The 72089-nt window shown below is 39.9% G+C and overlaps 2 protein-coding genes across 2 annotated transcripts in view; both read right to left on the reverse strand.

Annotated features, from left to right (window-relative positions):
• Nucleotides 1–17881: 17881 nt before the first annotated feature.
• Zfp951-ps3 (zinc finger protein 951, pseudogene 3) lies at nucleotides 17882–43628 on the reverse strand. The gene is made up of 4 exons (XM_087655063.1): nucleotides 43593–43628; nucleotides 22656–22782; nucleotides 22286–22346; nucleotides 17882–21319 (listed from the first exon to the last, which is right to left on the reverse strand). The coding sequence occupies exons 1-4, from the start codon at nucleotides 43626–43628 to the stop codon at nucleotides 20485–20487; spliced, it is 1059 nt and encodes a 352-aa protein (XP_087511189.1). The 3' UTR covers nucleotides 17882–20484.
• An 18928-nt stretch (nucleotides 43629–62556) lies between these two features.
• Nucleotides 62557–72089, reverse strand: part of LOC120101823 (zinc finger protein 431-like) — a 14370-nt gene continuing 4837 nt past the window's right edge. The window contains exons 2-4 of the mRNA XM_087655016.1: nucleotides 68126–68252; nucleotides 67748–67808; nucleotides 62557–66780 (exon numbers count right to left, since the gene is read on the reverse strand). Coding sequence (XP_087511142.1) covers nucleotides 65451–66780; nucleotides 67748–67808; nucleotides 68126–68252 — 1518 coding nt within the window. The 3' untranslated portion in view covers nucleotides 62557–65450. The remainder of the gene's footprint in view (nucleotides 66781–67747; nucleotides 67809–68125; nucleotides 68253–72089) is intronic.

The raw sequence follows: 72089 nt of genomic DNA on the forward strand, positions 1-72089 counted from the left end.
GATAGAGGGCTTATATCCAAAATATACAAAGAACTCATAAGTTAAACTGCAGGGAGACAAATAACCATATTAAAAATGGGCTTCAGAGCTAAACAAAGAATTCACAGTTGAGGAATGCAGAATGGCTGAGAAGCACCTAAAGAAATGTTCAACAGCTTTAGTCATAAGGGAAATGCCAATCAAAACAACCTTAAGATTCCACCTTGAACCTGTCAGAATGGCTAAGATCAAAAACTCCAGAGACAGCAGATGTTGGCGAGGATTTGGAGAAAGAGGAACACTCCTCCATTGATGGTGGGATTGAAGACTGGTAAAACCACTCTGGAAATCAGTCTGGAGGTATCTCAGAAAATTGGACACTGCACTACCTGAGGACCCAGCTATACCTCTCTTGGGCATATACCCAAAAAATGCCCTAACATATAACAAAGAAACATGCTCCACTATGTTCATAGCAACCTTATTTATATTAGTCAGAAGCTGGAAAGGGCCCAGATGCCCTTGAAGAGAGGAATGGATACAAAAATGTGGTCCATCTACACAATGGAATATTACTCAGCTATCAAAAACAATGACTTTATGAGATTCATAGGCAAATGGATGGCACTGGAAAATATCACCCTGAGTGAGGTAACCCAATCACAGAAAAACACATGGTATGCACTCACTGATAAGTGGTTACTAGCCCAAATTCTCGAACTATCATACATGCATAGAACACATGAAAATCAGAAGGATGATCAAACTGCATAATCTTCAGCCTTATATGTGACAGCCAAGAATAATCATGACCTTGAAACTTGTTGAGACAGGAAGCAGGGAAGAGACAAGAGCCACACCAAGGAAGGGGTCAGAATGATAATGATAAAAGAGAAAGATCAGTTACCAAATGCTTGGATTACATAAGGAATTGAAGCTGGGAGAATGGCATCCTAACCCTTGGGGTAAAGGAGGAGGTATGCCAGCAATATACTGTGACAGTTAGAGAGTGAGTTCTGATTAGAGAATCAGAAGGTCAGGTTTGCATTGACTTGATAAATAGGGCTCCCATGCCATTGGTCCCAGGGATTCAGACTTAACACTATGGAAAAGAAGAACGAAATGAATTAATTATATTCTCAAATACTATTTGTCAAATTCAAAACACACTGGATGGTCTGATATTTTTCAAGGACTGATGAGTGTACTAGAGTGCACCAAGTATTATATCTTTTCTCTAACATTGTGTATTTTCAAAGAGGAATAATAATTTTCCTGGTTAGGCATATCCACACTTTGTCTAGATCTTCTTTTTTTCGAACTAGTGGAAATACAGAAATTTGGTTCATACATTTAAGTTCAGTTTCGTTTTTAAGTTCACCTTTGCTCTGATCTGGAAAACGCCCCAAGATGACCAGTCTGGAAATTTACTGATTGTCTAAAATCACTTGCGTACTCATGGTTAATGAGAACGAGTTCCAAAGCAGAAATGTTCGCCTTCTTTATTCCTCCTCCTTTTTTGGGCTGTGATTATACCAGCTCCAAAGTTGTCAGAGAAGTACATTCTTAACAACACAGGTTCCTCATAATTTGTAGTTCTCGAATCCCTAAAACAAGGAGGTTAGACAACACTCATTCATGTGTTCTTTTTCTCCTTAATGACAAGATAAACAACAGCATGAAAAGAGTTTAGGACAGTGTTCTGAGCACTGGTCAGTAGAGGCTTGATTAGGTATTCAAATCAATCATAACTGTATGACATCAAGAAAGCCTGAGCTACAACGATGTTGCTCGAAAAAGGAAGATATAAATTCTCTTTGGAAGAAAGAATGAAATTCTTAATTCTTGGGAAACAAGAACTGGAATATAGCATCTGTGGATAAATAATGAAAATTATAAAGCAATAATCAAAATTGACTTCATACAAAGGTGAACACAAGTGACTTTGAAAAACATAGAAGGAATGGCATTAATAAGATAGTTTTTATCCTTGTCTGTATGTGAAATGTTAACTGCTGAGATCTATATCATGACACACCAAGCTACAGACGGTGGCATCTGCTATACAATTTGGGGATGATTTAAGTTTGTAAACAAAGATTCCACATATCTGTATATTACAGGTCCTAAAATAGGAATTTATCATGCACTGTCTCAAGCTGATCTTCCAAAATTAAATATCCAGCAATCTACTTTTTTAATTACATGTATTATTTAGTATGTGATGTGAAATTACAAATTTTTCACCCTGCCTGAATCAGATACTTCTCCAGAATGGCGACTGCTATAGTAGACTCCCGTCAACTTTGGTCGTTGATCTAGCTATTTCCCGCCCTTTTTCATCTGACAGTTAACAGAGTACACAATTCCCCTGGTTCTCATGTGGAGGTAGAAGAAATGGACTGTTCATTATATGACTCAAATGAGCAAGTATAAAACACCATTTTGCTTCATTCCTTTAACTCAAGAATTTAGGCATTTCCAGCAAAAGAATGCAAGGTCTTGGGGAGCAACTGACCAAGATCAAGGCTACCTGATTCTGAGGCTAGTCTAAGACTACATTGTCTGAGATTCATTTCTATAAAGAACAGAAGATACAGCTCTCTCAGAGCTAATATATTCCAGAAAGAAATCACTTCCCATATAATTGAAATATCAACAAGCAAAGGTCTTTTTAATGATACCATGGGCTCCGTTCTGTGCAATGCTAAAAGAGGAGCTAGCCAAAAAACAGTGTTTTGGATTCCACATATGCAGGGATGGATGATTTTCTATCCAGAAAAGGCCTCAGGTTGTTGAAATACAGTTTAAATAAGGACTGCAGGTCCTACCTAGGCAGCTAGCAGATTTACATAGCAAAGATCCCCAGAATCAGTTCTTAAGTGCATGTGAGTCCTGAAATAATAGTTTCTTTTCTTGTTATTGAGTCCTGATTTGGAGGTCCAGAGGATGACAAAGCTAGGAAAGGTAGAAGGTAGAATCTGCAGCAGCTGTGGTGGGTAGATCATTCACAAGCTGTGTCTTATACCAAGTAAGCTTCTGAAGAGTAGCGTCTTTTATAGGGAATAAGTAGGACCAAGTGGAAATTTTTATGAAGCAATCAGTAACTTTCATACAATGGTACAAACTAAGGAGAAGTCTAATAAAACAGTGCTGCACAAAGTGAACTCTAAGTATCCAAAACACGTCCTTAGCCAAGTCCATAGTTGACTTGGAACTGATAATCATATCCATATGGCAGACCAGGCCTCAATGTTCTTTGTGTCACCTTGAGCATGTTGTTACTGTCCTGTTCTTTGATATCATCATGGGCCTTATCGCTGAGTGTAAACAAGATTTGTCCCCTTTTTTATGGTTTGTAGACAAATATCTGAAAAATCCTGCTAAACAAACATATATACTACTATCCTAATCTTAAACAGGACTGCTTAGCATACTCCATACCTGTGAGGTGTTTATAAGCAGTCCTACCTCAGCTACATTCTACTTAGTGTCACTTACTATAGCCTAAGCGTTGGTAAATCATTACATTCTCAATTCTACTCATGTAGTACACAGCTTATAATTAGAGTACTACACAACACACGAGATATTTCACAGCATCCAAAAATCAACTCAAATGGACCTTGTAACTGTTAACTACGAATGTCAGAACTTTTAGAATATAGTTTAAAACCCGGCGTTTCAGGGTTGATATCCTGCCAAGTATATTTCTCAACACAAGTGGCCGCCATAACGATTTCGGAGAAATGCAGGTTCCATAATAAAGTAAATCAGTATCCAACCTCTGGTACAAGGAAAGACTGCCACGGACCTCACAAGTGGCTGCATTAGTTCTGGCTGCCACTTTCCCTGCAGCCACTGGGAGGAACCATTACACATGTATCCTTTGCTAAGCAGCTTCTCCTCCTGTTTGTGGACTTGATCTTGCACTTACCATGTCGGGCGTTCTGACCTCCTCTCACAGCACCATGAAGACTGACTCAGCATGTACCACCAGGAAGCACTCAGAGGGGCTGACTTCCCAAAGGAAGTTGCTGACCTTGTACCTGGAAGAGCCACCTCCTCAGCTGACTGCTAACTCCCTGTCGAGGTGCTGATTGGCTAGTGAATTTTGAGTGACATCAGCCTTATCCTTAGGGTTCGAGGGTTTTAAAGAGACACAGCATAGTGATTCCAGCCTAGGCCAATGTTTTGCAATACCTGCAGATCAGAATTTCAGCAGCACAACCACTTTTCTTCCAATAGCTTACCTGTCTGTCCTCCAGTCAACCTCCCTTGTTCCCTTGTTCGTGGTTTTGTTCCCAGCAGTTAATCCATGCAAGCAGGAAGGAATGATTTGACCTCTATCTACACTTAGAAGAGTGAGACCCCAGACAGATATCTCAGACTGCAAGTTGATTTAGGTCAACATGCACCCAGATAAACTACTTTTTGAGTAATAGAAGCTGTTGTGAGTTAGACGCTATGAGAAATTTTTATTCTGCTTGTCTATAAATGCAACTGGAGAATTCAAAAATGTATGCAGTGTTGCAAAGTTTCTCTGCCTCCCCAGTGTCCTGATGGCTGAGACCCTACCAAGGGACGACAAAACATTAGATGATGAGAGAAGTGAGAAGGCAGGGGGCATCTCCAGAAGGAATGAGAGGCTGCGGAAGGGCTTCTCTAGGATGTGCCAGAGACCTGGAATGGGGGATTCTCCATTGAATGAGTGAGTGTGATGGTAGCTGAGGCTCACTCCAAGGAGTGTGTGATATGGAGCCTGAAGTGACCACCTCCTCTAACCTGACAGGACTCCCAATAAAGGGATGATCATATTAACCCATCTACAAACCTTCCTGTCTACCGGAGGTGCAGGGACAAAGAAGGAGTGGGGTCTGACGGAGTGGCCAACCAATGACTGGTCCAACTTCAGATGAATCCCATGGACAAGAACCAATCGCTGACTGTATTAATGATACTCTGCATCCTGACAGACAGGGGCCTAGCATATCTGTCCTTTTAGAGGCTCCAGGCTGCAGCTGTACAAAATGGATATACACCTGAGGGAGCTCCAGAAGTTTGTGATATATTTTTAGGAGAAATTGAGGAATCTGGGGGTAATAAGAACTTCATACATAGACCAACAGAGTTAATTGATCTCTATACTTAAGGGTTGTCAGAGAATTTTCCACAAACCAAAAAGCATTCATGGACTGGACCCGTGCTACCCTCTGAAAACATGCATAGCATATGTGCAGCTTGGAGCTTTTTATTCAGGTAGGTTCCCCAACACCTGGAGCAGTGAGAGTCCCTGATTCTGTTGTCTCCCTGTGTGGTCTGTTCTAACTTCAGTGCTTAGTCTCATGGACATAGTATTAATGAAAAATCATTTGCTATTTTACAAAATATAAAGAAGACAATATTTTACTAGTGTAATGTTTTAGCTAAATTTATTGGCACATCTGTGCAATATGAAAGGTCTAGAGTATACAAGGTAGTCAACCTGACTTTGAACACTATATAAAGAGGGCCCAGAAGGGTCTACAATTGTGTCACTCAGTCACCACATATGATCCATGCCTTAAAAAGCCATATAACATTTAAAGCACACACATACATGGGCACACACAAACACACAGAAACACCAAACTAGAACACACATATAATAAAGTATTTATTAAAATAAATCACATTTCTTTTACATTATGTAGCATCTCTAGATAAACTCCTTTGATGACATACTTGAAGATGAAGTACAAAGTCCTGTGCAATGGGAATCTAAAGAAGCATAGAACATCAAAAATATGTACCTATACATAACAATCGAGGTATGCTGTGAGATACAGAGTTAGTTACTGATTATCATATTTATTGACTTCTAAGATATATGTGAAAACGCTGTTTGGATACATATGAATTATTTAATCATTGTTGCATTCTTTTAAACATTTAACTTTAACATTGTTAAAATGTGTTGACAAAACAGGATAGATTGAAGTGTATCTTCTATGTTATAACATGTATGCAGCAGGCTGACACATAAAAATCAAGAGGCAAAAGGTTCCCTTGACCAATGACTGACATCCAAGCAAACATATATAACAAATCACAATATCTGAAAGGAATTTTTAATTCTTCTGTTGTCACCTCACATGGGAACCTACACCCCTCTAAAGCCATGGGTAAATTAAATTGTTATTTAAGTTGTTTTAGACATTGTTTTTATCATATCAACATAAAAGGCAGTAATACACGTCCAAAATGTTTTATACCTGGTTGAGAAATTTTTGTAATCGAAGAGAAATATTATTATAATTTTAAGAAAGTAGGAGGTCGATCATATCTTACAGCTTCAAAAGATTATGAACACATTGTTTCTCCTGAAAACTAATCTTCTGTAACAGAATGTCATAGATTCCCTTCAGTGTCCTTTTAGACTAGTGAGATTAATTATACACTGAACATTTTATTCTTGTATAAAGAAATCGTACAGTGTAAAATGCTACCGAACCCAGGGCCTTGTGCTTGCTAGGCAAGCGCACTACCACTGAGCTAAATCCCCAACCCTTTGTACCCGTTTTTTTAATAGGGTTATTTGGCTCTCTGGAGTCTAACTTCTTGACTTCCTTGTATATTTTGGATATTAGCCCTCAATCCTCTGTGTAGGATTGTAAAAGACCTTTTCCCAATCTGTTGGTTGATGATTTTGCTAAGGACATTGACCTTTAACTTACAGAATCATCACACTTTTATGAGGTCTCACTTGTCAGTTCTTGATCTTTGAGCATAAGCCATTGGTTTTCTGTACAGGAAACCTCCCCAGTGCCAATGTGTACAAAAATCTTCTCCACTTTTCTTCTATTGGTTTGAGTGTATCTGCTTTTATTTGAAGGTCTTTGATCCTGTTGGATTTAAGCTTTGTACAGGGTATAAGAATAGATTGATTTGTATTCTTCTACATGGTGACCTCCAGATGAACCACCATCATTGTTTGAAAATGCTATCTATTCTCCATTGGATGGTTTTAGCTCATTGGCAGAGATCAAGAGACCACAGGTGTGTTGCTTCATTTCTGATACTTCAATTCGACTCCACCAATTTATATGCGTGTCTCTGTACCAATACCATACAGGTTCTATCACTATTGCTCTGTAATACTTCCTGAGGTCAGGAATGGTGATTTCCAAGAATTTCTTTTATTGTTGAGAATTATTTTAGCTCTCCTGTTTTTTTTGTTGTTATTCCAAATTAATTTGCAAATTGCTCCTTCCATCTCTATCTAGAATTGAGTGGGAATTTTGTTCGGGATTGCATTTAATCTGTAGATTGCTTTTTGCAGAATGTCTATTTTTATTATGTTAATCCTGCCAATCATTGGCATGAGAGGTCTTTCCATCTTCTGAGATCTTCTTCCATTTCTTTCTTCAGAGACTGAAATACTTATTATACAGATCTTTCACTTGCTTGATTAAAGTAACAACGAGGTGTTTTATATTCTTTGGGACTATTATGTAGGGTGTAATTTCCGTAATTTCTTTCTAAGTCTGTTTATCCTTTGAGTAGAGGAAGGCGACTGATTTGTTTGAGTTAATTATATACCCAGCCATTTTGTTGAAGTGTTTTATCAGGCTTAGTAGTTCTCTGGTGGAACTTTTGGGGTCACTTGAGTATACTATCATATTATCTGCAAATAGTGATATTTTAACATCTTCCTTTCCAATTTGTATTCATTTGACCTCCTTTTGTTTTCTGACTGCACTGGCTATGACTTTGAGAATAATACTGAATAAGTAGGGAGAGATTGGACAGCTTTGTATAGTCCCTGGCTTTAGTGTGATCATGTGGTTTTTATCTTTGAGTTTGTTTCTATAGTGGATTATGTTCATGGATTTCCATATTTTGAACCATTGCTGCATACCTGGGATGAAGCCTACTTGATCATGGTGGATGATGGTTTTGATGTGTTCTTGGATTCGGTTTGCAAGAATTGTATTGAGTACTTTTGCGTCAATATTCATAAGGGAAATTGGTCTGAAGTTCTCTTTCTTTGTTGGGTCTTTGTGTGGTTTAAGTACAAGAGTAATTGTGGCTTCATAGAAGTAATTTGGATATGCTCGTCTGTTTCCATTTTGTGAAATAGTTTGGACAGTATTGTCCATTTCCTCCAGATTTTCAAGTTCTTTTGAATGTATGCTTTTGTAGTAGTATCTGATGACTTTTTTGAATTTTCACAGATTCTGTTTTTATGACTCCCTTTTTATTTCTGATTTTCATAATTTGCACATGCTCTCTGTAACATCTGGTTATTCTGGCTAAGGGTTTATCTATCTTGTTGGGGGGGATTGCCAGACCCACAGAACTGAGGACACTCCTGAGAAATTGGTGGAGACTACTCTATGCCCACATTGCCAAACCAAGAGGAAAATGCCTAGTGTCATCAGTGCCCCCTTCACCCAGGGACCTAGGAGGAATCAGGGGTAGGACCCTTCAGGTTACTGCCCTTGCTGAGACCTGAACGCCAGACAACAGGTCTGCCTACATGCCTCAATGTAGAGGTAAGACCAACTTTTCTACAACAAGTGACCTGCCTGGTTGACTCAGGACACAGAAAGGCAGAAGTGCTCTGGAACAGGGCACTTCTGGTTTCTGGCTGTGTCTGGAAATAATCTGATCCAATTCAATTGCTCCCTGCTCCCAAATGCTTTGCGGGATAGAACTGAACACCCAGAAGTGCAGATAATCTTGAGACTGCAGGACAGATTGCCACTTCTGCCCACCTCTACAATATTTCTGGCCCACAAGGAACCTGCATAATGCCTCTGGACATAGGAATATAGGAGCAGTCAAGTGTGTGAACCCACAGTGCAGGTCTGCATCTGGAACTGAACTGAACTGGTCAAACAGCTCCACAAACACAAAACTCATGAGGTGTGGATACGGAGCTCAACCCTCAGAATTGTGGACGCTCCTAAGAAATCAGAGGAGACTACTATCTGCTGAAATCTCTGACATCACAGGAAAATGCCTAGTGCCATCTGTGTTCCTACACCCAGGGACTAGGAAAATCAGGGTCCGGACATATTGAGTTCCTGTCCTCTTAGGGCTTTGATACCCAATCGCTACAGATGCATTTAAGGAGAACCCTATAAAGAACCTTCAAACTATATGTCATTGTTCATGTTTGAAAGGCATAGCCAGAGTTACTAATAAGCTTGTACAACTCATTTGGGTCCCAGGACAGTAGTAGCTCCTCTACTGGGGGAATCACAGAGCGAATGACTCAAACATCTGAGTCCTCCAAGCTCTGCAGTTCCATCATAAGTACAGACAGAGCCCCAGTCCATGACGTTGGCATTTAATAGAATGTTCCAGTCTCCCAGAGCACTTATTACCCTTTTCACTGGCACAGTGTCCAATCTTTGCATATTCAATTATACATGCACTGTATAAAATAAAAGACATCACTGCTCCTAGGCATGTTGGATTAGAGAGTTTATTATACACAAAAGAGAGAACACAGATAGATCTTTGGGTTTTTGGGACAGCGAAGAATAGACATGACCTTGAAACTTGTGGAGAACGGAAGGAGGGGAGAAGCAAGAGCCAGACAAAGAGGTCAGAATAATAATTATGAATAAAAATGACCAGTTATCAAATGGTTGGAAATGTAAGTGAGAGAATGGCATCCCTACTCTTGGGCTAGAGGATGAGGTATGCCAGGAATATGCTGTGACAGTTAGGGACTGAGTTCTGATGAGAAAATAAGAAGGCCAGGCTTGCTTTGTTTTGATTATTAGCTCCCTCCCGGCTAGCCACTTTTCCCAGGCTTTCAGACTTAACAACAAGAAGAAAGGAAAAGAAAGAAATGATTTAATTTTACTCTCAAATGTTATTTTTAAAAGTTAAAACACACTGTATGGTCCAATATTTTTCAGGGACTAAAGTATGTACTAGAGCACACCAAGTATTGTATCTTTTCTCTTATATTCTTTATTTTCAAAGACGAATAATAATTTTTCTATTAGGTACAGCCACACCAGTTTGTCTAGATCTATTTTTGAACTAGGGAAAACACAAAAATTTGGTTTCTATATATCAGTTCAGGTCCTCATTCAGGTTCGTCATTGGCCTGCTCTGTAGAATGCCCCAAGCTGGCCAGTATGGAAATTTACTGATTTTCTAAAATGAATTTCTTGCCTACTCATGGTTAATGCCAACAACTACCAAAGCAGAAAGGCTTCACCTTCCTTCTTCCGCCTCTTTTTCTGGTCTTGAAAGTTGGTCAGTGAATTCAATTCTTACATAGGTTCCTCTTAATTCATACTCCCATCAATCCTAATATAGGGACATAGAACAACACTCATTCACATGGTCTTTTTCTCTTACTATCCAGACAGAGCCCAGCTTGAAAGGAATTGCATGACAGTCCTCTGACCACTGGTCAGCTGAGACAGGATTAGGTGTTCAAATAAATCGTGATTATGATCTTAGGAAACCCTGAGCTGATATTTTAAATCCTATTTAAATTGGAAAGACACATTGTAATGATTATACAAAGAATCGCCTCTTTCAAGTTTGTAAGTTGTGTGCACAATTCCTATCACATATTCTCTGTCTTGTAAATCTGATCAAGGAATCCTGAATAAGTGATTGGGCAGAATCAGAGATCAGGGTGGGAATTCCACTAGGAAGAGTTAGGAGAGGTGGGGAGCAGATGTGCTGTGTGGACAAATGAAACTGACCCATGAAAAGATGGTCAGAAGAGTCAAGTCAATAAATATAAATAAGTACCACAGGATAGGGTTTGGAGGTAGCCAGGTCAGCATCGAAGGTCAGCATAGGTCTTTGATTGCTTAGCAGTCGAGGAGCACTTTTAAGTAAATCTAAGTTTTGTTGTGCAGGGACTGGGAACAAACAAAAGGTAAAGAAATACCTCTGCCAGATTACATTTATGTTACATTACATTTACATTTATGTTACAATTAATTCATGATCACATATATGTATGTATGCCTCTAGAGAAAACCTGTGCTTGTGAACATGATTGAGTGGGTTTTCATGTGTTTGCACGTGTCTGATCCCACAGAGGACATACAATCACAGGAGAAGCATGGGACTGGAATTACAGCAAAACCAATTTGTAGGGATGGAACACTAATGTTTGGCAACAACATAAATTATTCTTAGCTCTAACTTTGCCCACTAGCCATTTTGTAATTTAAAATTATTTTTATCCTTCTTAATGAATGTGTGCTACATCAGTTGTCCCATTTATTCCTAGGACCATCATGTCCCAAAACTTTTCCCATCAATTTCTGATTACTTTTAACTATGTGTGAAAAAGTATGTTCACATACATGAATAAAGCATGATGAGTCCATTTCAGTTGATGTGTGCCTATGGTTTCAGGACTGACCAAACTGCATTGATTGCACTGAATGGCTACAAAGGGAAGTCAGGTTTTTCTGAGTCTAATTGTCCCAACTGCAGGAGAGTTCTACTCTTTATTGAGCAGCAATTCATTTATTTATTGAGCGGTTCAAAAAAAAATTCTCTGTGTAGCTCATGGCATGCAGATAACAAACCCAGCCTTTCATTTTACATATCAACCCAATCATTCACTCAAAGTTTCCTTGTGATTATCTTAAGAATGAGCTTCCCATGACAACAGGCCCTTATTTTTTAGTAGACAACAAGGACATATTTTCTGTCAACATTGCAAAAGTACTTAACAGAGTCTCTGTTAAGCAGAGATGTTAAGAGAGCTTGGTGGGAATGTCCTGAAATTACCATTTCAAAAACTCCTGGGTCCTGGCCTTAAATTGCTGTGTCCTACACGGGAACCTGAAAATATTCTTTGTTAATTAGTGTCTTCTGAGAGTAATGTCTATCTTTTGAATTAATAATGCAAGGTATATTCTCCCCCCCCCTCTCTCTCTTTCTCTCTCTCTCTCTTTCTCTCTTTATATATATATATATATATATCAATATATATAAAACATTATATATATATTATATCTCTACATCTAGCTATCTATCTATCTTTCTGTAATTAAGGTATAACTTTATTCAGTTGGTAGGATGATTGCAAACTTAGGTTGTGGCCAGGTGAAGTGGGGTTTTCGCTGGGAATTTAAAAGAGATACTTCAAACAACCAGGAAGGTAAATCACTTTGTAAACTTATCTTTCATAATTTTTTATTGTCCAGTCCTTATCTCCCTCCTTTCTGCCCTCCAACAGATCGTCATCTCATTCCTCCTACCCCCTCTCCAAGAGGATGTCTCCAAACAGACACATACACAATATCCCACCAGCTTGTCCCATTCCCATGGATATCAAGGCTCTCAAGGGTTTGGTGTGTCTTCTTTCACTGAGTCCAGACCATACAGTCTTATGTTGGGAGTTCAGGCCAGCCAGTAGTCACAACTAAGGAATGCCAAATGGCTGAGAAACACCTAAAGAAATGTTCAACATCTTTTGTCATAAGGGAAATGCACATCAAAAGAACCCTGAGATTCCACCCTACACCAGTCAGAATGGCTAATATATAAAACTCAGGTGACAGCAGATGCTGGTGAGGATGTGGAGAAAGAGAAACATCCCTCCCTTGTTGGTAGGATTACAGACTGGAACAACCATTCAGGAAATGAGTCTGGAAGTGACTCAGAAAATTGGACACTGTACTACCTGACGATTCAGCTATACCTCTCTTGGGCATATACCCAAAAGATGCTCCAACATATAACAAAGACACATGCTCCACTATGTTCATAGCAGCCTTATTTATAATAGCCAGAAGCTGGAAAGAACCCAGATGCCCTTCAACAGAGGAATGGATACAGGAAATGTGGTACATCTACACAATGGAAAACTATGCTGCTATCAAAACAATGACTCTATGAAATTCATAGGCAAATGGATGGCACTGAAAAATATCATCCTGAGTGAGGTAATCCATCACAGAAAAACACAAATGTATGCATTCATTGATAAGTGTATATTAGCTCAAATGCTCTAATTACCCTAGATGCACAGAACACATGAAACTCAAGAAGTATGACCAAAATACGAATGCTTCAGTCCTTTTTAAAAGGGGAACAAGAATGCGCTTGGGAGGGAATAGGAAGGCAAAGTTTAGAACAGAGGCTGAAGGATCGCCCATTCAGATCCTGACCCACATGTATCCCATATGTCTACAGCCACCAAACTTGATAAGATGGATGAAGCAAAGAAGTGCAGGCTGACAGGTACCGGATGTAGATGTCCTGAGAGACATAGCCAGAATATGGCAAATACATAGGCGAATGCCAGCTTCAAACCACTGAACTGAAAACGGGACCCTAGTTGAAGGAATCAGAGAAAGGACTGAAAGAGCTTGAAGGGGCTTGAGACCCCACATGAACAACAATGCCCACCAACCAGAGCTTCCAGGGACTAAGCAACTACCCATAGACTATACATGGACTGACCCTGGGCTCCAACTGCATAGGTAGCAATGAATAGCCTATTAAGAGCACCAGAGGAAGGGGAAGCCCTTGGTCCTGCCAAAACTGAATCCCCAGTGAATGGGATTGTTGAAAGGAGGGCGGTTATGTGAGGAGGATTGTGAGGAGAACACCCATATAGAAGGGGAGTGGAAGGGGTTAGGTGGATGTTTGCCTGGAAACAAGGAAAAGTACTAACAATTGAAATGTAAATAAGAAATACCCAATTGTAAGTAAGAAAGACCCAAATGCTGGATCTAGAGGGAGTAAAAGAACCCATTTTATATTTTATAATATTACAACAACATAATTAGTTAAGGAAGAAAGAAAAAAATTAAAGACTTTTTAAGAGTTTAATGCAAATGAAGGCACAACATACCTAAACTTATGGGACACAATGAAAGCAGACTTAAGAGGAGGACTCAAAGTTCTTAGATCCTCCAAAATCAAACTGGAGAGAGTACAGCAGCAGCTTGACAGCACACTTGCAATCTCTAGAACAAAAAGGAAAAAATACACCCAAGAGGATTAGACAGCACGGCATACTGAGACTCAGTGTTCTAATCAACCAAGTAGAAACAAACAACCAAAAAAAAAAAAAAGAAAAACAAAATGAAAAATCAAACAAAACAAATACAAAGCAACAACAACAACAACAAAAAACAAACTCTATGTAGAATGAACAAAACCAGAAGCTAGTTCTTTGAGAAAATGTCCTAGGTAGAAAAACCCTTAGTCAGAGTCAGCGGAGGGCACAGTGACAGTTTCGAAATTAATGAAATCAGAAATGAAAAGGGAGACAAAACAACAGAAACAGAAAATATTAAATAATTATGAGATCCCATTCCATACACCTACATTCAACAAAACTTGAACATCAGGAGAAAGTGGACAATTTTCTATATAGATACTGTTGGACCCAAAGGAATACCACCAAAGATCCATTCGTACCCAAAGAGCACCAGAGCCGAGATTCGATGCAATCAGCAAGAGGTTTATTAATTCTGGGACATTGGGGTTCCTCAGCCTTCAAGCAGGAGAAGAAGGCTAAGAACTCTGTTCTACAGATACATGCTACGTTTAAGCACAAGAACCAAAAAAAAAAAAGGCACAGGAATGCCGATGGGTACATCAAGGCACACAAGGATTTCTTTTGCAGCCATAGTCAGATTATCCATGCTTCCTGGACCAATGCTCTGGATTTGGGTGGTGGAAAGTCTCTGCCAGTCCTGCCGGTCATGTGACTACTAAGAGGAGAGGATGTTACTAGGTAACAAAACCACAAATGGGGGGGGGGTAGGTATAACTGGTTGAATTTCCCTGCAGGGTTGCACAAAAACACCTATCAAAGAGAACTCCAGATCAATTTTCCATAAGAATACCTATTACAAAATACTCAATAAATTTCTAGCAATCTAAATCCCATAACACATCAAAATAATCACCCATCCCAATCAAGTAGGTTTCATCCAAGGAATGCAGGGATGGTAAAGTATATGTAACTCCATAAATGTAATTCATTGTATAAACAAACTCAAAGAAAAAAACCCATGTTCATCTCGTTATATATAGTGATGGTTTGCATATGCTTGGTGCAGGGATTTGCACTATTAGAAGGTATGGCCTTGTTTAAGGTTGTGTGTAACTGTGTGATGACCTTTGAGAACCTCCTCCTACCTACTCCTCAGATGATTAGTCTGTTCCTGGCTTTCTTTGGGTGAAGATGTAGAACTCAGATCATTCTGCACCATGCCCCCCTGGATGCTGCCATGCTCCCTTCTTGATGATAATGGATTAAACCTCTATACTTGTAAGCCAGCCCTAATTAAATGTTGTGCTGCAAAACTTGCATTTACCATTGTGTGTGTTCACGGAAATAAAATCCTAAGTGAGTCAGAAACTGGTACCAGGGCCTGGGGTATTATTGTGATAGGTCTGTTCATCCTTTACTTTGAAAGAATGTGTACTTTGAGACTTTTGATTTGGATAGCAGAGGAATGCTTTAAATGGGACTTAATGTGTTATCTTATTAGGAATGGGGAAATCTTTGTTACTGAGAGTGATTTGAATTGTGCAGGCTTGGCCCAAGAGAGTTCAAAGGAGAAGGATTTCAGTATGTGCTGTATAGACTGCTTATGTGGTATTTTGTTGTAGAATGTCCCTACTTTATGCCTTGTCTGAAGAGTCTGCCTGAGGCTAAGGGGAAAACACTCAGATTAATTGTCTTGACAAATGAAGTCTCAGAAATATCCATCATAGACTTTGTTTTTGGGTTAAGTCTCATGTAGAGCACTTTAATGAAAAACAGGCAGTTGAGAGATGAAAAGTACAACATATATGATTAGAGTATTAAAGTTATCCAGGGAAATGGAGCTGAATCCTGGGTTCAAGGTTATTAAATTGAATTAAGGAAGTAATGATCTTGTGCCAAGATTCCACCAAACTAAATTAGCTCCAGCCATTTAGAAAAAACTTTTAATGCTAGGAGACAGGAATACATGTCTCTAAACACATAAACTTGGTATTGTGTGGACTACCCCATCCAAGCCACATTCTCTTTAAGTTTCATTTTTAAAAAATCCTACAAGTAGAAACGAATTGTTTAAATTTGTTTCTAAGGCTCATTGCTATTGTTAAAATAAAATATAGTAACAATAGCAACTTGGAAAAGAAAATATAATTTAAGATCACAGTTCCTGGCTATATCTCATTATTGGATGATGTCACAGGTTCAGGAGCTTGATACAAGAGTACACAGCTATCCAAAGACAAGAGCAGAGATTGCTTAAATTATGTGGGCTAATGAACTGTTCTCTTTCTGAATTCTTTCAAAACCAGGGTCTATCCCTAGGAAATGGAAGCACTCACCTTAGTGAGTGTATTCACCTCAAGAAACTTAATTATGACAGTATCCCACAGATATAGTCACATGCTAACCTGATTCAAATGATCCCTGCTTGAGACTTTCCTTCCTGTGATTCCAGATTGTGCCAAGTTGACAATTATAAGGATCCATCACACCCTCTTCATTTCTATGGTCGTTGAGACAAACTGAAAAGTAAGTCTTCTGGGCTTTGAACAAAGCAGAGCACTTGTGCATGGTTGGGGGATTGTGAGAAGATCACACCCTATACAAAATGGGATGGTAGGGGTTGGGGATTTAGCTCAGTGTTAGAGTACTTGCCTAGCAAGCGCAAGGCCCTGGGTTCAGTCCCCAGCTCTGAAAAAAAGAAAAAAGAAAAAAACAAACAAAAAAAATGGTATGGTGACAGCCTTAGGGTAACCAACAAAAGAATTAACAGGGAAGCCCATAATTCCACTTTCAGAAGAACTGAACACCAGGTGTCTTATAGGTTTCCACACACAGGTTCACCACACCCATATTTTCAAGACATGCGAGTTGAAACAGCCAGATTTCATTAGAGAGATGAAGAAGTAAGGAATGCAAGATTTATACAGAGAACATAGTATCAGTAAACACATCTGCCATAATATGGATGAACATTCAAATCCCTCAGTGGTTTTTCTATTATTTCAATAGGAAATGTCTATAGTATGTAATACTCACAACGTAAGTTCGAACACTGTATAAAGAGGATCTAAAATTTTGTCTCTCAGTCTCAACATCTTACATGCCTTAATAACCCATATCACAGTAAACACACACACACACACACACACACACACACACACACACAAAATATTTTATTAAAAATACTTCTCATTTCTTTTACATTATCTAGCATCTTTAGATAATCTCCTTGGATGACATTCTTGAAGTATTTGGTACCTGAAGAACCACAGAACTTTAAAAAATATGTACATATCCACAACAATCAATGGTATGGTTTTTCAAATGAAGGATATACACACACACACACACATACACACACACACACTCACACACACATACACACACACATACAAACCAACCCCCACAAGCACACATGCACACACAGATCTGTATTTAATATGCATAAATCATCTCATTGCCTGGGCCACTCCCAAACTTGCACATTGCTAACATACCCCCCTGTGACAGTTCTGATTGATTGCTTAGTAAAATCTTTATCACATATTTGCTACTCAAAACCGACTTTGGGCAAAACCGCTGAGGCTCCTCTTCTGTGGCACTTACATGGAGGGTACTCTGTCTTTCTCAGCTCTCAAGCCTGCATCCAATTCGTTTCCTGGTTTGGTGATCCTCCTTGCTCTTGAATCCAAAAGTGATTCCTCTGTCTTTGCCTAGACATTGGCCTCTTGTAATTTCACCAATAAGAACGTGCTCTGGATAGGGAGTCTCATGTCTCAAATGCAGGATTCTCATGTAATTTGGGAACCAATTTAGCACTAGAGGACATTACAACCAATCCACACCAATTGGGAAGAAGCAACAAAGAAACAAGCCCCAGCCCCAAGAATACACCCCTTTTTTAGTCAACCTCCTTTAATCATCTGGTGAAACTAAGTTCACGTTCCGAAGCAGACAGGAGTTGTGGACTTCCCTTTGGTGGCCACCTTCCTTTACTCATCTTTTTGATTTTGAAAACATAACGACGGTCTCTAATAATGCCCCGGCTATTTATCTTGTGCTCCTCAAAACACAACATGTGTACTCCAATACCAAATAACAAACGAATATCATTGACTAAACTGTAACACCCACATCCTAAAACAGTTGACATTTTAATCTACATAAGCATCTACCCCTAAATTCTGGACAGTGGGAAAATATATCTGAAATTGGCCCAGATGTGTTTCCTCATTATTTTTTAAATGATTGTTCAATTTTTTTTCATTCCAGTGTTATCCCCCTCCCGGTCTACCCTGACAGTTCCACATCCCACACCTCCTCCCTACCACACCTAAGAGGATGTCCCCATCCCATCATCCCACATTGTGTCGCATTAACTCTCCTGAAGATATGTGTATCTTCTCTGAATGGGTCCAGACCTAAATGTCCTCTATTGTATGTGTTGGTGGCTCCTATGCGCATGTATATGCTGCCTGGCTGGTTGCTCAGTGTCTGAGACATCCCAGGGGCCCAGGTTAATTAACACTGCTGGTATTCATATAGTATCACTCTTCAGGTTTTTCTAGGCTTTTCCTCATTGAACCACAGGGGTCCTAGTTTCTGTCCATTGGTTGGGCGTAAATGTCTCCATCTGACTCTTTCAGCTGCTTCTAGGGTCTTTCAGAAGGCAGTCATGATAGGCCCGTTTGTAAGCAAACCATAGCCTGAATCATAGTGTCAGATCTTGGTGTCTCCCACTGAGCTGGAACTCAATTTGGACCTCCTTTTGCTCAGGCTCTTCTCCATTTTTGTTCTTCCAGTTCTTTTACACAGGGAAGATTCTGGGTCAGAGATTTTGATTGTGGGATGGCAGCTCTTTGACATTCTGTGTAACAGTGATTAGAGGATGTCTTACTTGTCACAGTTTAGGCTTTGAGTTCATTTTCTGTCCATGATCCAGGAGCAGCTTTATTACAATAAATTCCTACCATTTTCATCCCCTGTGTTTGAGTTGTGTTGAATTTGAGAGAACCCTATTGCACAAAGGCTTTTCCACATTGTTTACACTCATATCTTTACAGCATGATTATTTTCATGATGATAAATGCTTTAGAAATGTGCAAAGGCTTTACCATATTCAATGCCTTCATAGCTTTTTTTTGCCCTGATGATGATATGTGAGAATTGAAAAGACCTCCCCATATTAAATCTATTCACATAGTTACTATCTGGTACGGATCGTTTCATGTTGGTGAAGTCTATAGAAATACATGATTGTTTCACCAGGCTAAATGCACTCACAAGGTTTTATTAACTTCACTCAAAGGATTTTTCTAAATTATGGTTTATTTTTTGCCTTTGAATATGACTGATATGCGAAGGTGTTACCACTTTGCTTACATTCATAGGGTGTCCCTCTTGTTTGTCTTCTTTTATGTATTTGAACGATGATTGCTCATTCAAACAGAGAGGCATAATAACACTGATTATATTATTGGGTTTCTATTGAGTATGTCTTCTTTTATTTACTTGCAAAGTACTATGATTTAAAAAAGGTGTGCCACATTTCTTACATTCATAGGGTTCCTATGCAGTATGTATTATATTATGGGCTAGGAAATGACTGTTTTGGGAAAGATTTTACCACAGTAGTTACAGTCCAAGCATTTTTCTCTAGTACATATTCAGTTATACAATTGAAGATGATTGGGATGTCTAAGGCTTAGGAAGATTTAAGACATTCATTGGGTTTCTCTGCTGTGATTGTTTATGTATTTGGAGGTCACTGCTTTGTGAGAATGTTATAAAACCACACTGGATGCGTTCAAAAAACTTTCTCTCCTGTATGTGTACTTTTTAAGATTTTAGAGACCACTGCTTTGTGAAAAAGCTCTGACACATTGGTTACAGTTAAAGGGTTTCATTCCTGCATGGTTTCTGTTGTCTTTGTAGATGACTCTTTTGTGCAAAGGCTGTAGCATATTTGTTCCATTCACAGGGTTTCTCTCCAGTATGTCTTCGTTTTTGTTCTTAGATATTACTACTTCCTGCAAAGGCTTTCCCATATTGGTTACATTCATAGGGTTTCTCTCCTGTATGCATTCTTTTATCTTTTTGGTGATCACCACTTTTTACAAAGGGTTTACAACACTGGTTAATTCATAAGGTTTTTCTCAATTATATGTTCTTTAATGTCTTTTGAGATTACTCCTTTGTGCAAAGGCTTTGCTATATTAGTTACACTCATAGGGCTTCTTTCCGGTATGTGTTCTTATATGGCTTTGGAGAGTACTGCTGCGTGCAAAGGCTTTGCCACATTGGTTACATTCATAGGGTTTCTCTCCTGTATGTTTTCTTATATGGCTTTGGAGATGACTGTTTCCTGCAAAGGCTTTACAACATTGAGTACATTCATAGGGTTTCTCTCCTGTGTGTGTTCTTCTATGTTTTTAGAGAGTACTGCTGTGTGCCAAGGCTTTGCCACATTGGTTACATTCATAGGCATTCTCTCCTGTGTCTGTTCTTTAATGTTGTTGGAGACTACTGCTGTATGCAAAGGTTTGGCCACACTGGTTACATTCATAGGGTTTCTCTCCTGTGTGAGTTCTTATACGTATTTGGAGAGTATGGCTTTCTGCAAAGGCTTTGCCACATTGGTTACATTCATAGCGTTTCTCTCCTGTATGAGTTCGTATATGTCTTTTGAGATGACTCCTTTGTGCAAAGGCTTTCCCACATTGGTTACATTCATAGGGTTTCTCTCCTGTGTGTGTTCTTTTATGTGTTTGGAGATTACGGCTGTCTGCAAAGGCTTTGCCACATTGGTTACATTCATAGGTTTTCTCTCCTGTATGAGTTCTTATATGTATTTGGAGATGACTGCTCTGTGCAAAGGCTTTGCCACATTGGTGACATTCATAGGGTTTCTGTCCTGTATGGGTCCTTTTATGTTTTTGGAGACCATGGTTTTGGACAAAGGCTTTACAACATTGGTTAAATTTATAACGTTTTTCCCAATTACATGTCCTTTTTTGTCTTTTGAGACTGCTCCTTTGTGCAAAGGCTTTACCACATTGACTACATTCACAGAGTTTCTTTCCTGTGTGTGTTCCTTCATGATTTTGGAGAGCACTGCTTCTTACAAAGTCTTTACAACATTGGTTACATTCAGAAGGTTCTCCTCTATTATGTGTCCTTTTATGTGTTTTGAGATTATTCCTCTGTACAAAAGCTTTACCACATAGGTTACCTTCATAGGGCTCCTCTGCATTATGCCTTTGGGTATGACTCTGAACTGCAAAGCCATTACCATACAGAATAAAATCAAAGGTTTGCTTTCCAGTAAAATTTCTTTCATACCTGCAATAACAATTGGCACATGTAAATTTTTTCTCACATTGATTATATTCATGAATCTTTTTATATCTATGAATTCATTTCAAATTTGGTTTAAGTGTAAAGAGCAAAATGATCTTAACATAATATCAGTTTGTTTACATTCAAAGGTGTTGCTTTTTATTATGGGTTGTCTTGAATGTTTGAAGACACATGGAATAGGAAGAGAATTGATTACATGACTCATATTTATTCCATAATTTTTCTATTAAGAGTGTTAACATATTTGAAGAGAACTCAATGAACTCAGAGCGTTTGTAGACTGACTGCAAAGATAAATTTTGTTATCTTTGAGGAATACTACAATTGCAACATGAGCCAATGAAAAGAGGATAATTTCTATAACCCTAATCTCATAAAGTGATTCAGCACTTTGAATGTGTAAATGTCACCAATCATAGTCAAAAACTAAATATTTATCAACTTTGCCCACATTAAGAAACTCTCCTCAAAGTGGTATCTACTGTACATCTTCTAATTGTTCTGGAAAAGAGAAAAGTATGTTGCTACTTTCAGTATCACTATGCTCTCCTGGCTTGCATTCACAGGGACATATGACATCCATATCAAAAGAAGAATAACACATAACAGTCAACACATTACAAAAGAAAACTTCTACATTACATTTACACAATTTCACTTTGTTTTCCTTACAGAGCTGTGGTACAGGGTTTAAGGTTTCTCCACAAAACCATTCTTAAATCTCATAAACTGTTCATATCATTAAATTTAGTCATGCTGTTACAGAATATGGTTCACCACAATTTACTATGGACTATTTGCTTATTAAAAGGGTGTAGACATATAATGATGACCTAATCAATATTTGATGCAGTGTGTATTTTACCCTGTTGCATTTCTTTAAAACTTGCTGCACACATGAAATTTTCGTGGGAGGCATTATCTTATCATCTTTCACGTGAAAATTACCTTCCATGTCTTCCAGAACTTTTATAATATTCTTCAGTAGTATTGTCTTCCCAAATGTATCCTAAAAATGGTATCAGAGAAATTACGTTAAATAATTGGAATTAGGCAACATTTAAGATACTATCTTTAGTGAACTTTAGAACCATGTCTGATTTACTCACTTCATTCTTCCTCATTTTAAGTGAAATAAAAAAAAAAACTGAATCAGGGTTGGGGATTTAGCTTAGTGGTGGTGCGCTTGCCTAGCAAGCACAAGTGTCATTGGGTTTGGTTCCCAGCTCCGAAAAAAAACCAAAAAAACAAATTAAATATTAAACAAAACCAGCTGTGCCTATATTTTACAAAGTGAATGATACATTCATTGAATTACCTATAGCGCTGAGATTCCTACAGGTCTCCAGCATTATACCTTGGTAGAGACTCTTCTGAGAAGGATTCAGCAATGCCCACTCTTCCTGAGTGAAGTTCACATGCACATCATCATAGGTCAGGACATCCTAAAGGATACAATACATGTGTACATGATACATCATGATACCGCCTTCCAGTCTCCATTTGTGCCAAAAGCTGGAGCTTTCCCAAGGAACTGCATACCCAAAACCGGTCTTCAGGGGTGGTCTATCAGGAGCACTCTCACTCCTATGCCCACAGGTGAAACTGCACTTTCTCTCCACTGACTATCCAAAGGGAGATACACCAGGAGCTTTCAAGGCACAGGAATGTCTGAGTAACCTGGGATGCGACCCTTATGGTCTGCATCTGCTCTCAGAGCTGAGGCGGTCCTATTGCTCTCTAGATCAAAAACTTCACCACATTGAGATGGTCTCTTAGGAGTGCTCTCATTGCAAATCATACAGGTTGGAACACACATTTGCTCCACAGTTGTTAAAGGAGAGATGAGCTTGGAACAATCTTGGCAATGGAGTGGTGGGTAGGCCTGGCAGAGGACAGACCTGGTCTCTATCTGTACCCAGTGCTAAGGGTGTGTCATAGCCCTCCAGACCAAAAACAAGGCCAGAGAGTACTGGTCTCCCAGGAGCATTCTCATTCCTAGGATCAGAGGCATATGAGTCTGCAGGAGGAACAAGCTATTGTCAGAAGCAGCAAGATCAACTAACATTAGCAATAACTGGATGGCAGTAGGCAAGCATATGAAGCAAAGCATCAGAAATCAACACTAATTGTCATCATCACAACGCAGTTCTCTCACCACAACAAGTAATGGGTATATCAACATACCAGCAAAGCAAGATTTGGATTGAAAATCACATCTCATGGTCATGATAGAGGATTTTAAGCAGGACATAATTACCTCCTTTAAAGCAATACAGAACACATGTAAATAAGTAGTTGCCTTAGGGAGGAAACAATAAAATCCCCTAAAGATTTACATAAAAAAACTAATAAAGAGGGGAAGAAACTGAACAGAGTCATCTAGGATCTAAAATTGTAAATAGGAACAATAAGGAAACCACAAGGAGAGACAAACCTGAAGATAGGAAACATCGGAAACGGATCAGGAGTAGTACGTAAGCATCACCAAAAAATTATAAGGGTTTGAGAGAGAATCTCAGGGGCAGAAGATCCCATAGAAAACATTGACACAACAGTTAAAGAGAATGCAAAAAAACCCCACAAAACTTCTAAGTCAAAACATCCAGGAAATCCAGACAGTACAATGTTGTGAGAAAAGCAAACTTACGGTTAGTAGTTATAGAAGATAATAAAGATGCCGAAGATAAAAAGCAAATATCTTCAAATTTTTTGTGAAGTAAACTTCCCTAACTTAACGAAAGAGATGCCCAAGAACGTAAAAGAAGCCCACAGATTCAAAATAGACTGGACCATAATAAAATCTCCTCCCATCACACACATCATTTAATGTCTGCTTTCTGCTATATGGATTATGTTACAAGATGTGGAATTTGTACTATTTACAGACCCAGCAGTATAAGCACATGAGAAACTTTTGCATCTCAGAGCCTCCTTTTGTAAGTAAGAATTGAATTTCTGTGAATCATTCCATTGGCGGGAGGTAATAGAAAGGTAAAAGGATTCAAATGAACTACTTCTGAAGGAACCCTATTACCTCTTTTCTACTAATTTCTAAACAATTGACAAAATTAGTCAAACAAAACTGAATGTAGAACATTCAGAAATTCAAGAACTCACAAAATGACATGGGAAAGAGAGTTCATCACAGAGGCTTGTGGGCTCTCCTGAGACTGCAGGGCAGTAGAGACCGACAACTCTCCCTACCATTGCCCACATCCCTGGTCTAAGAGGAAACTGTATAGGGCCTCTGGGAACAGGAAGATAGGCACAATCAAGCTGCAGTACACTGCAGTCCAGACTGTGTCCTGAACTGAAAACACCTGGTCAAGCAGCTCCCTGCACCCAAATCCTGTGGGAGGGAGAGCTATACCATCAGAGGGGCAGACACACCTGGGAAACCAGAGGAGACTACTCTCTGCCCACATTTCTTACTCTAGAGGAATTTGCTTAGTCCCATCTGGGTGCCCTGTGCACAGAGATCCTGGAGGAGGTGGAGGCCCTGCTGGCTGATGCCCTCACTGAGAGTTTAAACACAGCCCCGAGGAACACTTCAGAACCGAGACTAGAGGTAAGAATAACTTTTCTGTTCCAAGAAACTTGCCTGGTGGACTCATGACACATGCCCACAGGAACAGCTGAAAGCCAGTGGACAGGAAAGACTACACTCCTCAAAGCAGAACACTCTGTTACCATAACTGGCTGAAAGAAAACAGGAAAACAGGACTCTTGACACGGAGGCCTATAGGACGGGTCAAGTCACTCTCAGAAATAGCAGAACAACTGAACACCAGAGACAACTGGATGTTGACAGGTAACTGAAGGAACCCAAACAAGAGGAATCAAGAATACATGGCATCATGGGAGCCCAATCCTCCCACCAAAGAAAACACTGGATATCCAAACACATCAGAAAAGGAAGATCTAGATTTAAAATCACATTTGATCACGATGATGGAGGACTTCAAGAAAGACATAAAGAACTGCCTTAGAGAAATGCAGGAAAACACAAATAAACAAGTAGAAGCCCTTAGAGAGGGAAAAACAAAAATCCATGAAAGAATTACAGGAAAACAAAATCAAACAGGTGAAGGAACTGAAAATGGAAATAGAAAAAAAATGAAGAAAGCACAAAGGGATACAACCCTGGATATAAAAAAACAAACAAACAAACAAAAAAAAAACAAAGAAAGAGACAAGGAGCTGTAGATACAAGCATAAAACAGAAAACTAGAAAAAGAAGAGAGCATTTCAGGAGCAGAAGATTTCATAGAAATCATTGACACAACAGTGAAAGATAATGTAAAAGGGAAAAAGCTACTCCCCAAAATATACTGGAAATCCAGGACACAATGAGAAGATCAAACCTAAGAATAAAAGGTATAGAAGAGAGTAAAGAATCCCAGCTCAAAGAACCAGTAAATATCTTGAACAAAATCATAGAAGAAAACTTCACTAACCTAAAGAAAGAGATGCCCATAAACATAAAAGAAGCCTACAGAATTCTAAACAGTTTGGACTAGAAAAGAATCTCCTCCCGTTACATAATATTCAAAACACCAAATGCACAAAACAAAGAAAGAATATTAAAAGCAGTAAGGGAAACAGGTCAAGTAACCTATAAATGCAGACCTATCAGAATTACACCAGTCTTCTACCAGAGACTATGAAACCCAGAAGATCCTGGAAAGATGTCATACAGACAATAACAGAACACAAGTGACAGTCCAGGTTACTGTACCCAGCAAAACTCTCAATTAACATGGATGGAGAAACCAAGATATTCCCTGAGAAAATCAAATTCACACAATATCTTTTTACAAATTGAGCCATACAAAGGATAATAAATGGTAAAGCCCAACATAAAGGAGGCAGGCTACACCCTAGAAAAAGCAAGAAAGTAATTGTCTTGCAACAGAAAAAAGAGAAGACAAGTACACGGATATAATCTCACATCCAAATATGAATATATCAGGAAGCAACAATCACTATTCCTTAATATCTCTCAACATCAATGGACTCAATTCCCCAATAAAAAGACACACTAAGAAACTGGATATGTAATGAGGATCCAGCACTTTGCTGCCTACAGGAAACACACCTGAGAAACAAAGACAGATACTACCTCAGTGTGAAAGACTGGAAAACAACTTTCCAAGGAAATGGTCTGAAGAAGCAAGCTGAAGTAGCCTTTCTAATATCGAATGAAATCAATTTTCAAGAAAAAGTCATCAAAAAAGATAAGGAAGCGCAAGGCCCCGGGTTTGGTACCTAGCTCCGAAAAAAAAAAATATCAAGTATTAAACAAAACCAGCTGTGCCTATGTTTTACAAAGTGAATAATAAATTCATTGAATTACCTATAGCGCTGAGATTCCTACAGGTCTCCAGCATAACACATTGGTAGAGACTCTTCTGAGAACGATCCAGCAATGCCCAATCTTCCTGAGTGAAGTTCACATGCACATCATCATAAATCAGTACATCCTAAAAGATACAATACATGTGTACATGATACAGCATGATATCGCCTTCCAGTTTCCATTTGGTCTGCATCTGCTTCCAGAGCTGAGGTTGTCCTATTGCTCTCTAGACCAAAAACCTTACCACATTGAGATTTTCAATTTTCAAGCAAAAATCATCAAAAAAGATAAGGAAGGACACTTCATATTCACCAAAGAAAAAATCCACCATGATGAACTCTCAATCCTAAATATCTATGCTCCAAATACAAGGGGATCTATATACATAAAAGAAACCTTACCAAAGCTCAAAGCATAACTTGCACTTCACACAAGAATATTAGGAGATTTCAACATCCCACTCTCACCAATGGATAGATCATGGAAAAAGAAATTAAACAGAGACATAGTAGACTAAAAGAAGTCATGAACCAAATTGACTTAAACAGACATTTATACAACATTCTATCCTAAACAAAAAGATATACCTCCTTCTCACCACCTCATGCTACTTTCTCCAAAACTGACTGTATAATCGGGCACAAAACAGGCCTCAACAAATACAGAAAGGTAGAAATAATCCCAAATGTTCTATTAGAACACCATGTCTGAAGCTGGTCTTCAATAATAACAGGGAAAGAACTCCCACATATGCAGGGAAGTTGAACAAGGCTCTACTGAAAGATAACCTGGTCAAGGAAGAAATAAAGAAAGAAATTATAGATTTCTTAGAATTTAATGAAAATGAAGGTACAACATACCCAAACTCATACACAGGACACAATGAAAGCTGTGCTAAGAGAAAAACTCATAGCTCTGAGTGCCTGCAGAAAGAGAGAGGAGAGAGCATATGTCAGCAGCTTGACAGCACATCGAAAAGCTCTAGAAGAAAAAGAAGCAAATACACCCAGGAGGAGTAGAAGGCAGGAAATAATCAAACTCAGAGCTGAAATCAACCAAGTAGAAACAAAAAGGATTATACAAAGAAGCAACAGAACCAAAACCTGGTTCTTTGAGCAAATCAATAAGATAGATAAACCCATAGCAAGACTAACCAGAGAAGACAGAGAGTGTGTCCAAATTCACAAAATCAGAAACGAAAAGGGAGACATAACAACAGAATCAGAGGAAATTCAAAAAATCATCAGATCCTACTACAAAAGCCTATATTCAACAAAACTGGAAAATCTGGACAATTTCCTAGACAGATATGAGGAAACGAAGTTAAGTCAGGAACTGATAAACCATTTAAACAACCCCATAACCTGTCAAGTATTAGAAGCAGTCATTAGGGCTGGGGATTTAGCTCAGTGGTAGAGCGCTTACCTAGGAAGCGCAAGGCCCTGGGTTCGGTCCCCAGCTCCGAAAAAAAGAACCAAAAAAAAAAAAAAAAAAAAGAAGAGGATTCTAGAAGCAGTCATTAAAGTCTCCCAATGAAAAAAAGCCCAGGTCCAGATGTGTTCAGTGGAGAATTCTATCAGACCTTCCTAGAAGACATCATACCAATAATATCCAAAGTACTCCACAACATTGAAATAGACGAAGTGCTACCCAATTCCTTCTATGAAAGCACAATTACTCTTATACCTAAACCACACAAAGACCAAAAGGAAAGAGAAATTCAGACCGATTTCTGTTATGAATATTGACGCAAAAATACTCAATGAAATTCTGGCAAACCGAACCCAAGAGCACATGAAAACACTCATCCATCATAATAAAGAAGGCTTAATGCCAGATATGCAGGTACGGTGTAATATACAGAAACCTATCAACGTAGTCCACTATATAAACAAACTGTAAGATAAAAACTATATGATCGTTTTATCAGACGCTGAGAAAGCAGTTGACAAAATTCCACACCCCTTCATGATAAAAGTCAGGAAAGAACAGGAATTTTGGGCCCATATAGAAACATAGTAAAACTATATAAAGCAAACCGGTAGCTACCATTAAACTAAAAGGAGAGAAACTTGAAGCAATACCACTAAAATTAGGGACTAGACAAGGCTGCCCACTCTGTTCCTACTTATTTAGTATGGTTCTCGAAATCCTAGACAGAGTATTCAGACAGCGAAAGGAGATCAATGTGATACAGATTGGAAAGGAAGAAGTCAAAATATCACTATTTGCAGATGATATGATAGTATATTTAAGTGATCCCAAAAGTTCCACCAGCGAACTACTAAAACTGATAAACACCTTCAGCAAAATGGCTGGGTACAAAATTTACTCAAATACATCCGAAGCCTTCCTCTACAGAAAAGAGAAACAAGTCGAGAAAGAAATTAGGGAAAAGACACCTTTCATAATAGTCCCAAATAATATAAAATGCTGCGGTGTGACTTTAACCAAGCAGGTGAAAGATCTGTATGATAAGAACTTCAAGCCTCTAAAGAAATTGAAGAAGATCTCAGAAGATGGAAAGATCTCCCATGCTCATGGATTGGCAGGATTAATATAGTAAAAATGGCCGATTTACCAAAAGCGATCTACAGATTCAGTGCAATTCCCATCAAAATTCCAATCCAATTCTTCAGAGGGTTAAAAAGAACAAATTGTAAATTCATCTAGAATAAGAAAAAACCCAGGACACCTAAAACTATCCTCAACAATAAAAGGAATTCTGGGGGAATCACTATCCCTGAACTCAAGCAGTATTACAGATCAGTAGTGATAAAAACTGTATGGGATTGATAAAGAGTCAGGCAGATAGACCAGAAGAATATAATTGAAGATACAGAAATGACCCCACACACCTATGGTTACTTGATGTTTGATAAGGGAGGCAAAACAATCCAATAGAAAAAAAGATAGCGCCACACCCGCGGATCCCGGCCCGCAGCAGCTCTCTGCTCCCAAACCCGTGGGAGAGAGACCTCACAGCCTGGTCAGGTGGGCACTCCTGAGGCTGCAGAGCGGAGGAGACCACCAACACTGCCCACCCCTGCCCACATCCCTGGGCCAAGAGGAAACTGTATAGGGCCTCTGGGTTCCCGTAGGGGAGGGCCAAGGAGCCGCAGGACCCCTGCGCCTGAGACACCTCCAGAACCTGAAGGAAACAGACCGGATGGGCAGTTCTCTGCACCCAAATCCCGGGGGAGGGAGAGCTAGACCTTCAGAGAGGCAGACATGCCTGGGAGGCCAGAGGAGACTGCACTCTGCGCACGTCCAGACACCGGAGGAAAACACCAGACGCCATCTGGAGCCCTGGTGCGCAGAGGCTCCCGGAGAGGGCGGCGCACATCTTCCCGGTTGATGCCGCCGCGGAGAGGACTTGGGCAGTGCCCCGCGGGCGGACTTGAGCCTTGGAACCACAGGTGGGACCAGCTTTTCCCCTGCAGGAGGCCTGCCTGGTGAACTCGGGACACACAGAGGCAAAATTCCTCTAGGACCGGGCACTTCCTGTGTTTACCGGAAGTCCCACACCCGCGGATCCCGGCCCGCAGCAGCTCTCTGCTCCCAAACCCGTGGGAGAGAGGCCTCACTGCCTGGTTGGGTGGGCACTCCTGAGGCTGCAGAGCGGAGGAGACCACCAACACTGCCCACCCCTGCCCACATCCCTGGCCCAAGAGGAAACTGTATAAGGCCTCTGGGTTTCCGTAGGGGAGGGCCCAGGAGCGGCAGGACCCCTGTGCCTGAGACACCGCCGGAACCTGAAGGAAACAGACCGGATAAACAGTTCTCTGCACCCAAATCCCGTGGGAGGGAGAGCTAAACCTTCAGAGAGGCAGACACGCCTGGGATACCAGAGGAGACTGCACTCTGCGCACATCCAGACGCCAGAGGAAAACACCAAACGCCATCTGGAACCCTGGTGCACAGAGGCTCCCGGAAAGAGCGGCGCACATCTTCCCGGTTGATGCCGCCGCGGAGAGGACTTAGGCTGTACCCCACGAGCAAACTTGAGCCTCCGGACCACACTTAGGACCAACTTTTCTGCTGCAAGTGACCTGCCTGGTGAACTCCAGACACAGGCCCACAGGAACAGCTGAAGACCTGTAGATAGGAAAAACTACATGCCCGAAAGCAGAACACTCTGTCCCCATAACTGGCTGAAAGAAAACAGGAAAACAGGTCTACAGCATCTCTGACACACAGGCTTATAGGACAGTCTAACCACTGTCAGAAATAGCAGAACAAAGTAACACTAGAGATAATCTGATGGTGAGAGGCAAGCCCAGGAACCCAAGCTTCACCAACAGAATACAAGAGATGGAAGAGAGAATCTCAGGAGCAGATTCCATAGAAATCATTGACTCAACTGTCAAAGATAATGTAAAGCGGAAAAAGCTACTGGTCCAAAACATACAAGAAATCCAGGACTCAATGAGAAGATCAAACCTAAGGATAATAGGTATAGAAGAGAGTGAAGACTCCCAGCTCAAAGGACCAGTAAATATCTTCAACAAAATCATAGAAGAAAACTTCCCTAACCTAAAAAAGAGATACCCATAGGCATACAAGAAGCCTACAGAACTCCAAATAGATTGGACCAGAAAAGAAACACCTCCCGTCACATAATAGTCAAAACACAAAACGCACAAAATAAAGAAAGAATATTAAAAGCAGTAAGGGAAAAAGGTCAAGTAACATATAAAGGCAGACCTACCAGAATCACACCAGACATTTCACCAGAAACTATGAAGGCCAGAAGATCCTGGACAGATGTCATACAGACCCTAAGAGAACACATATGCCAGCCCAGGTTACTGTATCCTGCAAAACTCTCAATTAACATAGATGGAGAAACCAAGATATTCCATGACAAAACCAAATTTACACAATATCTTTCTACAAATCCAGCACTACAAAGGATAATAAATGGTAAAGCCCAACATAAGGAGGCAAGCTATACCCTAGAAAAAGCAAGAAACTAATCGTCTTGGCAACAAAACAAAGAGAAGAAAAGCACACAAACATAACCTCACATCCAAATATGAATATAACAGGAAGCAATAATCACTATTCCTTAATATCTCTCAACATCTATGGCCTCAACTCCCCAATAAAAAGACATAGATTAACAAACTGGATACGCAACGAGGACCCTGCATTCTGCTGCCTACAGGAAACACACCTCAGAGACCAAGACAGACACTACCTCAGAGTGAAAGGCAGGAAAACAACTTTCCAAGCAAATGGTCAGAAGAAGCAAGCTGGAGTACCCATTCTAATATCAAATAAAATCAGTTTTCAATTAAAAGTCATCAAAAAAGATAAGGAAGGACACTTCATATTCATCACAGGAAAAATCCACCAAGATGACCTCTCAATCCTAAATATCTATGCCCCAAATACAAGGGCACCTACATACGTAAAAGAAACCTTACTAAAGCTCAAAACACACATTGCACCTCACACAATAATAGTGGGAGATTTCAACACCCCACTCTCATCAATGGACAGATCATGGAAACAGACATTAAACAGAGACGTAGACAGACTAAGAGAAGTCATGAGCCAAATGGACTTAACGGATATTTATAGAACATTCTATCCTAAAGCAAAAGGATATACCTTCTTCTCAGCTCCTCATGGTACTTTCTACAAAATTGACCATATAGTTGGTCAAAAAACGGGCCTCAACAGGTACAGAAAGATAGAAATAATCCCATGCGTGCTATCAGACCACCACGGCCTAAAACTGGTCTTCAATAACAATAAGGGAAGAATGCCCACATTTACATGGAAATTGAACAATGCTCTACTCAATGATAACCTAGTCAAAGAAGAAATAAAGAAAAAAATTAAAAACTTTTTAGAATTGAATGAAAATGAAGGTACAACATACCCAAACTTATGGGACACAATGAAAGCTGTGCTAAGAGGAAAGCTCATAACGCTGTGTGCCTGCAGAAAGAAACAGGAAAGAGCATATGTCAGCAGCTTGACAGCACACCTAAAAGCTCCAGAGCAAAAAGAAGCAAATACACCCAGGAGGAGTAGAAGGCAGGAAATAATCAAACGCAGAGCTGAAATCAACCAAGTAGAAACAAAAAGGACCATAGAAAGAATCAACAGAACCAAAAGTTGGTTCTTTGAGAAAATCTACAAGATAGATAAACCCTTAGCCAGACTAACGAGAGGACCCAGAGAGTGTGTCCAAATTAACAAAATCAGAAATGAAAAGGGAGACATAACTACAGATTGAGAGGAAATTCAAAAAATTATCAGATCTTACTATAAAAGCCTATATTCAACAAATCTTGAAAATCTACAAGAAATGGAAAATTTCCTAGACAAATACCAGGTACCGAAGTTAAATCAGGAACAGATAAACCAGTTAAACAACCCCATAACTCCTAAGGAAATAGAAGCAGTCATTAAAGTTCTCCCAACCAAAAAGAGCCCAGGTCCAGACGGGTTTAGTGCAGAATTCTATCAAACCTTCATAGAAGACCTGGTACCAATATTATCCAAACTATTCCACAAAATTGAAACAGATGGATCACTGCCGAATTCCTTCTATGAAGCCACAATTACTCTTATACCTAAACCACACAAAGACCCAACAAAGAAAGAGAACTTCAGACCAATTTCCCTTATGAATATCGACGCAAAAATACTCAATAAAATTCTGGCAAAACGAATCCAAGAGCACATCAAAACAATCATCCACCATGATCAAGTAGGCTTCATCCCAGGCATGCAGGGATGGTTTAATATACGGAAAACCATCAACGTGATCCATTATATAAACAAAATGAAAGAACTAAACCACATGATCATTTCATTAGATGCCGAGAAAGCATTTGACAAAATTCAACACCCCTTCATGATAAAAGTCCTGGAAAGAATAGGAATTCAAGGCCCATACCTAAACATAGTAAAAGCCATATACAGCAAACCAGTTGCTAACATTAAACTAAATGGAGAGAAACTTGAAGCAATCCCACTAAAATCAGGGACTAGACAAGGCTGCCCACTCTCTCCCTACTTATTCAACATAGTTCTTGAAGTTCTAGCCAGAGCAATCAGACAACAAAAGGAGGTCAAGGGGATACAGATCGGAAAAGAAGAAGTCAAAATATCACTATTTGCAGATGATATGATAGTTTATTTAAGTGATCCCAAAAGTTCCACCAGAGAACTACTAAAGCTGATAAACAACTTTAGCAAAGTGGCTGGGTATAAAATTAACGCAAATAAATCAGTAGCCTTCCTCTACACAAAAGAGAAACAAGCCGAGAAAGAAATTAGGGAAACGACACCATTCATAATAGACCCAAATAATATAAAGTACCTCGGTGTGACTTTAAACAAGCAAGTAAAAGATCTGTACAATAAGAACTTCAAAACACTGAAGAAGGAAATTGAAGAAGACCTCAGAAGATGGAAAGATCTCCCATGCTCATGGATTGGCAGGATTAATATAGTAAAAATGGCCATCTTACCAAAAGCGATCTACAGATTCAATGCAATCCCCATCAAAATACCAATCCAATTCTTCAAAGAGTTAGACAGAACAATTTGCAAATTCATCTGGAATAACAAAAAACCCAGGATAGCTAAAACTATCCTCAACAATAAAAGGACTTCAGGGGGAATCACTATCCCTGAACTGAAGCAGTATTACAGAGCAATAGTGATAAAAACTGCATGGTATTGGTACAGAGACAGACAGATAGACCAATGGAATAGAATTGAAGACCCAGAAATGAACCCACATACCTATGGTCACTTGATTTTTGACAAAGGAGCCAAAACCATCCAATGGAAAAAGATAGCATTTTCAGCAAATGTATCTGGTTCAACTGGAGGTCAACATGTAGAAGAATGCAGATCGATCCATGCTTATCACCCTGTACAAAGCTTAAGTCCAAGTGGATCAAGGACCTCCACATCAAACCAGATACACTCAAACTAATAGAAGAAAAACTAGGGAAGCATCTGGAACACATGGGCACTGGAAAAAATTTCCTGAACAAAACACCAATGGCTTATGCTCTAAGATCAAGAATCGACAAATGGGATCTCATAAAACTGCAAAGATTCTGTAATGCAAAGGACACTGTGGTTAGGACAAATTGGCAACCAACAGATTGGGAAATGATCTTTACCAATCCTACAACAGATAGAGGCCTTATATCCAAAATATACAAAGAACTCAAGAAGTTAGACCCCAGGGAGACAAATAACCCTATTAAAAACTGGGGTTCAGAGGTAAACAAAGAATTCACAGCTGAGGAATGCCGAATGGCTGAGAAACACCTAAAGAAATGTTCAACATCTTTAGTCATAAGGGAAATGCAAATCAAAACAACCCTGAGATTTCACCTCACACCAGTGAGAATGGCTAAGATCAAAAACTCAGGTGACAGCAGATGCTGGCGAGGTTGCGGAGAAAGAGGAAAACTCTTCCATTGTTGGTGGGATTGCAGACTGGTACAACCATTCTGGAAATCAGTCTGGAGGTTCCTCAGAAAATTGGACATTGAACTGCCTGAGGATCCAGCTATACCTCTCTTGGGCATATACCCAAAAGATGCCCCAACATATAAAAAAGACACGTGCTCCACTATGTTCATCGCAGCCTTATTTATAATAGCCAGAAGCTGGAAAGAACCCAGATGCCCTTCAACAGAGGAATGGATACAGAAAATGTGGTACATCTACACAATGGAATATTACTCAGCTATCAAAAACAACGGCTTTATGAAATTCGTAGGCAAATGGTTGGAACTGGAAAATATCATCCCGAGTGAGCTAACCCAATCACAGAAAGACATACATGGTATGCACTCACTGATAAGTGGCTATTAGCCCAAATGCTTTAATTACCCTAGATGCCTAGAACAAATGAAACTCAAGACGGAGGATCAAAATGTGAATGCTTCACTCCTTCTCTAAAGGGGGAACAAGAATACCCTTGGCAGGGAAGTGAGAGGCAAAGATTAAAACAGAGACTGAAGGAACTCCCATTCAGAGCCTGCCCCACATGTGGCCCATGCATATACAGCCATCCAATTAGACAAGATGGATGAAGCAAAGAAGTGCAGACCGACAGGAGCCGGATGTAGATCGCTCCTGAGAGACACAGCCAGAATACAGCAAATACAGAGGCGAATGCCAGCAGCAAACCACTGAACTCAGAATAGGACCCCCGTTGAAGGAATCAGAGAAAGAACTGGAAGAGCTTGAAGGGGCTCGAGACCCCATATGTACAACAATGCCAAGCAACCAGAGCTTCCAGGGACTAAGCCACTACCTAAAGACTATACATGGACTGACCCGGGACTCTGACCTCATAGGTAGCAATGAATATCCTAGTAAGAGCACCAGTGGAAGGTGAAGCCCTGGGTCCTGCTAAGACTGAACCCCCAGTGAATTAGACTGGTGGGGGGAGGGCGGCAATGGGGGGAGGGTTGGGAGGGGAACACCCATAAGGAAGGGGAGGGGATAGGGGGATGTTTGCCCGGAAACCAAAGAATTATTATTAAGTATTAAATAAATTAAAAAAAAAACCGCATAACCTTTCAGTGTGACATACACAGCGTTCATGTAAGAAACAGAGGCAGACTCCTGCAGCAACCAACTCTAGTCATTCATACATGAATTAAATCACGGGCAAATGTATTTGTAAGTCAATGTCTATGTGAATAAAATTTTACCTTTAACAAAAAAAAAAGAAAAGAAAAAAAGATAGCCTTTTCAGCACACGGTGCTGGTTTAACTGGAGGTCAGCCTGTAGAAGAATGCAGATTGATCCATTCTTCTCACCCTCTTGAAAACATAAGTCCAAGTGGATCAAGGACCTCCACATCAAACCAGATACACTCAAACTAATAGAGATAAAAGTGGGGAAGAGCCTCTAACACGTGGGCACTGGAGAAAATTTCCTGAACAAAACACCAATGGCTTATGCTCTAAGATCAAGAATCGACAAATGGGATCGCATAAAACTGTAAAAATTCTGTAAGGCAAAAAACACTGCTGTTAGGACAAAACAGCAATCAGATCTTTACCAATCCTACAACAGATAGAGGCCTTATATCCAAAACATACAAAGAACTCAAGAAGTTAAACTGCAGGGAGACAAATAACCCTATTAAAAATGGGGTTCAGAGCTAAACAAAGAATTCACAGTTGAGGCATGCTGAATGGCTGAGAAGCACCTAAAGAAATGTTGAACATCTCTAGTCATAAGGGAAATGCCAATCAAAACAACCTTAAGATTCCACCTTGAACCTGTCAGAATGGCTAAGATGAAAAACTCCAGAGACAGCAGATGTTGGCGAGTATGTGGAGAAAGAGGAACACTCCTCCATTGATGGTGGGATTGAAGACTGGTACAACCACTCTGGAAATCAGTCTGGAGGTTCCTCAGAAAATTGGACACTGCACTACCTGAGGAACCAGCTATACCTCTCTTGGGCATATACCCAAAAATGCCCCAACATATAACAAAGAAACATGCTCCACTATGTTCATAGCAACCTTATTTATAATAGTCAGAATCTGGAAAGGACCCAGATGCCCTTGAAGAGAGGAATGGATACAGAAAATGTGGTACAACTACACAATAGAATATTACTCAGCTCTCAAAAACAATGACTTTATGAGATTCATAGGCAAATGGATGGCACTGGAAAATATCACCCTGATTGAGGTAACCCAATCACAGAAAAACACACATGGTATGCACTCATTGATAAGTGGTTACTAGCCCATAGTCTCGAACTACCATAGATCCATAGAACACATGAAAATCAGAAGGATGATCAAAATGCATTTGCTTCAGGATTATCTGTGAAAGCCTAGAATAAACATGAACTTGAAACTTGTTGAGACAGGAAGCAGGTAAGAAACAAGAGCCACACCAAGGAAGGGGTCAGAATGATAATGATAAAAGAGAAAGATCAGTTACCTAATGCTTGGATTACATAAGGAATTGAAGCTGGGAGAATGGCATCCTAACACTTGGGGTAGAGGAGGAGGTATGCCAGCAATATTCTGTGACTGTTAGGGAGTGAGTTCTGATTAGAGAATCAGAAGGTCAGTTTAGCATTGATTTGATAAATAGGGCTCCCATGCCATTGGTCCCAGGGATTCAGACTTAACACTACTGAAAAGGAGAAGAACGAAATGAATTAATTATATTCTCAAATACTATTTGTCAAATTCAAAACACACTGGATGGTCCGATATTTTCCAAGGACTGATGTGTGTACTAGAGCACACCAAGTATTATATCTTTTCTCTAACATTTTGTATTTTCAAAGAGGAATAATAACTTTCCTGGTTAGGCACAGCCACACTTTGTCTAGATCTTCTTTTTTTTGAACTAGTGGAAATACAGAAATTTGGTTCATACATATAAGTTCAGTTTCTCTTTTAAGTTCACCTTTGCTCCGATCTGGAAAACACTCCAAGATGACCAGTCTGGAAATTTACTGATTGTCTAAAATTACTTGCCTACTCATGGTTAATGAGAACAAGTTCCAAAGCAGAAATGCCTCGCCTTATTTATTCCTCCTGCTTTTTTTGGGCTGTGATTATTCCAGCTCCAAAGTTGTCAGAGAAGTAAATTCTTAACTACACAGGTTCCTTGTAATTTGTAGTTCTCGCATCCCTAACACAGAGAGGTTAGACAACACTCATTCATGTCTTCTTTTTCTCCTTAATGACAAGATAAACGAGAGTGAGAAAAGTGTTTAGGACAGTGTTCTGACCACTGGTCGGTAGAGGCAAGATTAGGTGGTCAAATCAATCTTAACTGGATGACCTCAAGAAAGCCTGAGCTACAGAGATGTTGCTCTAAAAAGGAAGATATAAATTCTCTTTATAAGAAGAAATGAAATTCTTAATTCCTGGGAAACATTAGAGAATAGAACCAGTACTGGAATATAGCATGTGTGCATAAATAATGAAATGTATAAAGTAATAACCAAAATTGACATTAAGCAAAGATAAATACAAGTGACTTTGAAAAACAGCAGGTACTTCTTCATAGAAGGAATGGCATTAATAAGATAGTTTTTATCCTTGTCCCTATGTGAAATGTTAACTTCTGAGATCCATATCATGACACACCAAGCTACAGAAGATGGCATCTTCTATAAAATTTGGGGATGATTTAATTTGGTAAACAAAGATTGCACATATCTCTATATTACGGGTCCTAAAATAGGAATTTATCATCCACTGTCTCACGCTCATCTTCAAAAATTAAGGATCCACTAATCTACTTTTTTATTACATGTATTATTTAATATGTGATGTGAAATTACAAATTTTTCACCCTGCCTGAATCAGGTACTTCTCCAGATTGGTGACTGCTACAGCAGACTCCCTTCAACTTTGGTTGTTGATCTAGCTATTGCCCGCCCTTTTTCATCTGACAGTTAACAGAGTACACAATTCCCCTGGTTCTCATGTGAAGGTAGAAAAAATGGACAGTTCATTATAAGAGTCAAAAAAGCAAGTATAAAACATCATTTTGCTTCATTCCTTTATCTCAAAAATTTAGGGATTTCCAGTAAAAGAATGCAAGGTCATCGCCCTGGGGAGCAACTGACCAAGATCAAGGCTACCCGAGTCTTAGGCTAGTCTAAGACTACATTGTCTGAGAATCATTTCAATACAGACCAGAAGATACAGCTCTCTCAGAGTTAATATATACCAGAAAGAAATCACTTCCCATACAATTAAAATATCAACAAGCAAAAGTCTTTTTAATGATACCATGGGCTCCGTTCTATGTAATGCTAAAAGAGGAGCTAGCCAAAAAACAGTGTTTTGGATTCCACATATGCTGGGATGGATGATTTTCTATCCAGAAAAGGCCTCAGGTTGTTGAAATACAGTTTAAATAAGGATTGCAAGTGCTACGTAGGCAGCTAGCAGATTTACACAGCAAAGATCCCCAGAATCATTTCTTAAGTGCATGAGAGTCCTGAAATAGTAGTTTCTTTTCCAGTGATGGGGTCCTGATTTGGAGGTCCAGAGGATGACAATGCTAGGAAAGGTAGAAGGTAGAATCTACAGCAGCTGTGGTGGGTAGATCATGCACAAGCTGTGTCTTTTATGAAGTGAGGTTCTGAAGAGTAGCGTGTTTTATACTATTTACAGGGGATAGGTAGAACCAAGTGGAAATTTCTATGAAGCCGTCAGTAACTCTCATAAAATGGTACAAACTCAGGAGAAGTCTAATAAAACAGTGCTGTACAAAGGGAACCGTAAGTATCCAAAAAACATTCCTATCCAAGTCCACATTTGACTTGGAACTGATAATCGTATCCATATGGAAGACCAGGCCTCAATGTTGTTTGTGACACTCTAATCTCATCTTGAGCATTTTGTTAGGGTCCTGTTTTTGATACCATCATGGGCCTTATCGCTGAGTTTAAACAAGATTTGTCCCCTTTTTTATGGTTTGGAGACAAATATCTGGACAATCCTGCTAAACAAACATATATACTACTATCCTAATCTTAAACAGGACTGCTTAGCATACTCCATACCCATACAGAAGGAGAGGGGAAGGGGTTAGGTGGATGTTTCCCTGGAAACCAGTAAATGTAATAATAATTGAAATGTAAATAAGAAATACCCAACTGTAAGTAATAAAGACCCAAATGCTGGATCTAGAGGGTGTAAAAGGCAACCATTATATATTTAATAATTTTACGACAACATAATTAGTTAAGGAAGAAAGAAAAAAAATTAAAGACTTTTAAGAGTTTAATGCAAATGAAGGGACAACATACCCAAACTCATGGGACACAATGAAAGCACACTTAACAGGAGAACTCAAAGTTCTGAGTTTCTCCAAAATCAAACTGGAGAGAGTACAGCAGCAGCTTGACAACACACTTGCAAGCTCTAGAATAAAATGGAACAACTATACACAAAGACAGCATGGCATACTGAAACTCAGTGCTGACAACAACCAAGTGGAAACAAAGAAAGAAACAAAAAAGAAAAACAAAAAGAAAAATCAAACAAAACAAATACAAAGCAACAACAACAACAACAACAACAACAACAACAACAAAACAAACTCTATGTAGAATGAAAAAAACCAGGAGCTAGTTCTTTGAGAAAATGGCCAATGTAGAAAAACCTTTGCCAAACTCAGGGGAGGGCACCTTGATTGTTTCGAAATTAACGAAATCATAAATGAAAAGGGAGAAAAAACAACAGAAACAGAAAATACTAAATAATTCTGAGATCCCATTCCAAACACCTATACTCAACAAAACTTGAACATCAGGAGAAAGTGGAAAATTTTCTACACAGATACTCTTGGACCCGAAGGAATACCACCGAAGATCCACAGGTAACCAAAGACCACCAGAGCCTAGATTCGATGCAATCAGCAAGAGGTTTATTAATTCTGGGGCATCGGGGTTCCTCAGCCTTCAAGCAAGAGAAGATGGCTAAGAACCCCATTCTACAGATATATGCTATATTTAAGGACAACAACCAAAAAAAAAGCCACAGGAATGGGGATGGGGCTATCAAGGCCCACAAGGATTTTTTTGGAGCTACAGTCAGGTTGTCCTTGGTTCCTGGAACAATGCTGTGGTTTTGGGTGGTGGAAAGTCTGTGCCATTCCTACCGGTCATGTGACTACCAAGAGGAGAGGATGTAACTAGGTAATAAACCACAAATGAGTGGGGGAGGTATAACTGGTGGAATTTCCCGGCAGGGGAGCACACAAACACCCATCAAAGAGAACTCCAGATCAATTTCCCATAAGAATACCAATTACAAAATACTCAATAAATTTCTAGCAATCTAAATCCCAGAACACATCAAAATAATCACCCATTCCGATCAAGAAGGTTTCATCCAAGGAATGCAGGGATGGTAAAAGTATATGTAACTCCATAAATGTAATTCATTGTTTAACAAACTCAAAGAAAAAAAAACATGTTCATCTCATTATAAATTGTGATGGTTTGCATATGCTTGGCCCAGGGATTTGCACTATTAGCAGGGATGGCCTTGTTTGAGGTTGTGTGTCACTGTGTGATGGCCTTTGAGATCCTCCTCCTACCTACTCCTCAGATGATTAGTCTGTTCCTGGCTTTCTTTGGGTGAAGATGTAGAACTCAGATCATTCTGCACCATGTCCCCTGGACGCTGCCATGCTCTCTTCTTGATGATAATGGATTAAACCTCTATACTTGTATCCTGCCCCAATTAAATATTGTGCTGCAAAAACTTGCATTGACCATTGTGTGTGTTCACGGAAATAAAACCCTAAGTGAGAAAGAAACTGGTACCAGGGCCTGGGGTATTGCTGTGATAGGCCTGTTCATCCTTTTCTTTGAAAGAATGTGGACTTTGGGACTTTGGGTTTGGATAGCAATGGAATGCTTTAAATGGGACTTAATGTGTTATCTTATTAGGAATGGGGCAATCTTTGTTACTGAGAGTGATTTGTATTGTGCAGGCTTGGCCCAAGTGGGTTCAAAGGAGAAGGATTTCAGTATGTGCTGTATAGACTGCTTATGTAGTATTTTGTTGCATAATGTCACTACTTTATGCCTTGTCTGAAGAGTCTGCTCAAGGCTAAGGTGAAAAGATTCAGATTAATTGTCTTGACAAAGAAGTCTCAGAAATACCCATCATAGACTTTGTTTTCAGGTTAAGTCTCATGTAGAGCACTTTAATGAAAAACGGGAAGTTGAGAGAGGAAAAGTACAAAATATATGATTTGAGTATTAATGTTATCCAGTGAAATGGAGCTGAATCCTCCCTTGAAGGTTAGTAAATTGAATTAAGGAAGAAATGATCTTTTGTCAAGGTTCCACCAAACTAAATTAGCTCCAGCCATTTAGAAAAATCTTTTAATCCCAGGAGACAGGAATACATGTCTCTAAAACCATAAACTTAGTATTCTGTAGACTACCCCATCCAAGCCACATTCTCTTTAAGTTTCATTTTTAGAAAATCCTACAAGTAGAAATGAAATGTTTAAATTTATTTCTAAGGCTCATTGCTATTGTTAAAATAAAATATAGTAACAATACCAACTTGGGAAAGAAAATATAATTTGAGATCAGAGTTCCTGGCTATATCTCATTATTGGATGATGTCACAGGGTCAGGAGCTTGATACGAGAGTACGCAGCTGTCCACTGACAAGAGCAGAGATTGCTTAGATTATGTGGGCTAATGAACAGTTCACTTTCTGAATTCTTCCACAACCAGGGTCCGTCCCTAGGAAATTGAAGCACTCACCTTAGTGAGTATATTCACCTCAAAAAACATAATTATGACAGTATCCCACACATATAGTCACATGCTAACCTGATTCAAATGATCCCTGCTTGAGACTTTCCTTCCTGTGATTCCAGATTGTGCCAAGTTGACAATTATAAGGATCCATCACATCCTCTTCATTTCTATGGTCGGTGAGACAAACTGAAAAGTAAGTCTTCTGGGCTTTGAACAAACCAGAGCACTTGTGCATGGTTGGGTGATTATGACAAGATCCCATTCTATACAAAATGGTATGGTGACAGCCTTAGGGCAACCAACCAAAGAATTAGCAGGGAAGCCCATGATTCCACTTACAGAACAACTGAACACCAGGTGTCATATAGGTTTCCACACAGGTTGATCACACCCATATTCTCAAGACATGCAAGTTGAAACATCCAGACTTCATTAGAGAGATGAAGAAGTAAGGAATGCATGATTTATACAGAGAACAGAGTATCAGTCAACACATCTGCCATAATATGGGTGAACATTCAAGTCCCTTAGTGGTTTTTCTATTGTTCTGATAAAATACCATAACAAAGGAAACACATAGAAAAGCTCACTGAGGACTTACAGTTTCATAGTAAGTACAGTAAGATTTTGCAGCCATTTTTGCAAGGCATTTATTCTTATTGTGAGCTCCAAGTTTGTGAATTTGAAAAACCTGTTGCTTGGTGAGCCATTGCTCAGCTCTAAGGCATAACATTGAAACTGAGATATTTCTATAAACAGGATTAAATGAACTTAACCATAAATCAAAATTAAAAGAATGTGACAATTGAGAGTGAATGAACACAGGATGTGGAATGGGAGGCAATGAGCTAAGGAGTATTTAAGGTAGCTTGGAGAAAGAGAAAGACCCTTTATTTTTGGGTAGTCAGTTTAGGAATAAGGTCAGCTGGGTTCTCACTTTGCCTTTGGATCTAGAAGACTTTCACCAAAACATTGGCCTCCTGAGTCTTCAGTGGTAAAACTGAATGTTTGGAATATCACACACACACACACACACACACACACACACACACACACACACACAAAAGAATGTATCATCATGGCACTGAAAGTGGCAATCAGCAAGTGTCATCATGTTGCCACAATAGGTAAGACATTACACCTTGAATCCTGATCCACAAGGATGAGGCAGAAAAGAGACACTCAGTATTGCTTGGGCTTTAGACACGTCAAAGTCTGCCTGTTCCTTCCCTGGGAAACACAAGTCCGTTAGTAAGTCATACCAACTAATCTTTTCCCGAATTGTCCCACCAACCAGGGACAGAATATGCAAACATATGAGAGTATAGTCAGTGTTCTCTTTCAAACCACCAGGAGGTCCTCAGGCAAAGTGAAATGAGCCACCTTCACAATGACCAACAAACACTTCATGTTCCTTAGAGCTTTCAAACATACAGAGGTAGTATTTAGTCAGAGCCAATATGTGGGTGAGAAAAGTGAAAATTAATGTTTCAATAGACACAGATTACAGGTTTGGAATATGAAAGATACTATGTATATGTTCTTGGCGATTGGTACATCATCTTCTTAACATGCTGAATTGGATACTTGTATGTAGAAGGATGGTAGATCACAGATACTTAGTACATTACTGCAAGTAAAAGGAAAAACAAGCAATGAAAATAAGAGGAGGAGGGGGAGCAGGAAGATGTGCAGGAGAAGAATGAAAAGAATAGGAAGATGAGGAAGAAGAGGTGGAGTCAAGCAGGTGGGGGTGGAGTGGAATTGAAAAGGTGAGGAGAAGCAGGGCAGCCGTGACACAGAAGTTAGGTTGATGTACATTAGGAGGCATCCCTAACTTTGCTCCATCTAAATCACCAGAAGCACCAAGCTGAGTGAGAGGCTGAAAGTTTGCTCCACACAGAGAGGGCACAGATGCCCAGAGGGTACAACAGCTTGTGATGAATCCCTGGTCCTTTCAGTCTGAGAAAGTGTGCACAGCTTCATAAATTGTACCTCTTGTGCAGAATGCTCTTTTGTCAATAGTTACTCCAGTGAGTCAGTCTGTAAATAGCTCAGATAATAAAGAACTTACCTTGTGTTGTTTTGTACATGCTTGGCCAAGTGGGTGGAGTTGTTAGGTGTGGACCATTGGAGCAGGTATATCACTGTGGTTGTGGTCATTATGATCCCTTTCCTAGCTGCCTGGAAGCCAGTATTCTGCTAGCAGCCTTCAGATAATGATGTAGAACTCTGAGATCCTCCTGTACTATGCCTACAAGGATGGTGCCATGTTCTTCTCTTGATGATAGTGGGCTGAAACTCTGAACCTGTAAGCCAATCCTATCTAAATGATGTCCTTTATGAGATTTGCCTTGTTCACCGTGTCTATTGTAAGCAGTTAAACCATGGAAGGTAACATGCAAGGATGAATGTGTGAGCTGACCCCTAGCCACACTCAGAACACTATGACCCCAGACAGACATCTCAAACTGCAAATTGATTTAGGTTTGCTTGTACCCAGATGAACTACTGTTTGTGTAGTAAAGGCTGTTTCGATTTAGAAGCTGTGAGAAATTTTTATATTGCTTTCCTATAAATGGTACTGAGAAATAACAAATTGTATGTAGCGTTGCACAGTTTCTCTGCCTGCTCACTCTCCCGATTGCTGTGACCCTACCAAGGGACCCCAACACTAAATGATGACAGATATGAGGAGGTAAGGGGCAATTCCAGAAGGAATAATATGATTGGGACATGATTGTCTAGGATTTGCCAGAGATCTGGTTGGGTGATGCTTCATGGAATGTATTAGTGTGAAGGTAGCTGAGACGCACTCCAAGGAGCGCGTGAGGTAGAACCTGAAGTGACCACCTTATGTAACCTCCCTGGAGTCCCAGTGAAGGAATCATCATACTAACCCATCTACAAAACCTTCCTGCCTACAGGAGGTGCAGAGACAAAGAAGGAGTGGGGTCTGAGGGAATGGGCTACCAATGACTGGTCCAACTTCAGAGCCATCTCATAGATAATAACCATTCCCAGACAGCATTAATGATACTCTGCATCCTTACAGACAGGAGCCTAGCATATCTGTCCTCTTGGAGTCTCCAGGTAGTAGCTTTCCAAAATGTCCAAACACTGGAGGGAGCTCCAGGAACTGGTGGAATATTTTCCAGGAGGAATTGAGGAATCTGGAAGTAATAAGAACTTCACAAGTAGAACAACAGAGTTCATTGACCTCAGTACTTAAGGGGTCCCAGAGAATTATCCAAAAACCAAAGAGCATTCATGGCCTGGACCTGTGCCGACACCCGAAAACATGTACAGCCTATGTGCAGCTTGAAGATTGTTATTTATGTGTTCCCAAACAACTGAAAAAATGATGGTCCCCCAGCCTGTTGGCTGCTTGTCCTGTCTGTTCTCTTAACTTCGCTGCCTATTCTCGTGGACATGGCAATAATTAAAAAACACTTGTTATTTTACAATATGTACAGAAGACAAGTTTTACGACTATAATGTTTTAGCTAATTTTATTTACATAACTTTGGAATAGGAAATGTCTACAGTATGTAATACTCACAACGCAAGTTCAAACACTGTATAAATAGGATTTAAAATTTTGCCACCCACTACAAGCACACATACACACACAGATCTGCCTTTAATATGCATAAATCATCTCATTGCCTGGCCCACTCCCAAACTTCTACATTGCTAATGCCCCCCCTCCCCCCGTGAAAGTTCTGACTGATTGCTTAGTAAAATCTTTATCACATCTTTGCTACTCAAAACCGACTTGGGGAGATACCACTGAGGCCCCTCTTCCCTGAAACTTACATGGAGGGTACTCTGTCTTTCTCAGCTCCCAAGCCTGCATCCAATTTGTTTCCTGGTTTGGTGATCATCGTTGCTCTTGAATTCAAAAGTGATTCCTCTGTCTTTGCCTAGACATTGGCCTCTTGTAATTTCACCAATAAGAACATGCTGGGGATAGGAAGTCTCAGGTCTCAAATGCAGGATTCTCATATAATTTGGGAACCAATTTGGCACTAGAGGACATTACAACCAATCCACACCAATTGGGAAGAAGGAACAAATAAACAAGCTCCAGCCCCAAGAATTCCCCCCTTTTTTAGTCACCCTCCTTTAATCATCTGGTGAAACTAAGTTCACATTCCCAGGCAGACAGGAGTTGTGGACTTCCCATTCGTGGCCACCTTCCTTTACTCATCTTTTTGTTTTTGAAAACATAATGAAGGTCTCTAATAATGCCCCAGCTATTTATCTCATGCTCCTAAAAACACAACAAGGGCTTTCCTAGCAAGCGCAAGGCCCTGGGGTCGGTCTCCAGCTCCAGGAAAAAAAAAAAACAACAAAAAAACACAACATGGGTACTCTTACACCAAAGAATAAATGAATATCATTGGCTAGACTGTAACACCCACATCAGAAAACAGTTGACACTGTACCCCTGTTTTAATAGGGTTATTTGGCTCTCTAGAGTCTAACTTCTTGAGTTCCTTGTATATTTTGGATAGTAGCCCTCAATACTCTACGTAGGATTGTAAAAGACCTTTTCCCAATCTGTTGCTTGTTGATTTTGCTAATGATGGTGACCTTTAACGTACAGAATCATCGCAGTTTTATGGTGTGCCATTTGTCACTTCTTGATCTTTGAGCAAAAGCCATTGGTTTTCTGTACAGGAAATCTCCCCAGGGCCAATGTGTACAAAAATCTTCACCACTTTTCTTCTATTAGTTTGAGTGTATCTGGTTTGATGTGAAGATCCTTGATCCGCTTAGATTTAAGCTTTGTAGAGGGTGGTAAGTATAGATGGATTTGTATTCTTCTACATGGTGACCTCCAGATGAACCACCATCATTGGTTGAAAATGCTGTCATTTTTGAATTGGATGGTTTTAGCTCCTTTGGCGGAGTTCAAGAGACCATAAGTGTGTGGCTTCATTTCTGGGTCTTCAATTCTATTCCACCAATTTATCTGCCTGTCTCTGTACCAATACCATACAGGTTCTATCACTATTGTTCTGTAATAATTCCTGGGGTCAGGAATGGTGATTTCCCAAGAAGTTCTTTTATTGTTGAGAATAATTTTAGCTATTCTGGGTTTTTTTTTTGTTATTCCAATTGTATTTGCAAATACTCCATCTATCTATATCAAGAATTGAGTGGGAATTTTGTTTGGGGGTGGCATTTAAACTCCAGACTGCTGTTTGCAAAATGTCTCTTCATATTATGTTAATCCTGCCAATCGTCGGCATGAGAGGTCTTTCCATCTTCTGAGATCTTCTTCAGAGACTGAAGTGCTTGTCATACAGATCTTTCACTTGCTTGTTTAAAGTCACGACGAGGTGTTTTATATTATTTGGGACTATTATGGAGAGTGTAATTTCAGTAATTTTTTTCTCAGTCTGTTTATCCTTTGAGTAGAGGAAAGCTACTGATTTGTTAGAATTAATTTTATACCCAGCCACTTTGCTGAAGTTTTACACTTGATCTTAGCCAAAAGGCCGAGAAGCGATGCTGAAGTTTTTTTATCAGGCTTAGTAGTTCTCTGGTGTAACGTTTGGGTCACTTAAGTATACTATCATATTATCTGCAAATAGTGATATTTTAACATCTTCCTTTCCGATTTGTATTCATTTGAAGTCCTTTTGTTTTCTGACTGCACTGGCTATGACTTTGAGAACTATATTGAATAAGTAGGGAGAAATTCGACAGTTTTGTATAGTCCCTGGGTTTAGTGTGATCATGTGTTTTTTATCTTTGAGTTTTTTTCTATAGTGGATTATGTTCATGGATTTCCATATTTTGAACCACTGCTACATCCCTGAGATGAAGCCTACTTGATCACGGTGGATGATGGTTTTGATGTGTTCTTGGATTCGGTTTGCAAGAATTATATTGAGTACTTTTGCGTCAATATTCATTAGGGAAATTGGTCTGAAATTCTCTTTCTTTGTTGGGTCTTTGTGTGGTTTAAGTACAAGAGTAATTGTGGCTTCATAGAAGTAATTTGGTTGTGCTCATCTGTTTCCGTTTTGTGAAATAGTTTGGGCAGTATTGTCCATTTCCTCCAGATTTTCAAGTTTTTTTAATGTAGGCTTTTGTAGTAGGATCTGAAGACTTTTTGAATTTTCACAGATTCTGTTCGTATGACTCCCTTTTCATTTTGATTTTCATAATTTGTACATGCTCCCTGTACCATCTGGTTATTCTGGCTAAGGATTTATCTATCCTGTTGAGGGGATTGACAGACCCACAGAAATGAGGACACTTCTGAGAAATTGGTGGAGCCTACTCTCTGTCCACATTGCCAAACCAAGAGGAAAATGCCTAGTGCCACCAGTGCCCCTTTAACACAGGGACCTCGGAGCAATCAGGGGTAGGACCATTCAGGTTATTGCCCTTGCTGAGACCTGAAAGCCAGATGCCCGGACTGTCTACATGCCTCAGTGAAGAGGTAAGACCAAGTTTTCTACAACAAGTGACTTGCCTGGTTGACTAAGTACACAGAAAGGCAGAAGTGCTCTGGAACAAGACACTTCTGATTTCTGGCTGTGTCTGGAAATGATCTAATCCTATTCAACTGCTCCCTGCTCTCAATTCCTTTGGGGGATAGAGATGCACACCCAGAATTTTAGATAATCTTGAGACTGCAGGACACTTCTGCCCACCTCTAAAGTATTTCTGGCCCACGAGGAAACTGCATAATGCCTCTGGACACCGGAATATAGGAGCAGTCAGGTGTGTGAACCCACACTCCAGGTCTGCATCTGGAACTGAACTGAACTGGTCAAACAGCTCCATACACACACAAAAATCGTGAGGGTTGGGGATGGAGCTGAACCCTCAGAACTGTGGACTCTCCTAAGAAATCAGAGGAGACTACTCTCTGCCGAAATTTCCGACATTAGAGGAAAATGCCTAGTGCCATCTGTGCCCCTGCACCCAGGGAATTAGGAGAATCAGGGTCAGGACATATTGGGTTCCTGTTCTCTCAGGTGGTTGATAGCCAACCGCTGAAGATGCATCTAACGATGTGTTAACTACCTATCACTATCTATAAAGAATCTGCAAACTACCTGTCACTATTGTTCATGGTTGAAAGGCATAGCCAGAGTTACTAATAAGCTTGTACAACTCATTTGGGTCTCAGGACAGTAGTAGCTCCTCTACTGGGGGAATCACAGAGCGAATGACTCAAACATCTGAGTCCTCCAAGCTCTGCAGTTCCATCATGAGTACAGACAGAGCCCCAGTCCATGACGTTGGCATTTAATAGAATGTTCCAGTCTCCCAGAGCACTTGTTACCCTTTTCACTGGCACACTGTCCATTCTTTGCATAATCAATTATACATGCACTGTATAAAATAAAAGACATCATTGCTCCAAGGCATGTTGCATTAGAGAGTTTATTATACACAAAAGCGAGAACACAGATAGATCTTTGGGTTTTTGGGAGAACCAAGAAAATACATGACCTTGAATCTTGTGGAGAGTGGAAGGAGGGGAGAAGGAAGAGCCAGACAAAGAGGTTAGAATAATAATTATAAATGAAAAAGACCAGTTATCAAATGGTTGGAAATGTAAGGGAGAGAATGGCACCCCTACTCTTGGGTTAGAGGATGAGGTATGCCAGGAATATGTTATGACACATAGGGACTGAGTTCTGATGAGAAAATCAGAAGGCCACAATGCTTTGTTTTGATAAATAATTCCCTCCCCCTGCAGCCACTTTTACAAGGCTTTCAGACTTAACACCAGAAAGAAAGGAAAAGAAAGAAATGATTTAATTTTACTCTCAAACTCTGTTTTTAAAACTTAAAACACACTGTATGGTCCAATATTTTTCAGGGACTAAAGTATGTACTAGGACACAACAAGTATTGTAACTTTTCTCGTATATTTTGTATTTTCAAGAGGAATAATAATTTTTCTGTTAGGCACAGCCACACCAGTTTGTCTTGTTCTATTTTTAAAATTTGGTTTCTATATATCAGTTCAGTTCCTCATTCAGGTTCATCATTGGCCTGCTCTGTAGAATGCCCCTAGCTGGCCGGTATGGAAATTTACTGATTTTCTAAGATGAATTTCTAGCCTACTCATGGTTAATGCCAACAACTACCAAAGCAGAAAGGCTTCACCTTCCTTCTTCCTCCTCTTTTTCTGGGCTGTGATTATACCTGCTTGAAAGTTGGTCAGTAAATTCAATTCTTACACAGCTTCCTCTTAATTTATACTCCCGTCAATCCTAATATAGGGACGTAGAACTACACTCATTCACATGTTCTTTTTCTCCTTACTGTCCAGACAGAGCCCAGCTTGAAAGGAATTGCATGACAGTCCTCTGACCACTGGTCAGCAGAGACAGGATTAGGTGTTCAAATAAATCTTGATTATGATATTAGGAAAGCCTGAACTGATATCTTAAATCCTATTTTAATTGGGAAGATAACTTGTAATGATTATACCAAGAATCTCCTCTTTGAAGTTTGTAAGTTTGTGTACACAATTCTTATCACATATTCTCTGTCTTGTAATGTTTTTTTTTTATTAACTTGAGTATTTCTTATATACATTTCGAGTGTTATTCCCTTTCCCGGGTTCCAGGCAAACATCCCCCTCCCCCTTTCTTTATGGCTATTCCCCTCCCTATCCTCCCCCCCTTGACGCCCTCCCCCGAACATTCTAGTTCACTGGGGGTTCAGTCTTAGCAGGACCCAGGGCTTCACCTTCCACTGGTGCTCTTACTAGGATATTCATTGCTACCTATGAGGTCAGAGTCCAGGGTCAGTCCATGTATAGTCTTTAGGTAGTGGCTTAGTCCCTGGAAGCTCTGGTTGCTTGGCACTGTTGTACATATGGGGTCTCGAGCCCCTTCAAGCTCTTCCAGTTCTTTCTCTGTTTCCTTCAACGGGGGTCCTATTCTCAAATCAGTGGTTTGCTGCTGGCATTCGCCTCTGTGTTTGCTGTATTCTGGCTGTGTCTCTCAGGAGAGATCTACATCCGGCTCCTATCGGCCTGCACTTCTTTGCTTCATCCATCTTGTCTAATTGGATGGCTGTATATGCATGGGCCACATGTGGGGCAGGCTCTGAATGGGTGTTCCTTCTGTGTCTGTTTTAATCTTTGCCTCTCTCTTCCCTGCCAAGGGTATTCTTGTTCCCCTTTTAAAGAAGGAGTGAAGCATTCACATTTTGATCATCCATCCTGAGTTTCATTTGTTCTAGGCATATAGGGTAATTCAAGCATTTGGGCTAATAGCCACTTGTCAATGAGTGCATACCATGTGTGTTTTTCTGTGATTGGGTTACCTCACTCAGGATGATATTTTCCAGTTCCAACCATTTGCCTACGAATTTCATAAAGTCATTGTTTTTGATAGCTGAGTAATATTCCATTGTGTAGATGTACCACATTTTCTGTATCCATTCCTCTGTTGAAGGGCATCTGGGTTCTTTCCAGCTTCTGGCTATTATAAATAAGGCTGCGATGAACATAGTGGAGCACGTGTCTTTTTTATATGTTGGGGCATCTTTTGAGTATATGACCAAGAGAGGTATAGCTGGATCCTCAGGCAGTTCAATGTCCAATTTTCTGAGGAACCTCCAGACTGATTTCCAGAATGGTTGTACCAGTCTGCAATCCCACCAACAATGGAAGAGTTTTCCTCTTTCTCCGCAACCTCGCCAGCATCTGCTGTCACCTGAGTTTTTGATCTTAGCCATTCTCACTGGTGTGAGGTGAAATCTCAGGGTTGTTTTGATTTGCATTTCCCTTATGACTAAAGATGTTGAACATTTCTTTAGGTGTTTCTCAGCCATTCGGCATTCCTCAGCTGTGAATTCTTTGTTTAGCTCTGAACCCCATTTTTAATAGGGTTATTTGTCTCCCTGCGGTCTAACTTCTTGAGTTCTTTGTACATTTTGGATATAAGACCTCTATCTGTTGTAGGATTGGTAAAGATCTTTTCCCAATCTGTTAGTTGCCGTTTTGTCCTAACCACAGTGTCCTTTGCCTTACAGAAGCTTTGCAGTTTTATGAGATCCCATTTGTCGATTCTTGATCTTAGAGCATAAGCCATTGGTGTTTTGTTCAGGAAATTTTTTCCAGTGCCCATGTGTTCCAGATGCTTCCCTAGTTTTTCTTCTATTAGTTTGAGTGTATCTGGTTTGATGTGGAGGTCCTTGATCCACTTGGACTTAAGCTTTGTACAGGGTGATAAGCATGGATTGATCTGCATTCTTCTACATGTTGACCTCCAGTTGAACCAGCACCATTTACTGAAAATGCTATCTTTTTTCCATTGGATGGTTTTGGCCCCTTTGTCAAAAATCAAGTGACCATAGGTGTGTGGGTTCATTTCTGGGTCTTCAGTCCTGTTCCATTGGTCTATCTGTCTGTCTCTGTACCAATACCATGCAGTTTTTATCACTATTGCTCTGTAATACTGCTTCAGTTCAGGGATAGTGATTCCCCCTGAAGTCCTTTTATTGTTGAGGATAGTTTTAGCTATCCTGGGTTTTTTGTTATTCCAGATGAATTTGCAAATTGTTCTGTCTAACTCTTGGAAGAATTGGATTGGTATTTTGATGGGGATTGCATTGAATCTGTAGATCGCTTTTGGTAAGATGGCCATTTTTACTATATTAATCCTGCCAATCCATGAGCATGGGAGATCTTTCCATCTTCTGAGGTCTTCTTCAATTTCTTTCTTCAGCGTCTTGAAGTTCTTATTGTACAAATCTTTTACTTGCTTGGTTAAAGTCACACCGAGGTACTTTATATTATTTGGGTCTATTATGAAGGGTGTCGTTTCCCTAATTTCTTTCTCGGCTTGTTTCTCTTTTGTGTAGAGGAAGGCTACTGATTTATTTGAGTTAATTTTATACCCAGCCAGTTTGCTGTTTTATCAGCTTTAGTAGTTCTCTGGTGGAACTTTTGGGATGACTTAAATATACTATCATATCATCTGCAAATAGTGATATTTTGACTTCTTCTTTTCTGATCTGTATCCCCTTCACCTCCTTTTGTTGTCTGATTGCTCTGGCTAGAACTTCAAGAACTATATTAAATAAGTCGGGAGAGAGTGGGTAGCCTTGTCTAGCCCCTCATTTTAGTGGGATTGCTTCAAGTTTCTCTCCATTTAGTTTAATGTTAGCAACTGGTTTGCTGTATATGGCTTTTACTATGTTCAGGTATGGGCCTTGAATTCCTATTCTTTCCAGGACTTTTATCATGAAGTGGTGTTGAATTTTGTCAAATGCTTTCTCAGCATCTAATGAAATGATCATGTGGTTTTGTTCTTTCAGTTTGTTTATATAATGGATCACGTTGATGGTTTTCCGTATATTAAACCATCCCTGCATGCCTGGGATGAAGCCTACTTGATCATGGTCGATGATTGTTTTGATGTGCTCTTGGATTCGTTTTGCCAGAATTTTATTGAGTATTTTTGCGTCGATATTCATAAGGGAAATTGGTCTGAAGTTCTCTTTCTTTGTTGGGTCTTTGTGTGGTTTAGGTTTAAGAGTAATTGTGGCTTCATAGAAGGAATTCGGTAGTGCTCCATCTGTTTCAATTTTGTGGAATAGTTTGGATAATATTGGTACGAGGTCTTCTATGAAGTTCTGATAGAATTCTGCACTAAACCCGTCTGGACCTGGGCTCTTTTTTGTTGGGAGACCTTTAATGACTGCTTGATTTCCTTAGGAGTTATGGGGTTGTTTAACTGGTTTACCTGTTCCTGATTTAACTTCGGTACCTGGTATCTGTCTAGGAAATTGTCCATTTCCTGCAGATTTTCAAGTTTTGCTGAATATAGGCTTTTATAGTAAGATCTGATGATTTTTTTAATTTCTTCTGAATCTGTAGTTATGTCTCCCTTTTCATTTCTGATTTTGTTAATTTGGATACACTCTCTGTGTCCTCTCGTTAGTCTGGCTAAGGGTTTACCTATTTTGTTGATTTTCTCAAAGAACCAACTTTTGGTTCTGTTGATTCTTTCTATGGTCCTTTTTGTTTCCACTTGGTTGATTTCAGCTCTGAGTTTGATTCTTTCCTGCCTTCTACTCCTCCTGGGTGTATTTGCTTCTTTTTGTTCTAGAGATTTTAGGTGTGCTGTCAAGCTGCTGACATATGCTCTTTCCTGTTTCTTTCTGCAGGAACTCAGCGCTATGAGTTTTCTTCTTAGTACAGTTTTCATTGTGTCCCATAAGTTTGGGTATGTTGTACCTTCATTTTCATTAAATTCTAAAAAGTCTTTAATTTCTTTCTTTATTTCTTCCTTGACCAGGTTATCATTGAGTAGAGCACTGTTCAATTTCCACGTATATGTGGGCATTCTTCCCTTATTGATATTGAGGACCAGTTTTAGGCCGTGGTGGTCCGATAGCACGCATGGGATTATTTCTATCTTTCTGTACCTGTTGAGGCCCGTTTTTTGACCAATTATATGGTCAATTTTGGAGAAAGTACCATGAGGAGCTGAGAAGAAGGTATATCCTTTTGCTGTAGGATAGAATGTTCTGTAAATATCTGTTAAGTCCATTTGGCTCATGACTTCTCTTAGTCTGTCTACGTCTCTGTTTAATTTCTGTTTCCATGATCTGTCCATTGATGAGAGTGGGGTGTTGAAGTCTCCTACTATTATTGTGTGAGGTGCAATGTGTGTTTTGAGCTTTAGTAAGGTTTCTTTTACGTATGTAGGTGCCCTTGTATTTGGGGCATAGATATTTAGGATTGAGAGTTCATCTTGGTGGATTTTTCCTTTGATGAATATGAAGTGTCCCTCCTTATGTTTTGATGAATTTTAGTTGAAAATTTATTTCATTTGATATTAGAATGGCTTGCTTCTCTCCAGCTTGCTTCTTCTGAGCATTTGCTTGGAAAGTTGTTTTCCAGCCTTTCACTCTGAGGTAGTGTCTGTCTTGGTCTATGAGGTGTGTTTCCTGTAGGCAGCAGAATGCAGGGTCGTCGTTGCGTATCCAGTTTGTTAATCTATGTCTTTTTATTGGGGAGTTGAGGCCATTGATGTTGAGAGATATTAAGTAGTAGTGATTATTGCTTCCTGTTATATTCATATTTGGATGTGAGGTTATGTTTGTGTGCTTTTCTTCTCTTTGTTTTGTTGCTAAGATGATTAGTTTCTTGCTTCTTCTAGGGTATAGCTTGCCTCCTTATGTTGGGCTTTACCATTTATTATCCTTTGTAGTGCTGGATTTGTAGAAAGATATTGTGTAAATTTGGTTTTGTCATGGAATATCTTGGTTTCTCCATCTATGTTAATTGAGAGTTTTGCAGGATACAGTAACCTGGGCTGGCATATGTGTTCTCTTAGGGTCTGTATGACATCTGTCCAGGATCTTCTGGCTTTCATAGTTTCTGGCGAAAAGTCTGGTGTAATTCTGAGAAGTCTGCCTTTATATGTTACTGACTTTTTCCCTTACTGCTTTTAATATTCTTTCTTTATTTTGTGCGTTTGGTGTTTTGACTATTATGTGACGGGAGGTGTTTTTTTTCTGGTCCAATCTATTTGGAGTTCTGTAGGCTTCTTGTATGCCTATGGGTATCTCTTTTTTTAGGTTAGGGAAGTTTTCTTCTATGATTTTGTTGAAGATATTTACTGGTCCTTTGAGCTCGCAGTCTTCACTGTCTTCTATACCTATCATCCTTAGGTTTGATCTTCTCATTGAGTCCTGGATTTCCTGTATGTTTTGGACCAGTAGTTTTTTCTGCTTTACATTATCTTTGACAGTTGAGTCAATGATTTCTATGGAATCTTCTGCTCCTGAGATTCTCTCTTTCATCTCTTGTATTCTGTTGGTGCTCGTATCTACAGCTCCTTGTCTCTTCTTTTGGTTTTCTATATCCAGGGTTGTTTCCATGTGTTCTTTCTTGATTGCTTCTATTTCCATTTTTAATTCCTTCAACTGTTTGATTGTGTTTTCCTGGAATTCTTTCAGGGATTTTTGTGACTCTGCTCTATGGGCTTCTACTTGTTTATTTATGATTTCCTGGAATTCTTTCAGGGATTTCTGTGACTCCTCTCTATGGGTTTCTACTTGTTTAATTATGATTTCCTGGAATTCTTTCAGGGATTTTTGCGATTCCTCTCTTTAGGCTTCTACTTGTTCTCTAAGGGAGTTCTTCATGTCTTTCTTGAAGTCCTCCAGCATCATGATCAAATATGATTTTGAAACTAGATCTTGTTTTTCTGGTGTGTTTGGATATTCTGTGTTTGCTTTGGTGGGAGAATTGGGCTCCGATGATGCCATGTAGTCTTGGTTTCTGTTGCTTGGGTCCCTGCGCTTACCTCTTGCCATCAGATTATCTCTAGTGTTACTTTGTTCTGCTATTTCTGACAGTGGCTAGACTGTCCTATAAGCCTGTGTGTCAGGAGTGCTGTTGACCTGTTTTCCTGTTTTCTTTCAGCCTGTGGTCCCGAGGCTCAAGTTTGCTCATGGGGTGCTGCCTACGTCCTCTCCGCGGCGGCAGCAACAAGGAAGATCTGCGCCGCTCTTTCCGGGAGCCTCTGTGCACCAGGGTTCCATATGGCGTTTGGTGTTTTCCTCTGGCGTCAGAGATGTGTGCAGAGTGCAGTCTCTTCTGGTTTCCCAGGTGTGTCTGCCTCTCTGTAGGTTTAGCTCTCCCTCCCATGGGATTTGGGTGCAGAGAACTGTTTATCTGGTCCGTTCCTTCATGTTCCGGCGGTGTCTCAGGCACAGGGGTCCTGCCACTCCTGGGCCCTCCCCCACGGGAACCCAGAGGCCATATACATTTTCCTCTTGGGCCAGGGATGTGGGCAGGGGTGGGCAGTGTTGGTGGTCTCTTCCGCTCTGCAGCCTCAGGAGTGCCCACCTGACCAGGCGGTGAGGTCTCTCTCCCTCGGGGTTTGGGAGCAGAGAGCTGCTGCAGGCCGGGATCCGCGGGTGTGGGACTCCTGGTAAACACAGGAAGTGCCCGGTCCTAGAGGAATTATGCCTCTGTGTGTCCTGAGTTCACCAGGCAGGTCTCTTGGAGCAGAAAAGTTGGACTTACCTATGGTCCTGAGGCTCAAGTTTGCTCGTGGGGTACTGCCTAAGACATCTCCGCGGCGGCAGCAACCATGAAGATCTGCGCCGCTCTTTCCGGGAGCCTCCGTGCACCAGGGTTCCAGATGGCGTTTGGTGGTTTCCTCTGGCTTCTGAGATGTGTGCAGAGTGCTGTCTCTTCTGGTTTCCCAGGCGTGTCTGCCTCTCTGTAGGTTTAGCTCTCCCTCCCCTGTCTTGTATTGTTTATCAAGGAATCCTGAATAAGTGAATGGGCAGAATAAGAGACCAGGATGGGAATTCCAGTAGGAAGAGGAAGGAAAGATGGGGAGCAGATGTGCTGTGTGGAAAAATGAAATTGATATATGAAAAATGGTCAGAAGAGTCAAGTCAATAATTTTAAATACGTCCCACAGGATAGGGTTTGGTGTTAGCCAGGTAAGCATAGAAGGTCAGCATAGGTCCTTTGATTGCTTAGCAGTCCACGAGCACTTTAAGTAAATCTAATTTTGTTGTGCAGGGACTGGGAACAAACAAAAGGTAAAGAAATAACTCTGACAGATTAATACACTGTTTACATTTATGTTACAATGAATTCATGATCACATATATGTATGTATGTCTCTAGAGAAAACCTGTGCTTGTGAATATTATTGAGTGGGTTTTCATGTGATTGCACATGTCTGCTCCCACAGAGGACATACAGTCACAGGAGAAGCATGGGACTGGAATTACAGCAAAAGCAATTTGTAGGGATGGAACATTAATATTTGACAACAACATAAATTACTCTTAGCTATAACTTAGCCCACTAGACATTTTTTAATTCAAAATTATTTTTATCCTTCTTAATGAATGTGTGGCACATCAGTTGTCCCATTTATTCCTAGGACCATCATGTCCCAAAACTTTTCCCATCAATTTCTGATTACTTTTAACTGTGTGTGAAAAAGTATGTTCACATACATGAATAAAGCATGATGAGTCCATTTCAGTTGATGTGTGCATATGGTTTCAGGACTGACCAAACTGCATTGATTGCATTGAATGGCTACAGAGGGAAGTCAAGTTTTTCTGAGTCTAATTGTCCCACCTACACGAGAGTTGTATTCTTTATTGAGCAGCAATTTATTTATTTATTGAGTGGTTCAAAAAAATTCTCTATGAAGCTCATGCCATGCAGATAACAAACCCAGCCTTTTATTTTACATATCAAGCCAGTCATTTACTCAAAGTGTGCTTGTGATTATCTTAAGAATGAGCATCCCATGACCACAGGCCCTTAATTTTTTAGTAGACAACAAGGGTATATTTTCTGTTAACATTACAAAAGTACTTAACAGAGATCTGTCTCTGTTAAGCAAAGGTGTTAAGAAAGCTTGGTGGGAATGTCCTGAAATTACCATTTCAAAAATTCCTGGGTCCTGGCCTTAAAATGCTGTGTCCTACAAGCGAACCTGAAAATATTCCTTGTTAATTACTGTCTTCTGACACTAACTTCAATCTTTTGAATTAATAATGCAAGGTATATTCTCTCTCTCTCTCTCTCTCTCTCTCTCTATATATATATATATATATATATATATATATATACATATATATACATATATATTATATCTCTACATCTATCTATCTATTTATCTATCTTTCTGTAATTAAGGTCTAACTTTATTCAGTCAGTAGGATGATTGCAAACTTAGATTGTAGCCAGGCGAAGGGGGTCTTTCACTGGTAATTTAAAAGAGATATTTCAAACAACCCGGAAGGTAAATTACTTTGTAAACTTATCTTTCATCATTTTTTACACTCCAGTCCTTACCTCCCTCCTTTCTGCCTTCCAACAATTTCTCATCTCATTGCTCCTACCCTGTCTCCAAGATGTCCCCAAACAGATACAAACACAATATCCCACCAGCTTGTCCCACTCCCATGGATATCAAGGCTCTCAAGGGTTAGGTGTGTCTTTTTTCACAGAGTCCAGACCATACAGTTTTTGTTGTACTTCTGTTGGGAGTCCCAGGCCAGCTAGTAGTCACAACTAACGAATGCCAAATGGCTGAGAAACACCTAAGGAAATGTTCAACATCTTTAATCATAAGGGAAATGCACATCAAAAGAACCCTGAGATTCAACCCCACACCAGTCAGAATGGCTAAGTTATAAAACTCATGTGACAGCAGATGCTGGTGAGAATGTGGAGAAAGAGAAACATTCCTCCATTGTTGGTGGGATTACAGACTGGTACAACCATTCAGGAAATGAGTCTGGAGGTGCCTCAGAAAATTGGACATTGTACTACCTGAGGATCCAGCTATACCTCATCCTGAGTGAGGTAATCCAATCACAGAAAAACACAAATGTATGCATTCATTGATAAGCGTATATTAGCTCAAATGCTCTAATTAACCTAGATGCACAGAACACATGAAACTCAAGAAGTATGACCAAAATGTGAATGCTTCAGTCCATCTTTAAAAGGGGAACAAGAATAACCTAGGGAGGAAATAGGAAGGCAAAGTTTAGAACAGAGGCTGAAGGAATGCCCATTCAGATCCTGACCCACATGTATCCCATATGTGTACAGCCACCAAACTTGATAGATGGATGAAGCAAAGAAGTGCAAGCTTACATGTACCAGATATAGATCTCTCCTGAGAGATACAGCCAGAATATGGCAAATACATAGGCGAATGCCAGATTCAAACCACTGAACTGAAAACGGGATCCCTGTTGAATGAATCAGAGTAAGGACTGATTGAGTGGAATTGCAAAGATGAGGGACACCAGGCCAGCCAGGACAGAGAAGTTGGGTTGATGGACATTAGGAGGCATCCCTAACTTTGCTAAATCTGCTGAAAGACTGGCCTCTAAATCACTAAAAGCACCAAGCTGAGTGAGGGCCTGAAACTTTGCTCCACACAGAGACGGCACTGATGCCAAGAGGGTACAAGAGCTTGTGATGAATCCCTGGGCCTTTCAGTCTCAGAAAGTTTGCATAGCTTCATAAAATGTACCTCTTGTGCAAAATGCTCTTTTGTCAATAGTTATGCCACTGAGTTAGGTGGTAAATAGCTCAGAAAATAAAGAACTTACCCTGTGTTGTTTTGTACATGCCTGGCCAAGGCGTGGAATTTTTAGGTGTGAACCATGGGAGCAGGGGTATCACTGTGGATGTGGTCATTATGATCCCCTTCCTCAGTTCCTGGAAGCCAGTATTCTGCTAGGAGGCTTCAGATAATGATGTAGAACTCTGAGCTCCTCAGGATGCTGCAATGTTTCTCTCTTGATGACAGTGGGCTAAAAGTCTGAGACAGTAAGCCAATGCCATCTAAATGATGTCCTTTATTAGATTTGATTTGTTCACCTTGTCTATTATGAGATTTGCCTTGTTCACAGTGTCTACTATAAGCAGTTAAACCATGGAAGATAACATGCAAGCATGAATGTGTGAGCTGACCCCTAGCCACACTCAGAACACTATGACCCCAGAGAGATATCTCAAACTGCAAATTATTTAGGTTAGCTTGTACCCAGATGAACTACTGTTTGTGTAGTAAAGGCTGTTTCGATTTAGAAGCTGTGAGAAATTTTTATATTGCTGGCCTATAAATGGTACTAAGAAAGAGCAAATTGTATATAGTGTTGCACAGTTTCTCTGCCTGCCCATTGTCCTGATTGCTGTCACCCTACCAAGGGACCCCAACACACTAGATGATGACAGATGTGAGGAGGTAGGGGGCATCTCCAGAAGGAATAATATGATGGGGATAAGATTGTCTAGGATGTGCCAGAGATCTGGTTGGGGGATGCTCCATGGAATGTATTAGTGTGATGGTAGCTGAGACTCACTCCAAGGAGCGTGTGAGATGGGGCCTGAAGTGACCACCTTCTGTAACCTCCCTGGAGTCCCAGTGAAGGAATCATCATACTAACCCATCTACAAAACCTTCCTGCCTACAGGAGGTGCAGGGACAAAGAAGGAGTGGGGTCTGAGGGAATGGGCTACCAATGACTGGTCCAACTTCAGACCCATCTCATGGATAAGAACCAATCCCTGACAGCATTAATGATACTCTGCATCCTTACAGACAGGGGCCTAGCATATCTGTCCTCTTGGAGGCTCCAGGTAGTAGCTGTCCAAAATGGCCAAACACTGGAGGGAGCTCCAGGAACTGATGGAATATTTTCCAGGAGGAATTGAGGAATCTGGAAGTAATAAGAACTTCACAAGAAGAACAACAGAGTTCATTGACCTCAGTACTTAAGGGGTCCCAGAGAATTATCCAAAAACCAAAGAGCATTCATGGCCTGGACCTGTGCCCACACCCAAAACCATGTATAACCTATGTGCAGCTTGAAATTTGTTATTTATATGTGTTCCCAAACAACTGAATGAGAGATGGACCCTCAGCCTGTTGACTGCTTGTCCTGTCTGTTCTCTTAACTTCGCTGCCTATTCTCATGTACATGGCAATAATGAAAAAACACTTGTTGATTTACAATATGTACAGAAGACAATTTTTCAGCAGTATAATGTTTTACCCAATTTTATTTGCATATCTTTGCAATAGGAGATGTCTACCGTATGTAATACAACATAAGTTCGAACACTGTATAAAGTGGATCTAAAATTTTGTCTCCCAGTCTCAACATCTTACATGCCTTAATAACCCATATCACAGTAAACACACACACACACACACACAAACACACACACACTAAATCTTTTATTAAAAATACATCTCATTTCTTTTACGTTATCTAGCATCTTTAGATAATCTCCTTCGATGACATCCTTGAAGTGGAAGTACCAAATGGGACCTATTTGGTACCTGAAGAACCTCAGAACTTTAAAAAATATGTACACATCCACAACAATCAATGGTATGGATGTTCAAATGAAGGATACACACACACACACACACACACACACACACACGCACACCCACAGTCACACCCACACAATTTAACCCCGACAAGCACACATGCACAGTGAGATCTGTATTTAATATGCATAAATCATCTCATTGCCTGGGCCACTCCCAAACCTCCACATTGCTAACGACCCTCCCTATGACAGTTCTGATTGATTGCTTAGTAAAATCTTTATCACATCTTTGCTACTCAAAACTGACTTGGGGAGACACTGCTGAGGCTCCTCTTCCGTGGCACTTACATGGAGGGTACTCTGTCTTTCTCACCTCTCAAGCCTGCATCCAATTCCTTTCCTGGTTTGGTGATCCTCTTTGCTCTTAAATCCAAAAGTGATTCCTCTGTCTCTGCCTCGACATTGGCCTCTTGTAATTTTACCAATAAGAACATGCTGGGGATAGGGAGTCTCAGGTCTGAAATGCAGGATTCTCATGTAATTGGGGAACCAATTTGGCATTAGAGGACATTAGAACCAATCCACACCAATTGGGAAGAAGCAACAAAGAAACAATCCCCAGCCCCAAAAATACCCCCCGCCTTTTTGATCACCCTCCAATTCATCATCTGGTAAAACTAAGTTCGCATTCCCAGGCAGACAGGAGTTGTGGACTTCCCATTGGTGGCCACCTTCCTTTAATCATCTTATTCTTTATGACAACATAATGACGGTCTCTAATAATGCCCTGGCTATTTATCTTGTGCTCCTCAAAACACAACACTTGTACTCTAACACAAAGATCAAACGAATAAAATTGACTAAACTGTAACACTCACATCCTAAAACAGTTGACACTTTAATCTATATAAGCATCTACCCCTAAATTCTGGACAGTGGGAAAATGTATCTGAAATTGGCCCAGATGTGTTTCCTCTTTATTTCTTATTTGATTGTTAAATTTTTTTTCATTCCAGCGTTATCCCCCTTCCGGTCTACCCTGACTGTTCCACAACCCACACCTCCTCCCTACCACACCCAAGAGGATGTCCCCATCCCACCATCCCACATTGTGTCACCCTAAGTCTCCTGAAGATATGTGTATCTTCTCTGAATGGGTCCAGACCTAAATGTCCTCTATTGTATTTCTTGGGGGCTCCTATGCTCATGTATATGCTGCCTGGCCGGTTGCTCAGTGTTTGAGACATCCCAGGGGCCCAGGTTAATTGACACTGCTGGTATTCATATAGGATCACTCTTCAGGTTCTTCCAGGCTTTTCCTAATTCAACCACAGGGGTCCCCAGTTTCTGCCCATCGGTTGGGTATAAATGTCTCCATCTGACTTTCAGCTGCTCCTAGGGTCTTTCAGAAGGCAGTCATGATAGGCCCCTGTTTGTAAGCATACCATAGCCTGATTCATAGTGTCAGATCTTGGTGCCTCCCACTGAGCTGGAACCCAATTTGGACCTCCTTTTGCTCAGGCTCTTCTCCATTTTTGTTCTTCCAGTTCTTTTACCCAGGGACCATTCTGGTCAGAGATTTTGATTTGTCGGATGGCAGCTCTATGACATTCTGCGTCACAGTGATTAGGGGATGTCTTACTTGTCACAGTTTAGGCTTTGAGTTCATTTTCTGTCCATGATCCAGGAGCAGCATTATTACAATAAATCCCTGCCATTTTCATCACCTGTGTTTGAGTTGTGTTGTATTTGAGAGAACCCTATGGCACAAAGGCTTATCCACATTGTTTACACTCATATCTTTAAAGCATGATTATTTTCATGATGATAAAGACTTTAGAAATGTGCAAAGACTTTACCATATTCAATGCCTTCATAGCTTTATTTTTTGCCCCGATAATGATATGTGAGAATTGAAAAGACCTCCCCATATTAAATCTATTCACATAGTTATTATCAGGTACGGATTGTTTCATGTTGATGAAGTCTATAGAAATACATGAAGGTTTGACCAGGTTAAATGTACTCATAAGGTTTTATTAAATACACTCAAAGGATTTTTCTAAATTATGGTTTATTTTGTGCCTTTGAATATGACTGATATGCGAAGGCTTTAACACTTTGCTTACATTCATAGGGTGTCCCTCCTGTTTATCTTCTTTTATATATTTGAAAGATGATTGCTCGTTCACATACTCAGGCATAATCACACTGATTATATTCATAGGGTGTCTATTGAGTATGTCTTCTTTTATTTACATGGAACGTACTGCGATTTGCAAAAGGTTTGCCACATTTGTTACATTCATAGGGTTCCTATTCAGTGTGTATTATTTTATGGGCTAGGAGATGACTGTTTTGGGAAAGGTTTTACCACATCAGTTACAGTCCAAGCATTTTTCCCTAGGACCTATTCAGTCATGCAGTTGAAGATGCTTGTGATGTCTAAGGGTTTAAGAACATGTAACACATTCATTGGGTTTCTCTGCTGTATGTGATTGTTTATGTATTTGGAGGTCATTGCTTTGTATAAATGTTATAAAACCACAATGGATGCATTCAAAAAAGTTTTGCTCCTGTACGTGTACTTTTAAGATTTTAGAGACTACTGCTTTGTGAGAAAGCTTTGGAACATTGGTAAAAGTTAAAGGGTTTCTCTCCTGTATGTGTTCTTATATGTCTTTGGAGATGACTGCTCTGTGCAAAGGCTTTGCCACATTGGTGACATTCATAGGGTTTCTCTCCTGTATGTGTTCTTATATGGCTTTGGAGATGACTGCTTCCTGCAAAGGCTTTACAACATTGATTACATTCATAGGGTTTCTCTCCTGTATGAGTTCTTATATGTCTTTGGAAAGTACTTCTATGGGAAAAGGCTTTGCCACATTGGTTACATTCGTAGGGTTTCTCTCCTGTATGAGTTCTTATATGGCTTTGGATATGACTCCTTTGTGCAAAGGATTTGCCACATTGGTGACATTCGTAGGGTTTCTCTCCTGTATGAGTTCTTATATGGCTTTGGAGCTGACTCCTTCCTGCAAAGACTTTGCCACATTGGTGACATTCGTAGGGTTTCTCTGCTGTATGAGTTCTTATATGTTTTTGCAGAGTACCGCTTTCTGCAAAGGCTTTGCCACATTGGTGACATTCGTAGGGTTTCTCTCCTGTATGAGTTCTTATATGTCTTTGGAGATGACTCCTTTGTGCAAAGGCTTTCCCACATTGGTTACATTCATAGGGTTTCTCTCCTATATGTGTTCTTTTATGTGTTTGGAGATTACCGCTGTCTGCAAAGGCTTTGCCACATTGGTTACATTCATAGGGTTTCTCTCCTGTATGAGTTCTTATATGTATTTGGAGATGACTGCTCTGTGCAAAGGCTTTGCCACATTGGTGACATTCATAGGGTTTCTGTCCTGTATGGGTCCTTTTATGTATTTGGAGATGACTGGTCTGTGCAAAGGCTTTGCCACATTGGTGACATTCATAGGGTGTCTGTCCTTTATGGGTCCTTTTATGTTTTTGGAGAAAGCGGTTTTGGACAAAGGCTTTACAACATTGGTTACATTTATAACGTTTTTCTCCATTACATGTCCTTTTATGTCTTTTGAGACTACCCCTTTCTGCAAACGCTTTACCACATGGACTACATTCACAGAGTTTCTCTCCTGTCTGTGTTCCTTCATGATTTTGGAGAGCACTGCTTCTTACAAAGTCTTTACAACATTGGTTACATTCAGAAGTTTCTTCTCCATTATGTGTTCTCTTATTTGTTTTGAGATTATTCCTCTGTACAAAAGCTTTACCACATAGGTTACCTTCATAGGGCTCCTCTGCATTATGCCTTTGGGTATGACTCTGAACTGCAAAGCCATTACCATACAGAATAAAATCAAAGGTTTGCTTTCCAGTAAAACTTCTTTCATACCTGCAAATACAATTGGCACATGTAAATTTTTTCTCACATTGATTATATTCATGAATCTTTTTATATCTATGAATTCATTTCAAATTTGGTTTAAGTATAAAGAGCAAAATGATCTTAACATAATATCAGTTTTTTTTATATTCAAAGGTGTTGCCTTTTATTATGGGTTGTCTTGAATGTTTGAAGGCACATGGAATATGCAGAGAATTGATTACATGACTCATATTTATTCCATAATTTTTCTATTAAGAGTATTAACACATTTGAAGAAAACTCAATGAACTCGGAGCGTTTGTAGACTGACTGCGAAGATAAATTTTGCTATCTTTGAGGAGTACTACAATAGCAACATGAGCCAATGCAAAGAGGATAATTTCTATAACCCTAATCTCATAAAGTGATTCAGCACTATGAATGTGTAAATGTCACCAATCATAGTCAAAAACTAAATATTTATCAACTTTTCCCACATTAAGAAACTCTCCTCAAAGTGGTATCTACTGTACATCTTCTAATTGTTCTGGAAAAGAGAGAGGTATGTTGCTTCTTTCAGTATCACTATGCTCTCCTGGCTTGCATTCATAGGGACATATGACATCTATATCAAAAGAAGAATAACACATAACAGTCAACACATTACAAAATAAAACTTCTACATTACATTTACACAATTTCCCTTTGTTTTCCTCACAGAGTTGTGGTATAGGGTTTAATGTTTCTCCACAAAACCATTCTTGAATCTCATAAACTGTCCATATCATTAAATTTAGTCATGCTGTTACAGAATAAGGTTCACCACAATTTACTATGGACTATTTGCTTATTAAAAGGGTGTAGACATATAATGATGACCTAATCAATATTTGATGCAGTGTGTATTTTACCCTGTTGCTTTTCTTTAAAACTTGCTGCACACATGAAATTTTCGTGGGAGGCATTATCTTATCATCTTTCACGTGAAAATTACCTTCCATGTCTTCCAGATCTTTTACAATATTCTTCAGTAGTATTGTCTTCCCAAATGTATCCTAAAATGGTATCAGAGAAATTATGTTAAATAACTGGAATTAGGCAACATTTAAGATACTATCTTTAGTGAACTTTAGAACCATGTCTGATTTACTCATTTCATTCTCCCTCATTTTTAAGTGAAATAACAAAAAAAATTGAATCAGGGTTGGGGATTTAGCTCAGTGGTAGAGCGCTTGCCTAGCAAGCCCAAGTGTCACTGGGTTCGGTTCCCAGCTCTGAAAAAAAACAAAAACAAAAAAGAAAAACAAATTAAATATTAAACAAAACCAGCTGTGCCTATTTTACAAAGTGAATGATAATTTCATTGAATTACCTATAGCACTGAGATTCCTACAGGTCTCCAGCATTACACCTTGGTAGAGACTCTTCTGAGAAGGATTCAGCAATGCCCACTCATCCTCAGTGAAGTTCACATGCACATCATCATAGGTCAGGACATCCTACAAGATACAATACATGTGTACATGATACATCATGATACCGCCTTCCAGTCTCCATTTGCGCCAAAAGCTGGAGCTTTCCCAAGGACCTGCACACCCAAAACCGGTCTTCAGGGGTGGTCTATCAGGAGGACTGTCACTCCTATGCCCACAGGTGAAACTGCACTTTCTCTCCACTGACTGTCCAAAGGGAGAAACACCAGGAGCTCGCAAGGCACAGGAATGTCTGAGTAATCTGGGATGTGACCCTTATGGTCTGCATCTGCTCCCAGAGCTGAGGTGGTCCTATTGCTCTCTAGATCAAAAACTTTGCCACATTGAGATGGTCTCGTAGGAGTGCTCTCATTGCAAATCACACAGGTTGGAACACACATTTGCTCCACAGTTGTTAAAAGAGAGATGAGCTTGGAATAATCTTGGCAATGGTGTGGTGGGGAGGCCTGGCAGAGGACTGACCTGGTCTCTATCTCTACCCAGTGCTAAGGGTATGTCATAGCCCTCCAGACCAAAAACAAGGCCAGAGAGTACTGGTCTCCCAGGAGCATTCTCATTCCTAAGATCAGAGGCACATGAGTCTACAGGAGGAAAAAGCTATAATCAGAAACAGCAAGATCAACTATCATTAGCAATAACTGGATGGCAGTAGGCAAGCATAAGAAGCGAAGCATCAAAAACCAACAATAACTGTCATCATCACAACACAGTTCTCTCACCACAACAAGTAATGGGTATATCAACATACCAGCAAAGCAAGATTTGGATTGAAAATCACATCTCATGGTCATGATAGAGGATTTTAAGAAGGACATAATTACCTCCTTTAAAGCAATACAGAACACATGTAAATAAGTAGTTGCCTTAGGGAGGAAACAATAAAATTCCCTAAAGATTTACATAAAAAAAAAACTAAGAAAGAGGGGAAGAAATTGAACAAAGTCATCTAGGATCTAAAATTGTAAATAGGAACAACAAGGAAACCACAAGGAGAGACAAACCTGAAGATAGGAAACATAGGAAAGAGATCAGGAGTAATACGTAAGCATCACCAACAAAATATAAGAGAACCTCAGGGGCAGAAGATAGAAAACATTGACACAACAGTCAAAGAGAATGCAGAAAACCCCCACAAAACTTCTAAGTCAAAACATCTAGGAAATCCAGAACACAGCAATGTTGTGAGAAGAGCAAACTTAAGGTTAGTAGTTATAGAGGATAATAAAGATGCCAAACTTAAAGAGACAGCAAAGATCTTCAAATTTTCTCAGAAGTAAACTTCCCTAACTTAACTAAGGAGATGCCCATGAACATAAAAGAATCCCACAGACTGAAAATAGACTGGATCATAATAAAATTTCCTCCCATCACACACATCATTTAATGTCTGCTTACTGCTATATGGATTATGTTACAAGATGTGTGATTTGTACTATTTACAGAACCAGCAGTATGATTGCATGAGAAACTTGCATCTCAGAAGCTCCTTTTGTAACTAAGAATTGAATTACTGTGAATCATGCCATTGTCTGGAGGTAATAGAAAGGTAAAAGGATTCTAATGGAATACTTCTGAAGGAACCCTATTACCTCTTTTCTACTAATTTCTAAACAATTGACAAAATTAGTCACACAAAACTGAATGTAGAACATTCAGAAATTCAAGAACTCACAAAACGACATAGGAAAGAGAGTTCATCACCCAGACTTGTGGACACTCCTGAGACTGCAGGGCAGTAGAGACTGCCAACTCTCCCTACCATTGCCCACATCCCTGGCCTACGGGAAACTGTATAGGGCCTGTGGGAACAGGAAGATAGGCACAATCAAGCTGCTATAAACTGCAGTTCAGACTGTGCCCTGATCTGAAGTGACCCAGTCAAACAGCTCCCTGCGCCCAAATCCCGTGGGAGGGAGAGCTATAGCTTCAGAGTGGCAGACACACCTGAGAAACCACAGGAGATTACTCTCTGCCCACATTTCTGACTCTAGAGGAATTTGCTTAGTCCCATCTGGGTGCTCTGTGCACAGAGATCTTGGAGGAGGGGGAGGCCTTACTGGCTGATGCCCTCACTGAGAGCTTAAACCCAAACCTGAGGAACACTTCAGACCCCAGAGTAGAGGTAAGAACAACTTTTCTACTCCAAGTAACCTGCCTGGTGGACTCATGACACACACCCACAGGAACAGCTGAAAGCCAGTGGACAGGAAAGACTACGCTCCTCAAAGCAGAACACTCTGTTACCATAACTGGCTGAAAGAAAACAGGAAAACAGGACTCTTGACACGCAGGCCTATAGGACGGGTCAAGTCACTCTCAGAAATAGCAGAACAACGTAACACCAGAGACAAGCGGATGTTGACAGGCCACTGCAGGAACCCAAGCAACAGAAATCAAGAATACATGGCATCATGGGAGCCCAATCCTCCCACCAAAGAAATCACTGGATATCCAAACACACCAGAAAAGCAAGATCTAGATTTAAAATCACATTTGATCACGATGATGGAGGACTTCAAGAAAGACATAAAGAACTGCCATAAGAAATGCAGGAAAACACAAATAAACAAGAAGAAGCCCTTAGAGAGGAAAAACAAAAATCCATGAAAGAATTACAGGAAAACACAATCAAACAGGTGAAGGAACTGAAAATGGAAATAGAAAAAAATGAAGAAAGCGCAAAGGGAGACAACCCTGGATATTAAAGAAAAAAAAACAAACAAAAAAAAAAAAACAAAGGAAGAGACAAGGAGCTGTAGATACAAGCATAAAACAGAAAACTAGAGAAAGAAGAGAGCATTTCAGGAGCAGAAGATTCCATAGAAATCATTGATACAACAGTGAAAGATAATGTAAAAGGGAAAAAGCTACTGGCCCAAAATATACTGGAAATCCAGGACACAATGAGAAGATCAAACCTAAGCATAATATGTATAGAAGAGAGTGAAGACTCCCAGCTCACAGCACCAGTAAACATCTTGAACAAAATCATAGAAGAAAACTTCACTAACCTAAAGAAAGAGATGCCCATAAATATAAAAGAAGTGTATAGAACTCCAAACAGTTTGGAACAGAAAAGAAACTCCTCCCGTTACATAATAGTCAAAACACCGAAAACACAAAACAAAGAAAGAATATTAAAAGCAGTAAGGGAAACAGGTCAAGTAACGTATAAAGGCAGACCTATCAGAATTACACCAGACTTCTACCAGAGACTATGAAACGCAGAAGATCCTGGAAAGATGTCATACATACCCTAACAGAACACAAGTGACAATCCAGGTTACTGTACCCAGCAAAACTCTCAATTAACATGGATGGAGAAACCAAGAGATTATATGAGAAAACCAAGGCTGCCCACTCTGTTCCTAATTATTCATTATAGTTCTCGAAGTCCTAGCCAGAGCAATCAGACAAGGAAAGGAGATCAATGTGATACAGATTGGAAAAGAAGAAGTCAAAATATCACTATTTGTAGATGATATGAGAGTAGATTTAAGTGATCCCACAAGTTCCACCAGAGAACTACTAAAACTGATAAACACCTTCAGCAAAATGGCTGGGTACAAAATTTACTCAAATAAATCAGAAGCCTTCCTCTACACAAAAGAGAAACAAGGCGAGAAAGAAATTAGGGAAAGGACACCTTTCATAATATTCCCAAATAATATAAAATGCCTCGGTGTGACTTTAAACAAGCAGGTGAAAGATCTGTATGATAAGAACTTCAAGCCTCTGAAGAAATTGAAGAAGATCTCAGAAGATGGAAAGATCTCCCATGCTCATGGATTAGCAGGATTAATATAGTAAAAATGGCCATTTTGCCAAAAGCGATCTACAGAT

This window comes from Rattus norvegicus, chromosome 3 (assembly GCF_021556685.1).
Source record: "Rattus norvegicus strain SHRSP/BbbUtx chromosome 3, alternate assembly SHRSP_T2T, whole genome shotgun sequence".
Lineage (NCBI taxonomy): Eukaryota > Metazoa > Chordata > Mammalia > Rodentia > Muridae > Rattus > Rattus norvegicus.

What these genes read in the sequence shown, in the direction of transcription:
- Zfp951-ps3 (XM_087655063.1), bottom strand. Translation starts at nt 43,628, where the DNA reads ATGGCTGCAAAATCTTACTGTACTTACTATGAAACT. An exon ending in TAGGAATCTCAGCGCTATAG is followed by an intron (nt 22,347 to 22,655) that starts GTAATTCAATGA and finishes TACCATTTTTAG; the next exon opens with GATACATTTGGGAAGACAAT. An exon ending in AGTTCTGGAAGACATGGAAG is followed by an intron (nt 21,320 to 22,285) that starts GTAATTTTCACG and finishes TTGTTATTGCAG; the next exon opens with GTATGAAAGAAATTTTACTG.